This window comes from Heterodontus francisci, chromosome 40 (assembly GCF_036365525.1).
Source record: "Heterodontus francisci isolate sHetFra1 chromosome 40, sHetFra1.hap1, whole genome shotgun sequence".
NCBI classification, from domain to species: domain Eukaryota; kingdom Metazoa; phylum Chordata; class Chondrichthyes; order Heterodontiformes; family Heterodontidae; genus Heterodontus; species Heterodontus francisci.
The window spans coordinates 18,428,663-18,500,751 of record NC_090410.1 but is presented as its reverse complement, the minus strand read 5'-3'; the positions used below and the strand labels follow the sequence as shown (position 1 = coordinate 18,500,751).

General features: G+C 45.9%; 1 protein-coding gene across 1 annotated transcript; it reads left to right on the top strand.

The window, feature by feature from the left end:
• Positions 1–38,438: 38,438 nt before the first annotated feature.
• pld3 (phospholipase D family member 3) lies at positions 38,439–71,073 on the top strand. Its single transcript, XM_068019151.1, has 12 exons — positions 38,439–38,628; positions 42,366–42,435; positions 47,279–47,347; positions 48,555–48,727; positions 49,098–49,281; positions 52,066–52,183; positions 52,970–53,097; positions 54,309–54,509; positions 58,915–59,054; positions 62,055–62,220; positions 63,861–63,960; positions 69,733–71,073. Exons 2-12 carry the CDS (start codon positions 42,409–42,411, stop codon positions 69,933–69,935), a joined length of 1,509 nt encoding a protein of 502 aa, XP_067875252.1. The 5' UTR covers positions 38,439–38,628; positions 42,366–42,408; the 3' UTR covers positions 69,936–71,073.
• The last annotated feature ends 1,016 nt before the right edge of the window (positions 71,074–72,089 follow it).

Sequence of the window (72,089 nt, the reverse complement as noted above, 5' to 3'; positions counted from 1 at the left end):
CTGCCTCTTCCTCGCCGCCTGTATGATTCGTGTCACCTTGCGATTGGCAAAGAAGTTCTCGTTCACCAGCACCGGTGTCTGCTCCTGTAGGGCATCTCCTGGGTTTTCTCTTTTTGCACATTGTGGGTTACCAGTCCAAGCTGTAGACTTGCTTCAGCTGAGATAAGTGGCTTGTGTTTGCCGTCTATGATTTGGAACTGCAGATCTTCGTTCTTGTCATTGCAATGGGCTCTCAGAGTAACTTGTGCTCTTCGCACTAGTATGGTGCCATCATATAGCCTCAGCCTTCCTTTTGAGGGCTTCATTTTTGGATCGCCATGTTGAGCCACTTTGCACAGGTCTGTGAAGGTCATGATGTTGCATGACGCACCAGTGTCTATCTGGCACTTTACGTCGATTAGATATCCTCTTTCTGCAGTCATCATTCCAACAGTCACAAACCTATCATCCTGACTGAACCAACCTGTTGTATGTTGTATAGTGATTTGTCAGAATCTTCGGCCGATATCTCTCCAGTGGCCACCTGTACCTGCTTGTTGTGCTTCCTTCTAGCTAAACACTTGCGTGCAAAATGATTCAGCTTCTTGCAGTGAGAATACTGGTTTCCCCACGCTGGATATGCCTTTTTTTCCTGTGTGTGATGTCCTGTGCAGTATTTGCCCTTTGTGATCTTTCTGCCCTTTTCGGCCTGGAATGTCTCTGCATAATGCAAGGTCTGGTCTCTTCTGCCATGAATATGCTCCAGTTGCTGATTTACAACCTCAGCGCTTCTGCACATGTCAATTGTTTTCCTGAGAATCAGTTTCTCCTCTCAGTGCAGCTGCTCTGGTTTGTTAATTAAATCTGTCGCAATTTTGTAATTTTGCCATTGCGAGTGGAAGAACTGCCAGTTCTGCTATCACGTTTCATTTCGACCAGTGCAGGCAGAGGAAAATTTGCCGTCATTGTCTTACCCTGTGCTTTCAGCTGTTTCTTTGTTCCTTTACTGTGGCTTCCTGGTGCTTTTAACTGTTCTGACCATTCCTGTGGCCTTTGTTCCGTAGCTGTGCTTCTCACAGCTCTTCAACACTCAATCTCAGCTCCACTCTGGCACCGTGTTACGAGCTCACAGGACACCAGTCTGGTGTGAACAATTTCCTTAATGAAAACACTGCCTGCAGTCAGAGTGCCTCATGGTAGAGGTCACATGACTATGGAAGCCTGGAGGCACTAGGTGCAGTATTGCACATCTATCCCAAACACAGGTGCCCTCTGAAGACTTCTAAAATTTTAGAAAATAATTGAGGAAACCTTCCAGAGGTTGGCCAGTGGCTGTAGCTGTGACCCACTGATCCACACGGCTCCTGGAGGGAGGGATTTAAAGGAGATCTTGCTTGCCTCCACCCCCACCAGCCCACCACCAGGAGGCCGTCGCCAGGTAATGCCCGGCTTCGGCTTCAGAGTGGGGAGGGGCCCATGCGCCTTGGAAAAGTTGCAGATGCAAGGCAATAGGCCGCTCTATTGGATTAATAGTGAGACTTATGGCTGTCCTGCCACTTGCTGGTGGGTAGCCTATCTTCCCAAGATGCTGCCTCCAGGAAAATCATTCGGACTCTGCAGCATCGTTGTCAGATGTCCCTCGATTCGCAGATGACATCTACTCAAGTTCGTGGGTTTCTGCCATGGGTCTTCAGGTGACTGAACAGGCTGATTCCCAACCTGCAGACCTTTGGACACATTGGGGCAGGACATCCCACAAGGTAGTGGGATCTGGAGTGCAGGATTTGCTTCCTTTTCTTTCATTCTCTGCCTCATCAGGTGTTTGGACTCCAAGCATGATGCAGCTTGATGGACAAGTTGTCGCTATTTTGAACAATTGGTAGCAAGCTCCTCCCAGTCATCAATGTCAATGCTGCCGCACTTCAAAGAGAGCTTCAGAGTGTCTTTGAAGCATTTTCTTTGTTCTCTCCTGGAAGGCTGGCCATTTGAGAGTTGAGAAAACAGGACCTGGAGGGGAGATGGTTTTTGGCCATCTGGATACGGTGTCCATTCCATCAAAGTTGGTTTTGCAGAAGTTTTGCCTGAATGCTTGTGGAGTTGGCTTCAAGAAGGACACTAGCGTTTGTTCGTCAGTCCTCCCATTGAATCCGGAGGATGCGGCGGAAGCAATGCTGATGGAATTTTTCTATTGCTCTTCTGTGTCTCTGTTATACAGTCCAGGTCTCACTGCAGTACAGGAGGAGTGTGGTGACAACTGCTGTGTACACTAGGACTGTTGTTGACTTGCAGAGGTCTTTGTTGTCAGACACTCACTGCTATACTTTGTTGAAGGCTGAGTTGGCGCAGCTGATCCGGTGTTGGATCTCCTCAGCAGTGGTGGCCTTTTGAGAGAGGTGGCTGCCAAGGTATGGGAAGTGCTCACAAAAGTGTCTCCAACATAAATGGAAGGTGGAATATTTGGCCGGCCAGGTATGGGTTGATGTGAATCTTCTTCTGGCAACATTCAAGGACAGGCTGAGTCTCTTGTATGCAGAATTGAAGAGATCTAGAGGGGCTTGCTAAGCTGGTGCAGAGTGGACAATGACACTGAAGTCATCCGCAAACTGTAGATCAACCAGCACACTGTGCACCTGCACAAAATTGCCAGCATGCCCACCTCCTAATCTGCCTCTGCCTCCATGGCAAAATCCTGCCCACAGTCGCTACCTTTTACGTACTCTATCCTTGCGTAATGTTTTTGTCCAGTTAATATTTCACATCCTCCAACATATTTGCCAATTTAATGCTGTGTCTGTAGTTATGTCCCCAACCCTCACTAGATCAGCCTTCCATTATCCAATTGATTTACAAACTGTTCAGTGGCTTTATTAGGTGCACAGTAAAATCTTAATCAGTTGATAGATACAACCTATTTTAATTGCACAACAGACAATGCTCATTAATTTTTTTATTTGTTTCATGGGATGTGGGTGTCACTGGCAAGGCCAGCATTTGTTGCCCATCTCTAATTGCCTTTGAGAAGGTGGTGGTGAGCTGCCTTCTTGAACTGCTGCGGTCCATCTGGTGCGGACACGCCCACAGTACTATCAGGGAGGGAATTCCAGGATTTTGAACCAGCGACAGTGAAAGAATGGCAATATAGTTCCAAGTCAGGATGGTGTGTGGCTTGGAGGGGAGCATGCAGGTGGTGGTTTTCCCAAGCATTTGCTGCTCTTGTCCTTCTAGGTGGTAGAGGTCACGGGTTTGGAAGTGCTGTCAAAGGAGGCATGGTGAGTTGCTGCAGTACATCTTGTATATGGTGCACACTGCTGCCACTGTGCATTGGTGGTGAGGGGTGTGAATGTTGAAGGTGGTGGATGGGGTCATTGATCAAGCGGGCTTTGTCCTGGGTGGTGTCAAGCTGCTTGAGTGTCGTTGGAGCTGCACCCATCCAGGCAAGTGGAGAGTGTTCCATCACACTCCTGACAAAGCAAAGGAATAGGGAGAGCAAACAAAGCAAGGGAATACACAATAAACGGGAGCATATTGAGAGGGATAGAAGAAGTGAGAGACCTTGGAATGCATGTCCACAGGTCCCTGAAGGTGGCAGGACAGGTAAAGTGGTGAAGAAAGCATGTGGAATGTTTTCCTTTATTGGCTGAGGTATAGAATACAAAAGCAGGGATGTAATGCTGGAACTGCATAAAATGCTGGTTAGGCCATAGCATTGTCTAGAGTTTATGGTCGGCTTCTGACAGTCCAGAAGTATTGATCCAAGGGAGGCCTTCATTGCCAGTCACTCCAACCATGCAGCACTGGAGCGCTGGGGTATGAGCTAAAGTCCCTGGAATGAGACTTGAACCCACAGCCTTCCCACTCCGATAAGAGTGCTACTCACTGAGCCACAACCAACAGTGACTATAATCTATTAACAAAGAAAATGCCTCTTAAACTGCTGCAAGGTACGATGGCATCAATTATACGCAAGGAGACTGAAGACACAGTAGGGTGAAAGGAGGGCAGAATGCACAAGAGACAGGAGTCAGAGGGATAGAGATGGGGGTGGAAGGTTGAGATTTGTTGTCGGGCTGGAGGAGGTTACAGAGATAGGGAGCGGTATGGCCACTGAGGGATTTAAAGACATGCCAAAGTATTTTAAAATTGAGGCCTATCAAATGCAGACTTTTTTTGAGATTAGAACTAGGGTAATAACAAATAAAACAACATGTTTATTTTGTTTAATGTACAGAGCTCTTGTACAGTTTTGGAAAATTACTGTTTATTTTTTTTTAATGATCTAGGAATTTATTTGTTCAGTTCAATCAAGTAATTTTTCACTCCAGTGACTGAAAGGAAATGCTTTGCTTAAAGTAATTATCCTTAGAAAGTTGGCAGCTAACCACTTCCATCTCGTCACACACCACAGCCAGCAGATTGCTAGTTATTCTCACTCCTTGTTCTTGCCAATTTTCTTCTATCCACTCCTGAAGGTGCTGTCAGGATATGGTTCTACATGGACGACTGTCCTCCAGAGCCTCATCTAAATGGTTATTATTTGCTCAGCTAGGCACTGAATCTCGCTTGACTATTTCCCCACGGGTATATGACTGTCGCACCTGGTCTTCCCAATATCCACACTTTCCAGCAGGGGTCACGAACCCCTAATTGTTCAGCAGGGGTACAATGTAATGTTTCGTCCACCACACCGACTGAGATCTACCTCAGAGACTAGGGACACAACAGGATCATCGCTGGCCTGCGTGGCCCAACAAGACTCTCAATGGGTGGAGCATACTGACTGATTTGTCATTCTATTGTCTGAGATTTCAAATCATTTTTTAGTCTTGAGGGTTACTGGGTATACATTTTAATGTCATTGCTGCATTTTTCTGTTTGGTAGTTTCAAAATAAATGACATAAAATAAAGTTCTGCATAGGCAAGACGCAGAGATTTAGGGCATGAGGTTCCTTGGAAGTTCTGCCCATCTTTCTCCCTAATGCCAACCTGTGGAATCCCCAAGGAGATTGTGGAAAGGCACAGGACCTCCGTTGTTTTCGGGAGATTCCATGTTGTCTAGTTCACCCGTCAGATGGTCAATGACTGGCAGGGACAGAGCTAGAAGTGGGAATTCCTTAAGCTGAGAGTTCCTAGTTCCAGCCATGGAAAGAGACCTGACTCAGGATTGAAGCTCACTTTGTCTGTTCCCCAGTGGCAGGACTGTCGGGAAGCAATTCCAATCGCAGCCTACCACCTCCTAGCCCTTCGCCCCGGGTCAGGTAAAATCCTGGCCCACGTGTTTATTTCTTTTATTATGGTGAGGTTTATCAGTATTGGCGGGTGAAAGACCTTGATAACTTTTGACCCAGTGCAACCACAGTGAGCTCTTGGACGAGGTAGAGCAAAGTTCGAATGTATGCTGACACTTTCCTAGAGCAATCCTTAAGAATGTCCTTTATTCACTCAAACTAGAAAGACCACCTGATGCTGCAACATAGATAAAGTTATATGTTTATAGCGTCTTGTCACATCTCGGAGAACCAGCGCCGCTTAGAGACCTTCTGAAGGTCTGTAGGCAAACCTGACTGCCAATTTGCATGTAGCAAGGTCCCACAACCATCAGTGAGAAGAATGATCTGTTGATCTATGTTGTGCTGAAGGTGGCTGGACAGATACCTGCCAGGCAACCATGAAGTCTCCCTATCCTCTGTCTAATAGAGGACTGGGGTCTTTAGCATCCACCTGACCTACCACAACAGGCAGAGGGGGCTTTGGTGTCCAAACAATGGTATATCCAAAAATACAGCATTCCCTCAGTGGCACAAATGTGTCCGGCTAATTTATCTACCCAGGTCCTGAACAAGGATTTTAACCAGACAGCCATTCCAATTTGCCCCATTAGCAATCCTTATGACCCTTCTGTAAATTACTGTCTTGGTGTCAAATTATAGGCCGGTTTGTGGTAAGGATCATTAACGATTAGGAGCTGGATTGAGAAGGTGTCAGAAAAAAGATTAGTCAGGAAAAATCACTTCTTGCTACGTGATTTGTGCTCCAAGTTTCAAAGTTCGCAGATAACTCAAAACTTGGAAATATTGTAAACAGCGCGCAAGATAGTAATGGATTTTAGAAGGACATGTTAGACTGGTGAAAGGGGCAGACACGTGGAAGATGAAATTATAAAGTGGAAAAGTGTGAAGTGTCACATTTTGGAAGTAAGAATGAGGAGAGGCAATATAAATTACATGATGCAATTTTAAAGGGGGTGCAGCAACAAGGAGATGTAGTGTTTCACATACACAAATTTTAGAAGGTGGCACGACAAGCTGATATGGCTGTTGGAAAAGCATAATGGATCCTTGGGTTTGTAAACACAGGCATAGAATGCAAAAGCAAGGCAGTCACGCTGAACCTTTACAAATCACTGGTTAGGCCTCAGCTGGAATATTGTGTCCAATTTTGGGCATTGCATTTTAGGAAGGATGCCGAGGTCTTGGAGAGGGTGCAGAGGAGATTTATTAGAATGGTACCAGGGATGGGGGACTTCAGTTATATGGAGAGACTGGAGAAGCTGGGATTGTTCTTAGAGCAGAGAAGGTTAAAGGGAGATTTAATAGAGGTGTTCAAAATTATGAAAGGTTTTGATAGAGTAAATAAGAAGAAACTGTTTCCATTGACAGGGGATTCGGTAACCAGAGGACAGATGTATGGTAAAAGAACCATGAGGGGAATGAAAACTTTTTTTACACTGCGAGTTTTTATGATCTGGAATGCACTGCCAGAAAGGGGGTGGGCGGTGGAAGCAGATGGAATAGTGACTTTCAGAAGGGAATTTGATATATATTTGAAAAGGAATATTTTCCAGGGCTATAGGTAAAGGGCAAGGGAGTGGGACTAATTGGATAGCTCCAGCACAGGCAGGATGGGCAGAATGGCCTCCTTCCATTTATTCTAAATCCTTTCAAATTCTTTGTGTGTGTCCCTCATTTCTTTTATAAAGATACAAAATTTGCAATTGATTTTCTTCTCTTGCCTGGTCTGTCTTCGGCACCATCCCTCTGCTCTGTGGCATGATGCTCTGTAACACAAGATTCCAGTGCTACCTCATTTTACTGGAACCAGTCAATGGATGTTGCCCTTGGTTACTCACCCATCCTTAAAAACAGCAGGCTTAAAAATGACCAAACCTGCAGGTCAAGTAAAAGGATGAGCTTTTGTGCTAAATTGGTATTTCCTCCTCTTAGACTTGGACCTCATTTAAAACTACTATAATCTGATATGGTGCCTTTGGGATCCTTCTGTTCCTGTTGTGTGATAGGGTATTGCTGAGGTCTGCTACCATCTGTCTGATCCCTGCTTTAATCTAGACCATTAGCCTTTGGTTTTGTATTTTTTCCATCCTGTTGTTTCTATCATTAAGTGAATCCTGTCAAAAGTTGGCTTTGGTTGGCAACAGAAAATGTAATCACACTCGGGGCAAACCCATTGGAAAGAATCATTTTGAGTCCATTTCTGCTGTTAGTTAATGGGGTTTTGGAGTTTTAAAGCAACACTGACACTCCGGTATGGTATAGTAGCATAGTGGTTATATTACTGTTCTAAGGTTCTGGATTATTCGTCAAATGATCTGGAGTCAGAAGTTCAAATCCCACCATGACAACTGGGGAATGTTAATTAAATGAATTATACAATGGTTACAGTATATAAGGAGGCCACTTTGGTCTTTTGGTCTGGTTCGTGCAAGAGTAACTCTGTTTTGTCTCAATTCCCTGAAGCCTGGAAATTGTTTTCTCTCAAGATTTATCCAATTCCTTTTTGGAAGCCATGGTTGAATCTGCTGCCATCACACTCTCAGGCAGCACATTCCAGATCCGAATCACTCACTGCATAAAAAGGATCCCCCTCACGTCACCATTGGTTCTTTTGCCATTTGTCTTAAATTGATTTCCTCTGGTTCTCGACCCTTCCACCAATGAGAACAATTTCTCTCTCTCCGCTCTATCCAGACCCCTTGTGACCCTGAACACCTCCATCAAATCTCCTCTCAACCTTCTCCTCTCCAATTACAACAACTCCAACATCTCCAATCTAGCCATGCAACTGAAGGCCACATCCCCGGAATCAGTCTCGCAAATCCCCTCTGCAACCTCCCAAAGCCCCCACATTCCTCCCAAAGTGTGGCAGCCAGAATTGGACACAATTTTCCAGCTGAGGCTGAACTACTGTTCAATCAAGGTTCATCACAACTTCCCTTCTCTTGTTCCCCATGCCCCCACCTACAAAGCCCAGGATCCCGCATCCTCTCAACTACTTTCTCAACCTGCCCTGCCACCTTAAAAAAAGAAGTAATTTTTTTTTACTTCATTCATGGGATGTAGGCATCACTGGCTAGGCCAGCATTTATTGCCCATCCCTAATTTCCCTTGAGAAGCTGCCTTCTTGAACTGCTGCAGTCCATGTGGGGTAAGTACACCCACAGTGTTGTTAGGAAGGGAGTTCCAGGATTTTGACCCAGCGACAGTGAAGGAACAGCAATATAATTCCAAGTCAGGATGGTGTGTGGCTTGGAGGGGAACTTGCAGGTGGTAGTGTTCCCATGCATCTGCTGCCCTTGTCCTTCTAAGTGGTAGAGCTTGGGGTTTGGAAATCGATATTGAAGAAGCCTTGGTGAGTTGCAGCAGTGCATTTTGTAGATGGTACACACTGCTGCCACTGTGCATCAGTGGTGAGGGGAGTGAATGTTGAAGGTGGTGGATGGGGTACCAGTCAAGCAAGCTGCTTTGTCCTGGATGGTGTCCAGCTTCTTGAGTGTTGTTGGAGCTACACCCATCCAGGCAAGTAGACAGTATTCCATCACACTCCTGATTTGTGCCTTCTAGATGATGAACAAGCATTAGGGAATCAGAGGCTAAGTTACTCACCACAGAATTCCTAGCCTCTGACCTGCTCTTGTAGCCACGGTATTTATGTGGCTGGTCCCGTTCAGTGTCTGGTCAAGGATGTTGCTAGAAGACGATTCAGCGATGTAATGCCATTGAACATCAAAGTGGTTAGATTCTCTGTTGTTTGACATGGTCGTTGCCTGGCACTTGTGTGGAGCGAATGTTACTTGCCACTTATCAGCCCAAGACTGGATGTTATCCAGGTCTTGCTGCATTTCTACACGGACTGCTTCAGTATCTGAGGAGTCACGAATGGTGCTGAACATTGTACAATCATCAGCGAACATCCCCACTTCTGACCTTATGATTGAAGGAACTTCCTTGATGAAGCAGCTGACGATGGTTGGGCCTAGGACACTACCCTGATGAACTCCTGCAGTGATGTTCTGGGACTGAGATGATTGACCTCCAACAACCACAACCAGCTTCCTTTCTGCTAGGTATGACTCCAACCAGCGGGTTGTTTCCCCCCGATACCTGTTGATTCCCATTGACATCTGCTACGGCTGATTGTTGCCACACTTGGTTAAATGCTGCCTTGGTCTCAAGGGCAGTCACTCTCACCTCACCTCTGGAATTCAGCTCTTTTGTTCATGTTTGGACAAAGGCTGTAATGAGGTCAGGAGCTGAGTGGCCCTGGCGGAACCTAAACTGAGCGTCAGTGAACAGGTTATTGCTGAGCAAGTGCTGCTTGATAGCACTGTTGATGACACCTTCCATCACTTTGCTGATGATCGAGAGTAGATTAATAGAGCAGTAATTGGCTGGGTTGACTTTATCCTGCTTTTTGTGTACAGGACATACTTGATTAATTTTCCACATTGGCAGATTGATGCCAGTGTTGCAGCTGTACTGGAACAGCTTGGCTAGGGGCACAGCTAGTTCTGGAGCACAAGTCTTCAGTACTGTTGCAGGAATGTTGTCAGGGCCCATAGCCTTTGCAGTATCCAGTGCTTTCAGTCGTTTCTTGATATCACGCGGAGTGAATTGGATTGGCTGAAGACTGGTCTCTGTGACACTGGGGACCTCAGTTGGAGGCTGACCATGGTGATCATTAAACTGCCACATTGTTGTAAAAACCCATTAACCCAAAACCTACCAATGTCCTTTAGGGAAGGAAATCTGCCATCCTCACCCGGTCTGGCCTGTATGTGACTCCAGACCCATGGCAATGTGGTTGATTCTTAACTGTCCTCTGAGAAGGCCTAGAACGCAATTCAGTTGTATTCAAGAAGGCCACCACGACCTCCTCAAAGGAATTAGGGATGGGCAATAAATGCTGCCTTTACCAGTGATGCCCAAATCCTATGGATGAATTAAAAAAGACATTCATGTTGCTGCCCCAAAGGTGATGCCTTGGGGTTTTGTTCTACAGCCATGGAAAGGTATTGAACCAGCAAAGCACCTTTTATAAATGTAAATAATTCGGTCATGGGAGGTGTTAATATACCTCGTTTAGAACATTTTTATTGTAGAGTCTGTCTGTTGTGTGTGTCTTACCTGTGGCAGAGATCAGTGTCTTTATCGTTAACATTTGTTCCATGTGAGCTTCTGGATTGGTTTCGATCACCTGAAGGAAGGGGGGGGTGGGGGGGGGGTGCAAAGAGGATTTTTCAAATATTACATGCTGCTAGTGTGTAGGGAGTAACTAGTCACAATGCTCCCGCAATCATGAGTGTGGGGCAGGCTTGATGGACCAGCTAGTCGCTGTGTGTGTGGGTGGCTCCGTCTGATTCAATGCTGTGCATGAATAGTGCGAATTCCTGTTTATCCATAGAATTCCGATCTCCTGCTTGAGTTAAAGCTGAGCAACTAGGGCTATGATATAAAAACAGAAAGTGCTGGAAATACACAAGCCTGTCTGGCGGCATCTGTGGTGAGAGAAAAAGAGTTGATGTTTCAGGTCAATAACCTGTTGTCAGAACTGCAAGATGTTCGAGAGGTTCTAGTTTTTTTTAGCAAAGGCAGAGAAAGGGAGAAGGACTACATTGTCCTCAGCCTTCTACACTCTTCCAATGAAGCTCAACAGAAGCTTGAGGGAACAGCAGCTCATTTTTTGATTGGGCACTTCACAGCCTTCTAGACTCAACATCGAGTTGAACAATTTAAGATCATGGCCACTGCTCCCTCCCATTTTTTTTTTGGAGTACATAATCCCATTGGATATACTGACTATATTTGATTGGAACCATTCATGTGCATCGATCACCAGGTTCTTCATGACTGCCTGAAGTGCTTGTTGGAATTGACCCTGACCATCTGATATGAAATAACGAAACGCTCCCTATCTGCCACAGCCAAGCCCCTTCCTTATTCTCGCCCAGCGTTTACTTTCTATCAAGAATCAGTGAGCTCCCCCTTCCATTTTCACATCCAAACTACCGTGCTAGCTGAGTTTAGCTAACTGAGTACAGAGTTGAAGATTGAATCTGGGATCATCATAACCTCTGTTCCCATTTTCTCATTGTTGCTGTTGGTAATGATTGTTATTCCCATTTACACCTCCTCTAGACCCATCTTTTGTTCCTTTACTTGTCCAATTACCATCAATTTTGCCTTGCACCATCATCCATTTTGTCAATTAATTTTTCCTACCTTCAATCTATTACAGACCTTCCCTTTTCTTTTTTCCTCCCCTCTCCCTTTCCCTACCTTTGCACTTACTTAAAACCTGTTGCATCCCTTAAGTTTTTCCACTTCTGACAAAAGCGTTAACTTTGTTTCCCTCTCCACAGTTGCTGCCTGACCTGCATTTTCTGTTTTTATTTCAGATTTCCCACATCTGCAATATTTTGCTTTTCTGTGGGATCTTCTGTCCAGTTCAGTACCACAGAGAGTAATGCATTTACCCAGTAATCTTTAAGTTTCAGCCTGGGTCACTTGGTAGTGCTGCTGATTCTGCGTCAAAAGGTTGCCGATCAAACCCTACTTTAGGGCTTGAAGGTATAATTTTAGGTTTTACACTTCAGTGCAGTACTGAGAGAGTGCTGCGCTGTCAGTGGTTCAAGAGCAGGGTTTTCAAAGAACCATAGGGAATTCTCCCAATGTCCTAGGCTGACATTCCTCCCTCAACTAACAGCACCACAGCAGATTAACTGACCATTCGTCTCACTTGCTGTCTGTGTGATCTTACTGTGTGCAAATTGACCCCTACATTAGCCTGCATAACAGTAGTTCCTGTGCTTCAAAAAGTAATTCATTGCCTAGAAGCACTCTGGAATGTAATGAGGACATAAACAGTGTTATAAACATGTAAGTCTTTGATCAATCTGACCAGAGAAGCTAGTCTATGTTCTATGTACACATTTCCCATATCAAAATAACATTGGAGCCTGGATCACAGCGGCCCTGTAGGGAAGAGAGGGAGAGAAATTACAATAACTGGAAATCTCATGTTTGGGGTGCGTTGTATTTCTAAGGAGGCCCAGAACAAGAGGGCATAACCTTAAAATTAGAGCTAGTCCATTTAGGGGTGATATCGGGAAGCACTTTTTCACTCAAAGGGTAGTGCAAATCTGGAACTTTCTTTCCCCCAAAAAACTGAGGCTGGGCGGTCAATTGAAAATCAAAACTGGTAGATTTTTACTGGGTAAGGATATGGAACCAATACGGATAGATGGAGTTAAGATTCAGACCAGAAATGATGTAATTGAACAGGCTGAAAGCGCTGATGAATAGCGTCTTCCCATTCCCATGGCCCTTTAAGCTCTGACCGCACAGCTCCAATCTCGCATTTCTGATAGTTTTGGACATTTTCTGGATTCCTCAAAGGATTTCCTGAGGCTAATCCATGTTTCCTTTTTGAATAAAATTAGAATCTGGTCCCTTAGTTTGCCTTGAAAACAGGAAGGAAAAAGAAGTAGTCAATGCTACAATGTATCTTAATTACTTAATATTTAACTCTTAATGACGAGTGTCATTTTCATATCAAAACTAAAATGTTTCTAGTGCTTTATTTACAATGTGCATCAAGACTTCATATATCCTGAATAATGTCCCCTGACTCTCATAATCACATCAATGAGTTAACTTCAGTAACTTTTTTTTATTCGTTCGTGGGATGTGAGCATTGTTAGCAAGGCTAATATTTATTGCTTGTCCCGAACTGCCCTTGAGAAGGTGGTGGTGAGCTACCTTTTTGAACCACTGCAGTCCACGTGGTGTAGGTACACCCACAGTGCTATTTCACTTTTCTATAGCAGTTTGATACAACTGAGTGCCTCGCGAGGCCGTTTCAGAGGACAATTAAGAGTCAACCGCATTGCTGTGGGTCTGCAGTCACATGTAGGCCAGACCAGGTGAGGAAAGCAGATTTCATCCTCCGAAGGGCATTAGTGAACCAGATTGGTTTTTTTTTTCACCACAATCCAGTAGTTTCGTGGTCGTCATTACTGAGACTAGCTTTTTTTTTTATTCCAGATGTATTGATTCATTGAATTTAAATTCCCCCAGCTACCATGGTGGGATTTGAACTCCGGTCTCCAGAGCAATAGTCTGGGCCTCTGGATTACCAGTCCAGTAACATTACCACTGAGTTGTCACTGTGTGGCACGAAGGCCGAATGCAATGCTTTTTAACCTTGACCTGAGTTCCCTCCAGCCCATAGTGGTAGAAAGAAAGAAAAGGTGAGGAAGCACGGAAGGAAGGAATAAAGAAAGATTCGCATTGATATAGCACCTTTCACGACTTTGGAAAGAAACAGAATGTGGGCCAGCATGCCTTTCAGTACTCAAAGGGTTAACACTCTCCAGGCTTTGCTGAGATACCCGTCCCGATTTTAAAAAAGAATTGCCAAGAAAACGGTCATTAAAGTCAAGGGGTGTTTACTTAATTTCATATTTAAAATTAAAACGGGGAAACCAGGGAGGGAAAGGAACAATACAAAGCACTGCAAAGAGACACACATCTGCCAAGAATCTCAGAAGAATAGCTTCACTCTCCAGTTGTGTGACCTCTGGCATCCTCAGCACTGTTACGTGGACCTCTGACCCTGTGTGCAGCAGTTCAGATACAAAGAATAACCATCACTTGTTGAGTCAGAGCTGCTCGAGTGTTTGATTAGGAGAAGTCTGTGCCTTCTCCATGGGTGCCCGGGTATAATTTTGCATGGCGGCTTTCAATGAATAAGGTCCTTAAGCTAATTTTGTCTCATCCTTCGAGAATCCCAATCCCACACTCTCTCCATTACTGCCTCCAGATGTTGCTTAAAGGAGTCCCATTTCCTGGCCTCGGCCATCCCTCCTGGCAATGCTGGATCCTCCCCCTCCATTACAGCCCAATATCTACCCTAAACATCTTTCAGAAATCTAACCTCCCTCCTTTCTTATCCACCAGTGAATCTCCCATGCTGAATCCCACAGAGAGCCAGGACAGTCAGTGATGCTGGAAGTGTAGGTATGGGGAGCTGCATCAACTGGAGCCAATGATGCTCCACCTGGTGGTAGAAGTGTGCAGCTGCCGGCGTGTCCAAGTGACAGGAGGTTCCTAGTGAGACATCACCAAGGGATGTGACAGAATGATAATGCTCAAATAAGGAGTGCGCAACATACATAGCAATCTGAATATATTTTACAAAGCATTTGATTTTTATAGCGCCTTCCACAACCTCAGGACATCCAAAAGCAATTAAGTGATTTTGAATTTGTTTTTATTCATTTCATGGGTGTCGCTGGCAAGGCTAGTATTTGTTGCCCATCCCTAATTGCCCTTGAGAAGGTGGTGGTGAGCTGCCTTCTTGAACCGCTGCAGTCCATCTAGTGCGGGTAGTCCCACAGTGCTGTTAGGGAGGGAGTTCCAGGATCTTGATCCAGTGAAATGAAGAAACGGCGATGTATTTCCAAGTCAGGATGGTGTGACTTGGAGGGGAACTTGCAGATGGTAGTCATAGAGAGATACAGCACTGAAACAGGCCCTTCGGCCCACCGAGTCTCTGCCGCCCAACAGCCACCCATTTATACCAATCCTACATTAATCCCATATCCCCTACCACATCCCCACCTTCCCTCAATTCTCCTACCACCTACCTACACTAGGGGCAATTTACCATGGCCAATTTACCTGGTGTTCCCATGCATCTGCTGCCCTTGTCCTTCTAGGTGGATTAGGTTGCGGATTTGGTAGGTACTGTTGATGGAGGTGTGGTGAGTTGCTGCAGTGCATCTTGTATATGGTACACACTGCTGCCACTGTGTGTTGGTGGTGGAGGGAGTGAATGTTAAAGGTGGTAGATAGGGTGCTGATCAAGCGGACTGCTTTGTCCTGAATGGTGTCGAGTTTCCTGAGTGTTGTTGGAGCCGCAGTCATCCAGGCAAGTGGAGAGTATTCCATCACATAAGGCTTGTGCCTTACAAATGTTGCAATGTAGGATAATTCAATGGGCCATACTTTGCAGTTTTAATGATGGTGGAACTGTTTGTGGTCACCATTATTTTGGTGTAAAACTAACAGCAAATTCTGGTATCTACACATACATAGTTAAACAAGAAAGTCTGGAAGTTGCTGTCAATGACACCCTACTCCTCCACAGGATGTTTAGTTGCAGTCTTCGCTGATGCAATCAATACAGAATCAGTGATTTGACCAAGCCGAGCCTTGTCGAATGAGGTGTAGATGAATTTTTAATATTGTACTAAATCATAACTACTGTTGAATAACCTCTCTTGTCCTGAAAACTTTTTTTTTTTCATTTGGTCCATTCCATGATAAAAATTCCATGGATTTTTAAAATAACGTTTTAAAGTCTGTTTATAACATTTTTTTTACTTCCTGGTTTACTGTCTATGATACTTCTTTAATCTGATTGGCTGTTCCACTTTCTTAATGATTTCACTGTTCCTGAACACCAGAGATCCCCTTTAGCTGATGCCAGAATGAAATTGATGTCATAATAGGGGAAATAAATGCCACAGACCTTGGTAAATCTTTATGGGCAGCTTTCTTTGAGGTCAGAGGCGAGTGCTGTCGCTGCATCACTGACCACAAAATGCAAGCCAGTAATCTTAGTGATGTTGGTTGATGGATAAATGTTGGCTGGTGCATCTTGAAAACTACCCCTTCTCTCTTCAAAAAATAGTGCCATGGGATCTTTTATGTCCATCTGAGATGGCAGATGTGGCCTCAGTTTAACACCTAATCTGAAAGATGACGCCTCCAACAATGTAGTGCTCCCTCAGTACTGCACTGGGATTGTCGGCCGAAATTTCATGATCAAGTTGCTGGACTTGAACCCACAACCTGCCTTAGAACGACCCATTTAGTCAAGCTGACACTGAGTAAGAACACAAGATCTGTTAGGGGCAGAATCACAAGATATATGGGAAATAATGGGAATAGTCATAGAATTATAGAATCACAGAATGGTTACAGCACAGAAGGAGGCCACTTGGCCCTTCATGTCCGTGCCGGCTCTCTGCAACAGCAGCTCAGCTAGTCCCACTCCCCCTGCCCTTTCCCGACAGCGTTGCAAATTTTTTCTCTTCAGATAATTATCCAATTTCCTTTGGAAAGCCTCCACCACACTCTCAGGCAGTGTATTCCAGATCCTAGACCACTGCATAAAAAGGATTTTCCTCAGGTCACCTTTGGTTCTTCTGCAATTCACCTTAAATCTATGTCCTTTGGTTTTCAACACTTCGGCCAATGGCAACAATTTATCCTTATCTACTCTGTCCAGACCCCTCATGATCTTGAACACCTCAATCAAATCTCCTTTCGACCTTCTCTTCTCTAAGGAGAACAACCCCAGCTTCTCCAATCTATCCACGCAACTGAAGTCTTCATCCATGGAACCATTCTTGTAAATCTTTTCTGCACCCTCTCTAATGGATTCACATTCTTCCTAAAGTGCAGTGCCCAGAATTGGACAGAATACTCTGCTTGAGGCCGAACCAGTGTTTTATAAAGGTTCACCGTCACTTCCTTGCTTTTGTACTCTATGCCTCTATTTATAAAGCCCAGGATCCTGTATGCCTTTTTAACCACTTTCGCAACCTATCCTGCCGCCTCTAGTGAGTTGTGTACATATACCCCCAGATCCCTCTGCTTCTGAATTGTATCCTTTATTTTATATTGCCTCTCCGCGTTCTTCCTAGAGTTACGACCAGGTGAGCAATGTGTCTAGGGGTCTCTTGCTGTCTTCGCCTGGTGTTATTGTAACAGGGTTTAATTTTAAATACACTGTGTTTTGAGCTCCCCCTTTGTGAATCCTTGTTCACAACTTTCCAATTATAAGGCAAATAAATGAGCACAAACAGGCTTTCTTTGGTTTAAAGCAGAAAAAGGAAATTTATTAAACCTTAAACTAAACTCTAATACGGTTCACACCTGCGGATATGCGACACGCTCACACTAGCATGCACACGTGATATAAACATGCAAAATAGGGACAGAAAAGAGCAGAAGAAAAGATAGGCAGAACAGTTTGAGGCAATATCTTGTTACTGTTTCTCGAGCTTGCTGTAGTCCTTGATTGAAGATATGTTCTTGCGTTTCGTTGGGGCCCAGTATGAGTCGTCTTAAAACCTTGTTCACGTAGGAAGCCTTTTCTCTCTCTGAGTTTATGTGTCTTCAATGGTTTCAGTTCCCTGAGAGATGAGCAGGTGAGCAGACAGGCAGGAGAGGAGATGAGATTCCATGAGCACACGGCGTTCTGATCAAATCCCTTTGTCTGAAGTTCAAATTCAAAAACTCCAGCCAGCTAGGCATGTGACCAAAACTGGCCCGACCACTTCCATGTATTGGAGAAGCCACTGTAGGATCCCTATTGTTTCAACATTGTCTGTTACCATGGAAATGTCTTTCCGGTCAGGGCTTGTAATTTTAAGTTTTAATATTCATGTGGTGAAATAATGTGCGCCTCAGTCTTGGCAGGTGGTGTTTGCCTGACACTAGCAAAATGTATCGCTTCAGACTGCTCTGCATTAAATTTCATCTGCCACATGTCCACCCATTCCATCAGCCTGTCTATGTCCATTTAAAGTCTATTGCTATCCTCTTCACAGTTCTCAAGACTTCCAAGTTTGGTGTCATTGGCAAGTTTTGGAATTGTACCTTGCACACCCAAGTCTAGGTCATTAACACAGATCAAGAAAAGCAGTAGTCCTAGTACCAACCCCTGGGAAACGCCATGAAATACCTTCCTCCAGTCAGAAAAACAACAGTTCACCATCACTCTGTTTTTTGTTGCTTAGCCAACTTTGTATCCATGCTGCCATTGTCCCTTTTATTTCACGGGTATTAACTTTGCTGAAGCCTGTTCTGTGCATGTTATCAAATGCCTTTTGGACGTTCATGCACACCACATTAACCACATTACTCGCATCAACCTTCTCCGTTACCTTATCAAAAACCTCAATCAAGTTATTTAAACACGATTTGCCTTTAACAAATCTGTGCTGGCTTTCCTTCGCAATTCCACATTTGTGCAAGTGCCTGTTAATTTTGTCCTGGATTATTGTTTCTAAAAGCTTTCCCACCATTGGGGTCAAACTGACTGGCCTGTAGTTGCTGTGCTTATCCTTACACCCTTTTTGAACATGGGTGTAACATTTGCAATTCTCCAGTGCTCTGACACTACCCCTGTATCTAAGGAGGATTGGAACATTATGGCCAGTGCCTCCGTAATTTCCACCCTTACTTCCCTCAGTATCCTTGGATGCATCTCATCCGGTCGTGGTGACTGATCAACTTTAAGTACAGCCAGTGTTTCTAGCACCTCCTCTGTATCAATTTTTAGCTCGTCCAGGGTTTCAACTACTTCCTCTTTCACTATGACTTTGGCAGCATCTTCTTCCTTGGTGAAGACAGATGCAAAGTACTCACTCGTATCTCAGCCATGCCCCTGCTTCCATGCGTAAATCCCCTTTTTGCTCCCTATTCGGTCCCACCCCTCCTTTTACTACAGTTTTACCATTTATATGCCTATAGAAGACTTTTGGATTCCCTTTGATGTTAGCTACCAGTCTCTTCTCATACTCTCTTAGTTTTTTTCACTTGCCCTCTGAACTTTCTATATGCAGCCTGGTTCTCACATGTATTATAAACCTGACATCTGCCATCTGGACCTTTTTTCTGCTTCATCTTACTCTCTATCACTTTTGCCATCCAGGGAGCTCTGGCTTTGTTTGTCCTACCTTTCCCCTTCATGGGAATGTACTTTGACTGTACCCGAACTATCTCCTATTTAAAGGCAGCCCATTGTTCCGTTACAGTTTTGCCTGCCAATTGTTGATTCCAATTTACCTGGGCCAGATCCGTTCTCACCCCATTGAAGTTGGCCCTCCCCAAATTAATTATTTTTTACTCTAGATTGCTCCTTGTCCTTTCCCATAGCTAATCTAAACTTTATGATCTTGTAATCACTGTCCCTTAAATGTTCCCCTACTGACACTGGATCCACTCGACCCACCTCATTCTCCAGAACTAGATCCAGAAGTGCCTCCTTCCTCATTGGACTAGAAACTATCTTATCTAGAAAATTCTCCTGAACACACTTCAGAAACTCTTTCCCCTCTTCGTCTCCCATTATAACCACTCTATAGTTTTTGTACTTCTCCAAGTTCCTTGAAGGTTTGTTCCTCTATATCTTTCCCACTGGTTGGTGACCTGTAGAATACACCAGTAGTCTAATGATACCTCTATTATTTCTTAGCTCTCACTAAATAGATTCGGTCCTTGACCCCTGTAGGACATCCTGTCTCTCCAGCTCTGTAATATTCTTCTTAATCAATATTACCACCCCACCTCCTTTCTTTCCTTCCCTATCTTGCCGTATTGAAATGTTGTATGTTGCCATTTTCCCCACCATCACCCCAGAGATCCAATGAATAAACAACTGATAAACACAAGGGTGGACAGCCCTACTTGAGAATAACAAACATGTGGAGGTTATAGATCAAAATAAAAAAATGCCAGAAATGGACAACAGGCCAGTCAACATCTGGGAAAACATCTGTCAGAGTTTCAGGTGGAATTTTTCCTCTGTTTTGTCTGGTTGCAGAAGAAATTTTAACCAATTTTCTCTTTAAGATACTGATCAACCCATTGTGTATTTATGGAACTTCCTGTTGTAATTTGAGCTTCCCAGCATTTGCGAGTTTCTCCTTCAGCTCTCTAGGATATCGGGAACTGGAAAACTGATTGCTGGGTCAGTTTTCCATCAGCCCGGGCTGCGTCTCCCAGATGATGTTCATCGTGTTCGTGAAGAGATCCCAATCAGGAAACACAATACTACTGGGAGCCACTAGATGGCAGGACATTCTGCTGCTCTGGGGCAGCAAGAGTCCAGTCTCAGCACAACATTCACCTTTGGTGAAGGGTGTAAGACTGGGAGAGGTTGGATCAGCCACTCAAACTTCTTGTTGAATTGAAATCCTTGAATGAACAACTGATCTGCAACACTAGGGCTGGAGAGTCACGTTTCTAGCTATCCTGGAGTCTTAGGAGTTAGTTAGGATGCCAAAGAAATTTGCTAGAAAGGTACCAACAATGAGGGAAGAGACTGGAGAAGCTGGATTGCTCTCATTAGAGCAGTGATGGTTAAGGGGAGATTTAAGAGGTGTTGAGAATTATGAAGGGTTTTCATTGAGTAAGTACAGAGAAACTCTTTCCACTGGCAGGAGAGTCGTGAACTAGAGGACACTGATTTAAGTCCAACTGGAGTGTTGAATTCTGGGCACCACACTTTAGGAAGAATGTGAAGGCTCTAGAGAGGGTGTAAAAAAGACTTACAAGAATGGTTCCAGGGATGAGGGACTTCAGTTATGTGGATAGGTTGGAGAAGCTGGGGCTCTTCTCCTTGGAGAAGAGAAGGTTGAGGGGAGATTTGATAGAGGAGTTCATAATCATGAGGGATCTGGACAGAGTAGATCGGGAGAAACTGTTCCCATTGGCTGAAAGATCCAGAACCAGAGGACACTGATTTAAGGTGAATGGCAAAAGAACCAAAGGCAACATGAGGAAAAACTTTTTTACGCAGCGAATGTTTAGGATCTGGAATGCACTGCCTGAGTGTGTTGGAGGCAGATTCAGTCGAGGCTTTCAAAGGGAGTAGGATGAGCATCTGAAGAGAGAAAATTTGCAGGGTTGCAGCGAAAGGGCGGGGGAGTGGTGTGCTATTACAGAGAGCTGGCACAGGCTGTAACTATGAATGACGGAACTAGCTCGAGGGGCTGAATGGCCTCCTCCTGTCCCTATGATTCTAATGATTGCATAAAGCCAGCAGCTCACCTGTTTGGAGGGGTTGCATATTCTGACATCTTGTGGCCAATGGATGTAAATGCCTCCTTTGTGGCTCTGACTGCTCTTCCGTTGTGGATTCACGTGCCTAGATTTCCACCAGTCGTTCTGAAGACTTCTCGCTATTCCTGATAAAGTTGTAACTGCAAACTTTTAGAACTAATCCTGTTAATGTTAGATTGCACTTGGAGTACCGTGCACACTTCTGGTCTCTGTTATAAAGTGGCATTGGAGAGGATGCAACAAAAAACTTACAAAGATGATTGCAGAACTGAAAGGTTATACCTACTATCAGGAAAGATTGAAAAGACAGGGGCTCCTCTTCTAGAAAGATGAAGGCTGGGGGGGTGACCAGATAGGTTAGATCTAGAAAAGATATTTTCCAAATACAACAGTCACTAACAAACCCAATAAGGAATTCAGGAGAACAGTCTTTATCAAGAGAGTGGTTAGACTCTGAAATTCACTACCACAGAGAGTGATTGAGGCAAATAGTGTAGATGCATTTAAGGTAAAGCTGGAAATATACACGAGGGAGAAGGGAATAGAAGGGTTGATGATGAAGTTAGACAAAGAGTGGTGGGAGGAGGTTTGTGTGGACAATAAACATTGGCTTGGATCTGTTGAGCCGAATGGGCTGTTTCCGTGCTGCAAGTAGAAAAACTTTGGCTCAAAGTTGATGAGCTGACACTGCGATGCTTCCGGGAGGGAGAAAGTTACCTGCAGGGAGGATGAGCAAACTGAACACAGTACTGTGGTACAGGGGACCATTCAAGTTGGAGGAGTACAAAGGAATGTAGTAGTGGTAGTGGACAGTATAGTTAGGGGGATAGATACTGTTCTCTGTAGCCAAGAGTGTCCAGCTGTGTTGCTTGCCCAGTGCCAAGGTTAAGGACATCTCCTCAGGACTGGAGTGGAACATGGAATGGGAGGGGAAAGATCCTGGTGGCGTGATCAATGTAGGTACCAACTACATAGGTAGGACTAAGAAAGAATTTCTGCTGAGGAAGTATGAGCAACTCGGGTCTAAAATAAAAAAACAAAAGCACAAAAGTAATAATCTTTGGACGAACTCTGATCCACAACCAAATAGGCGTAGGATAAATAAGATCAGATAGTCGAATGCGTGGCTCAAAGATCAGTCTGGGAGAAATGGGTTTCGATTCATGGGGCACTGACACCAGTACTGGGGATATAGAGAGCTGTACCACTGGGACGGCCTTCACCTGAACCATGCTGGGACTAGTGTCCAAGCAAATCATTTAACTCGGCCTGTAGAGAGGGCTTTAAACTAAATGGATGTGAATGGGGAAGGGGAGGGTTCAAGTGTGGGGAAGGTTCAAAAATTAAACAGAAAGGACAAGGATAGCGATATGGGTAATGATAACCAGCGAGTGACAGGCAGGGACAGAGTGTACAAACATAAGAGTGCATCAGCAAATAAGGTCACAGAAGGGAAAAATGGTAAAAGGATAGAATTAAAGACTCTTTTTGTGAATGCACACAGCATTTGTAACAAGATGGATGAAGTGATAGCATAAATAGAAATAAATAGGTATGATCTGATAGCCATTACAGAGATGTGGTTGCAAGGTGACCAAGGCTGGAAATTGAATATTCAGGGGTACTTGACATTTCAATTACTTAAAAAAAGCCTCACTTACATGATGGGAGGGTAACTTAGCTCATTTTTTGGGGGGATTTTTTAGCATCCACAACATTTTGCTTTTGTAAGGATTAAGATAATTTAAGGATTTGGGTGCGATGCTGCATGAATATCCATAGCCCTGTTGGCAATAAGTACAGTGGCTTCATTGTCCCCACTTGCCTGGGCTGTAGTTGGTCTCTCTGCTTCCTTCTACATTGCACCCATGCTTCCTTCTCTGAGGTTGGTTGTTTCCCCCACCCCCCCCCCCCCCCCTCCCCACAAAGTTCGTTCTGCTGCTGCTTCTCCTTTTCCATGGCTGCTGTGGCAGTTTATGTCTTGCAGCATCCTGTTTGCACATATTCAGTGCTCACTTCAGCTCTTCCTCCTCACTGGCCTCAAGTTTGAGCAATTTCAACTGACATTGGCACTTCCCCTCATCTATCCCCAGATAAGCTCGGCCACTCCGTTAGCCAATCACTTAGTCTGCTTCCTATTCGCCTCTTTCATAGATTCTGTAGCTCATTTGTTGCTTTCATTTAAACTTTGGTGCTTGATATTCAGCCCACGCCAGTTATAGCCACACATGGTGCCTGTGGGTGTGTCAGTCAGGACGTTAAAGAGCCAATTTGCCCGTCTGATGCACTGGAAGCACAGGAACGTAAACTGAGCAGAGGGAGGAGGGCACAGGGAGTGGAATCCCAGAGCCAGTCCCTTTCAGGGCGGAAAATCCCCTCTTCTAGTATTAGTGAGCTCAAAGGCTTGCAGAAGAATCAGTAGGATCCCAGATTGGATGGAGAAATGTTTGAATCTAGGCCACTCATAATTCCTTGTGATTTATGTCAGGTTTACTCTTTCCCTTTCCTTTCGTGAGCCCATTTGGAATAGATCCAAGGAATAGCTCACCATTTAGGTGCCAGCTGTGGTGCAGGGGGTTGCACTCTTATTTCAGATTCAGAAGGTTGTGGGTTCAAGTCTCCCCCCAAGAAACTTGAGCACAAAATCCAGGTTGGCAATCCAGTGTAGTACAGAGGGAATGCTACACTGTCTCAGGTGCTACCTTTTGGATGAGACCTTAAGTCAAGCACCTATCTACCCTCTCATGTGGATATAAAAGATCCCTTGGCACTACTTCAAAGAAGAGCAAGGAGTTCTCCCTTGGCAAATATTCATCCCTCAACTAACATTTTTTTATTCATTCATGGGATGTGGGAGTCACTGACTAGGCCAGCATTTATTGCCCATCCCTAATTGCCCTTGAGAAGATGGTGGTGAGCTTCCTTCTTGAACCGCTGCAGTACTTGGGGTGTAGGTACACCAACAGTGCTGTTAGGAAGGGAGTTCCAGGATTTTGACCCAGCGACGGTGAAGGAACGGTGATATAGTCAGGATGGTGTGTGACCTGGAGGGGAACTTGCAGGTGGTGGTGTTCCCATACATCTACTGCCATTGTCCTTCTAGGTGGTAGTGGCCGTAGATTTGGAAGGTGCTGTCGAAGGAGTCTTGGTGAGTTGCTGCAGTGCGTCTTGTAGATGGTACATACTGCTGCCACTGTGCATTGGTGGTGAAGGGAGTGAATGTTGAAGGTGGTGCTTTGTTCTGGACAGTGTTGAGCATCTTGAGTGTTGTTGGAGCTGAACCCATCTAGGCAAGTGGATAGTATTCTAACACACTCCTGACTTGTGCCTTGTGGATGGATGGGCTTTGGGGAGACAGGAGGTGAGTTACTCACTGCAGAATTCCCAGCTTCTGACCTGCTCCTGTAGCCACAGCATTTATGACTGCTCCAGTTCAGTTTCTAGTCAGTGGTATCCCCCAGGATGTTGATACATCACTAGAAGAGATTATCTGCTGCTTGTGGGAGCTTTCCGAGTGCCAATTGGCTACTGTGTTTCCTATATGACAACAGTGACCACACTTCAAAGGTACTTCTGGGACAGGGCTTTGATCTCAATCCAGAATGTATGGACGAAGAACTGTCTCAATGGGTGACATAAAATCATAGAATCCTACAGTATTATGCCTGTGCGAGCTCTCTGGTTGAGATTAGTCCAGCTCCCCTACTCTTTCTCAGTGGCAGTTTGGTCTGTTTTGGACTGTTTGTTAATGCAATTTCCTTTTGAAAGTTTTTGCTAAATCTGTTTCAACTGTCCTTTTAGGCAGTGCGTTCCAGATTGCAACAATGCGCTGTGTAAAAAAAATTCTCTTCATCTCCTTAACATACCAGTAATTCAGATTAGCATGTACTAGGACAGCAGCCTCAGGTTCTTTGTATTCCTGAATAAATCTGAGGAACCGAGGTCGAGGACTTCTGGGACTTTGTCCGATTTCCGGCCGGTTTTTTGTTGTCTGTTGAGGGAGCTACAATAAAATATAAAACCCAAACCAGATTTAAACTATCCCAGCAGCTGTAATAATTGGCTACATAATGTGACATCATCGTTCCCAACTAGAATGGAGATGATTGGGTAATTCCCCTGTCAAACACACCTGGAGACCCCACTGATTGATTTTGCGTACATAATTTGTACATAACGATCCACCACGATTCCTGGGATGGCAGGACTGACGTGGAGAGATTGAGTTGGTTAGGATTACATTTGCTGGAGTTCAGAAGAGTGAGGGGGGGATCTCATAGAAACCTATAAAATTCTAACAGGACTTGACAGGGTAGATGCAGGAAGGATGTTCCCGATGGTGGGGGGAGTCCAGTACTAGGGGTCATAGTCTAAGGATACGGGGTAAACCTTTCAGGACTGAAATGAGGAGAAATTACTTCGCCCAGAGAGTGGTGAGCCTGTGGAATTCACTACCACAGAAAGCAGTTGAAGCCAAAACATTGTATGTTTTCAAGAAGGAGTTAGATAGAGCTCTTGGGTCTAAAGGGATCATAGGGTATGGGGCGAAAGCGGGAACAGGCTACTGAGTTGGATGATCAGCCATGATCATGATGAATGGCGGAGCAGGCTCAAAGGGCTGAAACTCCTGCTCCTATTTTCTATGTTTCTATCCACTGAATTTTGCTTTTTATCAATTGTTTCGATCATGAGTTCTGTATGCAAGAATAAAGGGGAAAAGTTTGAGGCAATAGATGTGTTTCTATTTTACTGTCCTTTGAGTTTGCTGTTAAGTCTTTGGTTGCTGGTCAGACTTGCAATTAGTTGGGGCCCAGTGCACGCTTCAACTTGTTTCGAGGTCGGAGTCTTTTCTCTCTTGAGGTTTACGTGTCTTCCGTGAGTCCGGTGGCTTGGGAGAAAGCGAGAGAGAGGGGCTTCCTTGATCCAGGTTCCAGTTCAAACAGCCTCTGCCTTTCTCTGTGACACAATTCAAAAAGCCCCAGGTTGCCCAGCAGGTTAGTCATGTGACTAGCTGGTTTGACCACTTCTGTTTGTGGATTCTGCCATCTTAGCAGTCATCCTGGAATGTGAGCTTCCTCAACTTCAATGTCTGGTGATCACAGCCCATTTTGGGTTAAGTGGACCAGGAAATAGTCCTTTGTCTCTCCAAGCACTGTCTGTTAGTATGCAAATGTTTTTCTAGATAAGTGTTTGGTGATCTTTTTAAACTCCAGCAACAGTTTAAAATCAATGTTAATATGTCTCATTCTTGGCAGGTGGGGGTCTGCATGTCACTCCACAGACTGTTTGCTGTAGTGCACCATTCAAGCACTCGCAGGATGCGCCGAAGAGGCTGCCCCGATACAAATATATGAGAAAGGAAATGGTGGAAGTCCGTCTTTGGCAGGATCACAAAATGGGAAATCGTGAGTCAGCAGGCAATTATACATTCTGTCTGAGTCACTATAAGCTCCAGTTTTCACCTGACTGCGATAATTAAAATTGTATCGCCTCCTTCCTTTGCCCACCCCCCCCTCCGCCCCCCCACCCCAGGCCATCCACTTTGGATACAAGAAAGACAAATTGGAATATTTTCTTAATGGTGAGAAACTGGGAACTGTGGAGGAGAAAGGGAATTGGGTGTCTATGAACACATATCAATCCAAGCTGGTCCACAGGTACAAAAAGGCTAATGGAATCTTGGCCTTTGTCCCAGGGAGTGGAATACATAGGGGATGGAGTTGTGATTCAGTTGCACAGAGCCTTGGTCAGACTCCATTTAACGTTTCAGGTCTATTTTTGGACTGGAGGGATATGTTGGCCTTGGAGTGGGTGCAGATTCAGCAGAATTATTTGACTCCTTCCACATCTGCAGGGAAGGCGAAAGTCAGGAGCATGGAGGAGATGAGAGTATGACGCCAAACAGAGTGGGGGCTAGGGCACAACCCTGTTTCACTCCGTTCTTCACTCCAAACCAAGATGTCTGATGGGCAGTCAGCTCCCTGGGAGCTCCTCACTGTTCACTTCTATCCGTGGCCATTTGCTGCCATCCATTGCTCTTTCTTCCCACTAAATCCACTCTTCTGCTGGTGAAGTTCCCCTGATTCTAACAGTAGGTGCATTTTTATCCTAACCTTCAAGTTAACTGTTAGTGTAAACGGCCTCAGTCTGATGCCCTTCCCCCAACCTTGCCTTGTGAGCTCTGGTAAAGATCTGGGTAAGACATGAATCTGTTTTTTTCTCCTTAATTTGGCTTCAAATTCACGTTTCTGACCTGGACTACATTGTAAAAAAAAAAGTAAGACTGCTTCCGTTTATAATCTGCCGCCATTTTTTTTTCCTGATCTGAGCCTGTGACTGGCCACTGATTACACTAGTTTTTCTGCTTCAGCCTATTCCTGGCCAGCAAAATCACTCGTCTACACTCAGTTCACTTCTAAGCAACCTACAGTCATCTCAGACTGATCACCTGAGGGCGGAGTAGCTGGAGAGCTCGGGGGATAGAGGTTGGGAAGCAGCGACCTGTAGCTGCTCCCTTCGCACACCTGGAGAACAAGATCACACCCGCTTTGGTGCTAATCTGGGCCTTGCCAGTTGGTGCCTTCAACATTAACAATGACATCAAAGAGCTAATGCTTAAGGGAGTAAACCTGACAAAATAATTTTATGCACTTCAATTAAATCTCCTCTCAGCCTCCTTTTATTCCAAAAAAAATCCCCAGCCTCTCCAATATTCCCTCATAGCTAAAATTCTCCATTCCTGCCAACATCCGTGGTAAATCTCCACTTTACCCTCTCCGGTGTGATCACGTCCTTCCTGTAATGCAGTGCCCAGAACTGTGTGTACTACAAAAGCTAACTAGTCTAACTAGTGTTTTATACTGTTTTAGCACAACCTCCCTGCTCTGATACTCTAGGCCTCGACCAATAAAGGAAAGTATCCCATCTGCCTTCTTGACCACCTTATCTAACTGTCCAGCTACCTTCAGGGATCCCTCTGCACCTCTTTCTTTGGCCTCCTTGTCTCGGGAGACAATGGGTAAGCGCCTGGAGGTGGACAGTGGTTTGTGAAGCAACGCCTGAAGTGGCTATAAAGGCCAATTCTAACCTTCAGGGATCCCTCTGCACCTCTACACTTCTTAATATCCTACCATTTGTTGTGTATTCCCTTGCCTTGCTTGTCCTCACCAAATGCATTACCTCACACTTCTCTGGATTGAATTCCATTTTGCTATTTCTCTGACCAGTCCATTGATATCATCCTGCAGTTTACTGCTTTCTTCCTCACTCTCAACCACACAACCAATTTTCATATAATTTGCAAACCTTAATCATGCCTATAAGACCCTCTCTCTGATCTAAAGGTTCTAACCTTTATTCTGGGTATCAATGGCACACAACATCTTGGATACTGTTCCACTAGATGTGATACACCTTTATTAAACCACTAAGCAATAGTACATACTCACGGTAATACCGGTTGCTTAGCAACCCTGCGAGCCGGAGTCCGTCTCGGTGGTTAATCTGCTGACGAATCTTCCGTGTGCAACTTCTGGATGGCTGACCATGCCACCCTGACCGCTGCAGCAAAGATTTTCCCGTGGGCTCTTTCTTTATACCTTTTTTTTGTGATGGCCCTGTTCCCTATAAGGTAAAACCTTTCTTTTTAACTCCTTCAATTGGTCTGCAATTATCTCACTGTTCTTTTGGACCTATCTTTTGGACATATCATATAGCTTGGGCTTCATGTAGGAGTTTCAAGGCCCACTGCTTCAGATAACAAAGAAGGTTTCTCTGCTTTGTTATCTCTAGTACTGTTATCAATCTTCAGACTAGTACAGACAGTTTTTTTTTAGCTCTAAACGAGCAAGTCCTAGATCTCTTCCCGGATGCTAGCACTTTTGCAGTTTAATTAGATTTGCAGACCTTGCTAATTCTGACAAGGCCCTGTCTTGACCAGAATTGAGCATCTTGCCTTGCATTTTCAAGCCCACAATACAGTTCATTAGATGTCTTCGGTCTGGGTATGCTGATATTCCATGTTGCTACCATGAGGCGCATTCCATACAGGACTCCACCACAACAGTCGACAGTCATTAATACAAAGAAATAAAAGAACAGTCACATGGTTAAAAAGTGATTGTACATTACAAGGTACATACATTGGCTTACAGGCCCCCTATATTTAAGTCTAAGTCATTGATATATACCAGATACAGCAAGGGCCCCAGCACTGAGCCCTGCCTTCCAGTCACAAAAACACCCGTTGCCACTGAGCCAATTTTGGATCCAACTTGCCACTTTTCCTTGGATCCCATGGGCTTTTAATTTTCTGACCTGCCTGCCATGTGGGACCTTGTCAAAAGTCTCATCCAGCCTTCTTGTTATCTCTTCAAAAAATTTAATCAAGTTAGTCGGACACAACTTTCCCTTAACTAATTCATGCTGACTGTCCTTGATTAATCCATGCCTATCTGAATGTTGATTTATACCGTGTCTCAAACTTTTTTCCAATAATTTGCCCAGCAACAGTTAGGCTGACTGATGTGTAATTACCCAGTCTATCCCTTTCTCCCTTTTTAAACAACGATACAACATGAGCTGTACTGTAGTATTCCAGCACCATGCCTGTTGCCAGAGGAGATGGGAAAATGATGGTCAGAGCCTCCATTATTTCTTCCCTTGCTTCTCTTAGCAGCCTGGGATACATTTCATCTGGTCCTGGTGATTTATCTACACAGATGCAAAGTATTCATTAAGAACCATGCCCATGTCTTCCATCTCCACACACAAGTTACCTTTTTGGGTCTCTAATTGTCACTCTTGCCCTTTACGTATTTATAAAACATCTTTGGGTTTTCCTTGATTTTACTTTCCAATATTTTGTCATGCCCTCTCTTTACTTTCCTAGTTCCCTTTTGAATTTCCCCCTGCACCTTCTATACTCCTCTGAGATTCCTGCAGTATTGAGCTTTTGGCATCTGACAAAAGCTTTCATTTATTTCCTTATCCTATTATCCTATTATCAAATATGCTGTTTGACCTCCAGAGGGGTTTAGATTTGTGAGCCTCACCCTTTTGATTTGTGGGAACATATTTGTTCTGAACTCTCTTTAGCTCCTCCCATTGCTCGGACACTGAATTGTCTTCAGCTTTGCTTTTACCTTTTAACTTACCTGTTGCCAATTACCTCAAATCTGTGTCCTTTGGTTATCAACTCTTCTGCCAGTGAAAACAGTTTCTCCTTATTTACTCAATCATGATTTGAATGCCTCTATCAAATCTCCCCTTAACTTTCTCTGCTCTAAGGAGAACAATCCCAACTTCTCCAGTCTCTCCATATAACTGAAGTCCCTCATTCCTTGGACCATTCTAATAAATCTCCTCTGCACCCTCTCCAAGGCCTTGACATCCTTCCCAAAGTGTGCTGCCCAGAACTGGACACAATACTCCAACTGGTGCCCATCCAGAGATTTATAAAGGTTTTCCACAACACCCTTGTTTTTGTACTCTATGTCTCAATTTATAAAGCCAAGGATCCCATAGCTTCTCAACTTGTCCGACCACCTTCAAAGGGTGTACATACACTCCAAGTCTCTCTGTTCCTTCACCCTCTTTAAAATTGTATCAGTTTATATTGCCTCTCCTCATTCGTCCAGCAAAATGAATTAATTCAAACTCCTCTGCATTAAATTTAATCTGCCAGCTGTCTGCCCATCTCACCAGCCTGTCTATGTCCTCCTGAACTCTGTTATTATCCTCTTTGCTATTTAATGCATTTCTGAGTTTTGCTTTCCCTGCAAACTGGGAAATGATGCCCTGTCTACCCAAGTCCAGGTCATTAATATGTATTTAATAGCAGTGGCCCCAACCTGGGAGACATCACAGTCTGAAAAATAACAGTTCCCCACAACTCTCTGCTTTCTGTCCAGTAGCCAATTTCATATTCATACTGTTCCTACTCCTTTAATCCCACGGGCATCAATTTTGCTAACAAGCCGATTCTGCGATAATTTATCCATATGCACATCAACTGCACCATCCTCATCTGTGGTAGATTATAATCCTAGCCCCTTTTTAGGACTATCCTGGATTAGGTGTACTTCTCGGACAATCGCTGTCAACTTAAAGTTGAGAAAGACAGATCCCAAAGACACTTGAATGTGTCTGAAGGACTGATCTAACTCTCCCTGAAGGAAAGGAACCAGCCGAGAATATGATCAGTCTCCAAAATAGCCTTTATAACAAGTTTTTAGACAGATTATAACAACCCGGATATTATAAGGATCTGTGAATCTTTCCTCAATAATGTACCTCCCCACCAAAGAGCATATGGAGACGGATTCATGAGTTAGCAATACAGAAGACTTTGAGACAATATAATTTCCAAATTATATAAAAGTTTATGAAAGAACTGTACGTGCAATTCACAATTGGTGAGACAGTCAATCCCAACATTAATAGTTCTCGGAAAAGAAAGAAAGTAAAACCTTGTCTCTACTAGAGAAGCCAATTTTAAAATCTGAATATTGTTGTTGTAAAATACTTAAGATATCCATCAACCGTTCAAGTAACATTTACCTTAAGTCAATAAGAGCAAAATACTGCGGATGCTGGAAATCTGAAATAAAAACAAGAAATGCTGGAACCACTCAGCAGGTCTGGCAGCATCTGTGGAAAGAGAAGCAGAGTTAACGTTTCGGGCCAGTGACCCTTCTTCGGAACTGACAAATATTAGAAAAGTCACAGGTTATAAGTAGGTGAGGTGGGGGTGGGGCAAGAGATAACAAAGGAGGTCGAGATTGGACCAGGCCACATAGCTGACCAAAAGGTCACGGAGCAAAGGCAAACAATATTTTAGGATGCGTAGGATGGGGAAGGAAACTGCAGGGGATGGGAACAATCGAAATGTGGAGCTTATTCAAGGAGCAGCTACTGCGTGTCCTTGATAAGTATGTACCTGTGAGGCAGGGAGGAAGTTGTCGAGCGAGGGAGCCGTGGTTTACTAAAGAAGTTGAAGCGCTTGTCAAGAGGAAGAAGAAGGCTTATGTTAGGATGAGACGTGAAGGCTCAGTTAGGACGCTTGAGAGCTACAAGCTAGCCAGGAAGGATCTAAAGGGAGAGCTAAGAAGAGCAAGGAGAGGACACGAGAAGTCATTGGTGGATAGGATCAGGGAAAACCCTAAGGCTTTCTATAGGTATATCAGGAATAAAAGAAGGACTAGAGTTAGATTAGGGCCAATCAAGGATAGTAGTGGGAAGTTGTGTGTGGAATCAGAGGAGATAGGGGAAGTGTTAAATGAATATTTTGCGTCTGTATTTACAGTAGAGAAAGAAAATGTTGTTGAGAATACTGAGATTCAGGCTACTAGGCTAGATGGGATTGAGGTTCACAAGGAGGAGGTGTTATCAATTTTGGAAAGTGTGAAAATAGATAAGTCCCCTGGGCCAGATGGGATTTACCCTAGGATTCTCTGGGAAGCTAGGGAGGAGATTGCAGAGCCTTTGTCCTTGATCTTTATGTCGTCATTGTCGACAGGAATAGTGCCGGAAGACTGGAGGATAGCAAATGTTGTCCCCTTGTTCAAGAAGGGGAGTAGAGACAGCCCTGGTAATTATAGACCTGTGAGCCTTACTTCGGTTGTGGGTAAAATGTTGGAAAAGGTTATAAGAGACAGGATTTATAATCATCTTGAAAAGAATAAGTTCATTAGCGATAGTCAGCACGGTTTTGTGATGGGTAGGTCGTGCCTCACAAACCTTATTGAGTTTTTTGAGAAGGTGACCAAACAGGTGGATGAGGGTAAAGCAGTGGATGTGGTGTATATGGATTTCAGTAAGGCGTTTGATAAGGTTCCCCACGGTAGGCTATTGCAGAAAATACTGAGGTATGGGGTTGAAGATGATTTAGAGCTTTGGATCAGAAATTGGCTAGCTGAAAGAAGACAGAGGGTGGTGGTTGATGGCAAATGTTCATCCTGGAGTTTAGTTACTAGTGGTGTACCGCAAGGATCTGTTTTAGGGCCACTGCTGTTTGTCATTTTTATAAATGACCTGGAAATGGGTGTAGAAGGGTGGGTTAGTAAATTTGCAGATGACACTAAGGTCGGTGGAGTTGTGGATAGTGCCGAAGGATGTTGTAGGGTACAGAGGGACATAGATAGGCTGCAGAGCTGGGCTGAGAGATGGCAAATGGAGTTTAATGCGGAAAAGTGCGAGGTGATTCACTTTGGAAGGAGTAACAGGAATGCAGAGTACTGGGCTAATGGGAAGATTCTTGGTAGTGTAGATGAACAGAGAGATCTTGGTGTCCAGGTGCATAAATCCCTGAAGGTTGCTACCCAGGTTAATAGGGCTGTTAAGAAGGCATATGGTGTGTTAGCTTTTATTAGTAGGGGGATCGGGTTTCGGAGCCACTAGGTCATGCTGCAGCTGTACAAAACTCTGGTGAGACCGCACCTGGAGTATTGCGTGCAGTTCTGGTCACCGCATTATAGGAAGGATGTGGAAGCTATGGAAAGGGTGCAGAGGAGATTTACTAGGATGTTGCCTGGTATGGAGGGAAGGTCTTACGAGGAAAGGCTGAGGGACTTGAGGTTGTTTTCGTTGGAGAGAAGGAGGAGGAGAGGTGACTTAATAGAGACATATAAGATAATCAGAGGGTTAGATAGGGTGGATAGTGAGCATCTTTTTCCTCGGATGGTGATGGCAAACACGAGGGGACATAGCTTCAAGTTGAGGGGTGATAGATATAGGACAGATGTCAGAGGTAGTTTCTTTACTCAGAGAGTAGTAAGGGCGTGGAACGCCCTGCCTGCAGCAGTAGTAGACTCGCCAACTTTAAGGGCATTTAAGTGGTCATTGGATAGACATATGGATGAAAATGGAATAGTGTAGGTCAGATGGTTTCACAGGTCGGCGCAACATCGAGGGCCGAAGGGCCTGTACTGCGCTGTAATGTTCTAATTCTAATGTTCTAATATGTTAATGGTGTGTTGAAAGACAAAGCATTAGTACAGATTAGTACAGTTAGTGTATTAACACCTAATCTGCACTAATGCTTTGTCTTTCAACACACCATTAACATATTGTTTGCCTTTGCTCCGTGACCTTTTGGTCAGCTATGTGGCCTGGTCCAATCTCGACCTCCTTTGTTATCTCTTGCCCCACCCCCACCTCACCTGCTTATAACCTGTGACTTTTCTAATATTTGTCAGTTCCGAAGAAGGGTCACTGACCCGAAACGTTAACTCTGCTTCTCTTTTCACAGATGCTGCCAGACGTGCTGAGTGGTTCCAGCATTTCTTGTTTTTATTTACCTTAAGTCCCTGAGTAGAAGGTTACAGAGTTCAGCGAGATACGGTCTGTCCAAGTTAAGGGGAGAACTTTTGTCGCCTCACTCCAATAGCCGTACCTTTACCGTGAGACACGTTGGAGTGAGTTCAACGAATCTAAAAAACCACTGTGTGGTTCCAATGCACCACACTTCGTGCCAGACTGACCATCTTAAATTGGTTGTCAGTGTAGTTCTTAGCAACTGAGGATTACTTAGCAAATGTTGTCCAATCGTGGAATCACATCTAATGTTGGACACTGAGTTTTGCAAGCATGGGTTGATTGGGTACAGCCTGTACCTTGCCCATTGCGAACAGCGGAAGGGACATGTTGTTTGATACGATCCGCCAGTCTTTGGACGTACGAGCTCTACACCGCATACTGGAAGCTACATACATTAATACACAGGGCCTTGTTCTTTGCAGACAGAAAGAACATGTACACACATTGTGCCTATTTCAGATAAGCAAAATAAGTGACGACCATTCACTGCTTCATTCCGCAGGGCAATGCCTTGACCAATCAGAGTCAAGCTGCTTGGTTTAAATTTCAAACAAAGCTGATCAGTTAACTGGCAGTCACCATAAACTGGTGTATTCTCCATGGCAACGCCTCTACCAAGCAGCACTCTCTTCTCATACAGCATAGATTTTTTGCTCCCTTACATTGGTATTCTTGCGAACTGTCTTGATGAATGCAAGACGAAAAGCTTGGACAAAATTTCTGTTTTCAACCATGTTCAAGTTCTGTCCTACGAAATGACTATTTGTTAACTTCTAGTTTAAGATCCACCTTCTTTGCTTTCTGAGAAGGGCTAGACGAGCAGCAAGTTCGAGTCTCTTGTGGTGGTCAATATCCATTAGTCATCTAACTGTTTCAAGATAATAATTCAGTTTTTTGGATTTGGTCAGTTCTGTCAAGAATTCAGTTGACTGGTTTAGGGCTATCTGCATAAGACCATCTTATCAACTATTACAATGTGGTAGCTTATGTAACCGTTTATAAAACTGTTACAAATATATTATTGTGCAATAAGGTTTATGACTTATCGGAGTGAATCCCTTTTCTAAGAAATTGCCTCTATGCTGTAGGACAGGGTTGTCCAACACATGGCCTGTGGGCCACGATAAGGCCTGCCAAATGTTTCCATCTGGCCCGTGCATGCAAACTGGACCCAGCCGTTCCTCGTTCTTGCCAGGGGTCAGCGATGTGTTCGTAATGGTAGAAAATTTTGAGGTCCATGACTGGTAATTTCAGGGATGAGAAATTTCCCATTGGCTTAAAAAAAAAATTGCACTGTCCATTTCACTGCTGAACTGGAATTTCTAAGCTCAGATCTTTATCTAATGCTCATATTTACAGCTGAAAGGTGCTGAAAGCGGGAACAGCGGTTTGCGAATTTTGGACCGCTTCAGGGTTTTCTTTTAAAGCCCACCGGTAAAGCACGTGTCAGTCGGAAGTTTGGGAATACTATTCCCACTCTCAGCAATGGTTAGAGAGAGAGAGAAGTGGAGATTGGGGGCAGCGAGAGAGAGAGGTGGGGGGCAGAGAGAGAGAGGGAGGTGGGGGCAGAGAAAGAGGTGGGGAGGCAGAGATAGACAGGGGGATAGAGATGGGGGAGAGAGAAAGAAAGAGGGGGGAACAGGGGACAGGGAGAGAGACAGAGAGAGGTGGGGGGGTGCAGAGAGAGATGGGGACAGAGACGGGGAGACAGAGATGGGGAGAGAGAGAGAGAGAGAGAGAGAGACGGGGGAGAGAGAGATGTGGACGGGGGGCGTGGTGGTGCGAGAGAGCGAGAGACAGAGACAGACAGAGAAAGGTGGGGGTGCGAGAGAGAGAGAGACAGAGAGAGGGAGGGAGGGGGAGAGAGAGAGAGGGGGAGAGAGATGTAGAGAGGGGAGGGAGAGAGCGAGAGTGAGAGAGAGAGAGGGAAGAGAAAGAGATCAATATCAATCCTGACAGATGGACTTCTATCTGGAATACTCGTATCGCTACATCAAGTGTGTGGACAGAGATTGAGTACTAGTGCAAGCAAAAACCATGTCAGCTATGTCACTAAATTAGTGTTCAACATAGTGATGAGAAAGTAAGTTAATAAATTAGTTTTCTCATTTAAAGCTTCTTCACAAAAATACATGTTCATTGTTTTGATAGTAAGATACATTTTTAATGCCTTTATCTTTCTGAAATTTTCTCACCGGGCCCCCTATGTAGGACAAAAATTGTAGTGTGGCCCCTCACGCAAAAAGGTTGGGCTATCCTGCTCCAGGATGAGGCAAGCCCTTCAATACAGGCATGTCAGAGGCGTGCCCATGAACGTTTTAAACCCTTTAGCAAGATGAACCCTGCTTTTAATTTTTTAATCCTTAAATTCAAAGGCAAATAACTTTTAACCTTATAACCCCTCATTATGACTGGATTCCTTCATGTATCATCCCTCTCCATTACTTCATTAAAGAATTATTGAGGAAGGACATATAAGGGAGATCCTTTACCTGTGTCACAAGCAGCCGTTACGTTCTTTGCATAAACAAATCGGGGATTTAACTCCCATCCCTCCTGCAGGATTGGATTGCCCTGAGCAGAAGTGCTCCTCTTCACCCCACATTAAAGGACCGTTCCAATCTCTACCATTCCCAACTCCTGATCTCCAGGACCCCGAGCTCTCCCCATGTGATAGCAACCCTCCCACCATCCATCTTGATCGCTGTTCTTCCCCTCCCGGCCTCTACTTACCTGAGGGCCAGTGGGATACTGCCAGCAGCCCAGTCTTAGCTCCCCCTTCTCGGGAGGGATCCTCCAGCAACACGTGGCCTGATTGCAATGAGGCCCGAGGCCTAGGCCTTGTGCAGAAAGAGAGGTGGAGAGTTAGTGAGTGGCTATTGAAAAGACCAGACTGATACGGGGGCTAGAAGGGTTAAATTACGAGTCTGGATTGCACGGTAGATTTGTATTTCCTTGACGCAGGGGCGGCACAGTGGCGCAGTGGTTAGCACCGCAGCCTCACAGCTCCAGCGACCCGGGTTCAATTCTGGGTACTGCCTGTGTGGAGTTTGCAAGTTCTCCCTGTGTCTGCGTGGGTTTCCTCCGGGTGCTCCGGTTTCCTCCCACATGCCAAAAGACTTGCAGGTTGATAGGTAAATTGGCCATTGTAAATTGCCCCTAGTATAGGTAGGTGGTAGGGGAAAATAGGAAAGGTGGGGATGTGGTAGGAATATGGAATTAGTGTAGGATTAGTATAAATGGGTAGTTGATGGTCGGCACAGACTCGGTGGGCCGAAGGGCCTGTTTCAGTGCTGTCTCTCAAACTAACTAACTCTAACTAAAAAGATTGACGATTGGGGGCCAAGCGCATTAATCAGGCCAGGAAACCCGGACTTCGACCCTGCTCCCCCACTCAGAAAAACATGATGTCCCAGTCAAGATCGGGGCCTGACTGTCAGTGTGAAACAACAGCAGTCGTCAGCAGTCTGCCTTCAGCAGTATGCCCCAAACATGAATCTCTCTTTTCCTTTCACATTAGTTGTTTCATCTGGGATTGCTCGGCTCTGATTCTGTTTAGCAGAGAATCTTTTCGATTAAGGTGCAGTTTATTCCCTGCTACTGGTAGCTGCTTGGCCAGATGTAATGCAGTATTATTCTGTCTTTCAGTTGGAGCTCTCAGGTGAACGTAACAGGCACTGTTTCGAAGAAGAGCGGGGGAGTTCTCTCCCAATGACCTGCGCAATATTTATCCCTCAACTATCATCACAAAAACAGGTTATTATCACATCGCTGTTTGCGGGATCTTGCTGTGTGCAAATTAGCTGTTACATTACAACACTTCAAAAGTATTGAATTGGCAACAACGCGCTTTGGCAGTTCAAGGGTTGTGAAAATCCCCATAACAATGCAAATGTTACTTTCCCTTTCTACTCTTTTTTGACACAAGGATTTTGCAGGGACAGGAGGCGGGGCTGATTGGTGCTTTACTGGCAGCCGAGAGTCACGTGATCCTGCTGTCAGGCTTTGTAATTCGAGATAGCTACACACACTCACAGGACAGAGCGTCAGAGCTGTGGCACAAAGCGAAGCGGAGAGAGGGAGAGGCTGCAAATCGCCCAGGTCTTCCTGTGCCTGAGAACACACACTCTCACAGGAAAAGTGCAAGCCGCAAGGGGGCTGCTTGACCGAACATCCGTGAGTAATGGATTTGATTACTGTGTCTCTCTGGGGCGGGTAATGCTGGTAACAGGGTTTCAGTGAACCTGCTGGGCATGAATTCATTCATTAACCCCTGGTTTGTGGGCCTTTCGCGGTTTATATAAACCCATTCTCACGCTGCATCCAGAGAAACTGCATAGAAGGATTGATGAGGAGTTGTGATCTGGAATTCACTGCCTGAAAAGGTGGTAGAAGCTGATTCAATAGTAGTTTTTAAAAAGGGAATTGGGTAAAAACTTGGAAAAGAAAAATGTGTCGGGCTATGGGAGAAGAGCAGGGAGCGTGGGACTAACTGGATAGCTCTTTCAAAGAGTTGGCACAGGAATGACGGACAGACTGGCCGTGTTATTACTCTATGATTCTGGGTGCTTTTCTGTGGAGTTCCTGCGGACGGCTTCTACAGTGTGAGACTCAAAGCTTCAGCATCGCCTGGGCAGAGTTCTCGATGAGTTTGTTTCCTTTCCCATCGGCCTTGGGAAGGCGGTGAAGATGGAGGATGGACCAACGGCGGGAGTGTGTTGGGGGAGGGGAGGTGTGTGGGGTAGTTCAAGGTGGGAGGTCATGTGATGGAAAACTCCAGGGCTGGAATCCCAGAGCCCCAGGAGTTGCTGCCCTCAGTTGGGTTACTTCATGGCAGTGCCATTCCCTTAGTAGAGCTAAAAAAAAACGAGGATGGAGTTTGGAGTCACAGGGGTGAAAGGTAATGTGCAGGCCACATCACTTGATCACAAGCTGAGTAGAGCCCAGGGCAGACCTATCACTAGGCATCCTGTTCCTAGAGGCCTGTAAAGCAAAATATCTCTCCTGTCTGTCAGATGAGACATTAAACCGAGGCCCTGTCTGCTGTCTCTGTAAAACATCCTCTGTTATTATTTGAAGAAGGGCAGGAAACGGCTCCTTAGTCTCCCGGCCAATATTTATCCCTCACCCAACATGATAAAAGCAGGTAATCTGGTCATTCGGCAAATTACTGTTTGTGAGGCCTTGCTGTTGATAGAACAACAGTTACTGTATTTCATTGGCCGTATGAATGTGAAAGGTGCTTTAGGAATGCAGGTTCCTTTTTTTCTTTCCTTGTCTATTGAACTGATCCTTCCAGTTTCTGCAGTCTGATGGTTATCACACCAAGGCTAGGAGGAGCAGTTAGTATGCTATGTGAGGTGTGGGCGGAGGAATGGATGAGGGTTGGTTGCTAAGGTTACGTCGTCCACCTGGGATGGCGGGGAGCATCTTTTGCACCTACTTAAACCAGCAGACGGGGCCTCGGTTTGACGCCTCATCCAAAAGACGGCACCTTCGACAACGCAGCACTCCCTCTGTACTACCATGGAATATCAGCCTACGTTAGGTTGTCAAGTCCCTGGCGTGGAACCCGCAATCTCTAGACTCAAAGGTGGGAGTGCTACCCACTAAACCATTGTAGTCAGGCCCCCGTTGTTCAGACCTTTTATTAGGGACCATGTTAAAATGGAGTTGCTCCCTCCATATCTGTCATAAACCTCTTTACAAAGGACGTGTCTTATTTAGCACAGTGAACTCTCTCTGGGGAAAGGTTCCTTCTACTCAGATACTTCAGCGGTTTTGTCAGCTGTGTGACGGAAACTCAAAGGACTTGTTGGTGGTTTTGGAGGCGCGGGGGGGGGGGGGGGCGGAGGAGAAATATCTGAATATCGCCAGTATGTTTTGCAAACATTTGAACAAATGATTCAAGTTCCTCTTTTTTTTATTTAGACCTAGTGCAATGTGTCCTTAACATGAACAGCTAGTACAATATTCCTGCTCTGTTGTGCCCAGCTGCATGAATTGGTCGCATATTTTCAGGAGCCTCCCTCAATAAGCTAAGGGGCTTTCTGGTCCGTTGGCCCTGGGAATGTTATCCGCGGATTCTAGACAATCCGAGTTAAACTGAGATCCTGGCCTCCATCTTCAGAGCCAGGAGTAGCAATGCCGCAGCCTTTTCAACTCTCCTCTCCAGTTACCTCCTCCCCTGACAAGCATTCACAACAAGAAACACAAGCTGTGTAGTCAGAGTGCTCTATCACATCTCTCTGAAACACCCCACAGTATTTCAGAGGCAATGAATTACTCTTTGAAGCATTGTGACGGCTATGTAGGCTATTGTGACCACTCCCGCAGCAGAATAACTAGTCTATTTGTCTTTGAAGCTGCTGCTTAAGGAGGGAATGTTGGCTGGGGCACTAGGATAACACCCTATTTGCTTATGAGTCAGACCAACTGTTGAGCAACTTATTCAGAGCCAGTCACTTACACAACACTGATTTATATAAGGAAGTCTATGGTGAATTTCTGGTCATTAAAGTGAAAATTGCGATTTCCCAATCATCCCCTCCCAACTGCAGCACAGGAGCTGAACTCTATCACTGCTGACTGCCGGTCCTGAGCAACACTTCCTGTTCCTGATGTTACTGATTAGATTAGAGATACAGCACTGAAACAGGCCCTTCGGCCCACCGAGTCTGTGCCGAACATCAACCACCCATTTATACTAATCCTACACTAATCCCATATTCCTACCAAACATCCCCACCTGTCCCTATATTTCCCTACCACCTACCTATACTAGTGACAATTTATAATGGCCAATTTACCTATCAACCTGCAAGTCTTTTGGCTTGTGGGAGGAAACCGGAGCACCCGGAGAAAACCCACGCAGACACAGGGAGAACTTGCAAACTCCACACAGGCAGTACCCGGAATCGAACCCGGGTCCCTGGAGCTGTGAGGCTGCGGTGCTAACCACTGCGCCACTGTGCCGCCCTACTGGGGACAGAGTCACAAACACAGTGGCTGCCTCTGACCAGAGGTCACTGAGTATAATACCCGTTAACCACGGTAACAGGAGGTGACGGAGAGACACTGGGCAGTGTGTGCCTTTTCTAAGATAACCAGTAAAGAAGCACTGAGCTGCTCCATTGTCATCAACCCAACTAAAAGAATCCTTCTTAGATGGGCACAACTAATAAAACCCAAAAGAAAAGAAACGTAATAAATTAAAGAATATTATTTCACTTATCGACTATTTATTCCAGTTCCAATCTCAGTAGGCCTCAAACCAGTGGGCACCGTGTGCTTCCTCTCCGGGGCTAACAGGGCCCGAACGAAGCCGCAACAGATGGGTGGGCAGCCAGCCATGGCAACCAGCCCCTACCTGCCTCACAGGCCGGGTCCAGCCAAGACCTGTGAATAGCTACCGTGGCCAGGCCAAGGAGCAGACCCGCGAGGAGATTCTCTGTCTTGCCTGCTCCCCAACCCAAAAGGGTGTGGAAGCAAATTCAAGAATAACTTTCAAAGGGAATGGGATAGATAGTTGAAAGGGTAAAGTTTACCAGGCTATGGGAAAGAGCAACGATAGCTCTTTCTAAGACCTGACACGATGGGCCAAATAGCCTCCTTCTGTGCCTTATCATTCTAGGTTTCACCCCTTGGCCCCTTGCTGTGTGCGTGCGTGCCCTGTCCACCTTGTTCCCCTCACCCCTTCCTGTCCCTCCGACTCCCCGTTGCAAACCCCAGTGAGAGCCAGGGTGTTGGGGGTAAGTGGTGGGTGGTGCAGGGGAAGCATGAAATATGAAGTTAAAAGACGCACTGGGATCAGGTCTTCACTTCAACGCAAGTGAATCAGACCAGCGGTGCCCTCACTGAGCTGATGAGAAGTCCGATGCTGCCCTAACATTTCGTATTGTTCCTTTCCGCAGATGTACTACGGCTGAGATCCCAGCAGGCTTGGGCGATAAAAACATGAAGCTCCAGCTGATACACCAGAAGGTAACAAGATGCAGACGCTGCACAGTGAGATAGGGGCCTGGATTTTCAATCGCCCATCGGGGGGTGGGGGGCGAGAACGGGATGGGCAGGCTTTGAAAGTAGCGCTCCTGGAGGGAATGTCAGTGCCCTGATGCCTCTGGGATGCACTGGTATTTTCAAAGACAGGGTAGAGGGAAGCGGGCAACCGCTCACCTTCAATCAACAGCCGGTTAAGCTCCTTGAGGCACTTGTTAATGGGCCTGGGAGGCGATTTTCAATTCGCAAACCACCAAACCCGAACAAGTTTGGTACACATTAGTGCACAACTGTCTGGTTGAATGCAGGGTGCAATTAAGTCATTTTTTTTTTTAATAACGACTATTTTTGCCACTGGAGGTTTCTGTGTGAGATCGGGCGCAGTGCCTTTGAGTTGGCTGCTAGGCCTCTTCTCTGCGCAGTTGAGGCTTCTGGCCCTCCGATGCCCTACCTGCTCGATTCTGCAAGGCAGCGCCAGGCCCCGTCACGCCTGCCGCCTGCCTTTGCCAATCGTGCTCAGCAGGCAGTTCCCGCCTCCTGGCAGAGCTGTGCCCAGCTCACCTCCGGCCCAATTAGACAATTAAAGATTGCGTGAGTGATGCAGACGCGGCGTGGGGTGGGGACGCCGGTAATTACCCGGGCATCAGGTTGCCAAGCCCGGACTGAAAATCACACCCAGGGAGTGGGACCCTGTTCAGGTGTACGTGTGTGAGTATGAGTGTGTTTATAGGGGTATATGAGTGTGAATGTTGTGTGTGGGGCTTAGAGGCATTCAGTGTTAGAGTTAATTCCCCTCCCCTGAGCCCAGTGTTAGTGTGAATCACCCTTGTTTCTCTTGCACAGGGACTGTCGGCTTTTTCTCCCCACACCGCCCGTAGGTGCTGTCTTTGCCGGGGTACAGATTCCCCATGCCTTCAGCCCACTTCTGCTACCTCATCGGAGCAGCTGGAGAGAGCCACTATGATATCCGACCTTGGGGGGCATCACAGCCCAGCCTGATTCCTGCCTCCATGTCTAGATGTGTTCCCCTCCCTGCCGGAGCCACTGGCTTGTGATCGGCAGCCGGACTCCCTCTCTCGTCCACCCCTCCCCCGCCTCCACAAGCCCAATGAAACTGAGGCTAACTGGAGCTCCTTTGCTACTGGAGAAGTGGTGAAGTGTTGTCCTGTGACTGGTTTCCTGTGCTAGGGAAGTGGTTGCTGACCTGCTCTAGCTTCATACAGTAGAGGTCAATTTCATTTCCTGTTTGCGGAGCTGGATTTAATTCCCATGTTTGTTCCGAGGATTCTCATGACCATCTCATGCTGAGCTCTGCCACAGGACTTAAACAGACTCCGGCTGTTATACCCGCTCCTGCTTCCTGATATCCCCAGCCCGATGCATTTTTTAGAGGTTCCCCATAGTCATCACTTAAACCCATTCAACGCCCTTTTCCAAAGTGCCCAACTGAGTGGGTGGTGACTCGTGCCCCAATCAGTTCAAGGCTCACTTCAGCACAAAACTAACCCTGCAGTGCAGTGAAAAGAAAGAATTGCATTTATATAGTGACTACAGGATGTCCAAAGCGCTTTACAGCCAATGAAGTACTTTGTGAAGTGTAGTTACTGTTGTAAAGTGGGAAACCAGGCAGCCGATTTGGTGCACGGCAAGATCCCACAAACAGCAATGTGATAATGACCAGATAATCAGTTTCTACGATGTTGTATTGAGGGATACACTGGGGGAGAACTCCCCTGCACTTCTTCAAACTAGTGTCATGGGATCTTTTTCGTCTCAGGTGGATGTCGATTACCCCATGGCCACTATTTTGACAAAATGCAGGGGAGTTCTCCCCTAGGGCCATATTTATCTCCCAGCTAATGCCTAGAAACCGATTATCTGTTTATTTTTCACACGACTATTTGTGGGATCTTGCTGTGCACAAATTGACTGCCACTTTTTCTACATTACGGCGGTCACCACACTTGAAACAGTACTTTGTTGGCTCTGAGGCTCGTTGGGATGTACTGAGGAGGTGAAAGGCGCTATATAAATCCAAGCCCTTCTGTCCCACCTCTTAAATGATGCAGTTTGTAAAGATGGTGTAGAACGAAACCAGCCAGAGTAAAACAGGCCGACCACCATTTATACAGCTCCTGTCACAATGCGCAGGCACTCAAAGTGCTTATATATAATGAATTTGATTTCAATGAACTTGTTCAGGACACTGGGAGACCTACCCTACTCTTTGAATAGTGCCATGAGATCTTCAATGCCCATCTAAGGGGGAAAATGGGGCCTTGGTTTAATGTCTCATACGAAAGACAGTATCTCCAACAGTGCAGCACTCTGTCAGTGGAGTGTCTGTTTAGACGTGTTCAGATACTGATCCTCGGGGCGTTTGAAACAGCAGTCTTCTGTTAAAGATGAGAGTGCTAGCAGCTGAACTCAGGTAAGGGGAAGGTCACTGCTCAGGTGGGGCAGTAATCATAGCCGAACTGTACCTCTGGGCTCGACAAAGATGTCTGCTCTTGATCACTGACCCCTGCTAGAAAGTGTCTGTGTTTGTATGTGTGTGCTTGTTCATTTGTATGTATGTGTTTGTCTGCGTGTGCGCATTTATGCGTCTGTTTGTGTGTCCCTCTGTGTTTTTATGTTTGTGTGAACGGAAGGAGCAGAAATTTCCTCCAATTAATTATTGGGAAACCATTGTCTTCAATCCCCATCACAAACTCCATTCCCTCGCCACCAACTCCATCCCTCTCCCTAGCAACTGTCTGCTGGCTGAGCCAGGCTGTTTGTAACCTTGACGTCATATTTGACCTTGAGACAAGATTCTGACCACATAGCCACAAGACTGCCTATTTCCACTTTCATAAAACATCAACTGACTCCACCCCTACCTCAGCTCATCTGTTGCTGAAAACCCCCAACTGTGCCTTTTGTTACTTTTCCAACGCACTCCTGGCTGGCCTCCCATGTTCTACCCTGTGTAAAGTTTAGGTCGCCCAAAACTCTGCTGCCTCTATCCTAACCCGCACCAAATCCTGTTTATTCATCACCCCTGTGCTCACCGACATACATTGGCTCCCAGTCAAGCAACACTGTGAATTTAAAATTCCTATCCTTGTTTTCAAATCATTCCGTGGCCTCAACCCTTCCTGTATCTGTAATCTCCAATCCCCAACCCGCCAAGATAGCAGTGATCACCTAATTCTGGCTAGTTTTAGGTAAGGCAAATCATGTTTGACAAATCTATCAGAGTTTTTTGAGGATGTAACTAGCTGGGTAGATAAGGGGGAACCAGTAGATGTAGTATATTTGTATTTTCAAAAGGCATTCAATAAGGTGCCACATAAAAGTTTGTAACACAAGATAAGAGCTCATTGGGTTGGAGGTAATATATTAGCCTGGATAGGGGATCAGTTAAAGGACAGAAACCAGAGAGAAGAAATAAATGGGTCATTTTTCAAGTTTGCAGGCTGTTACGAGTGGAGTGCCGCAAGGATCAGTGATGGGGCCTCAGCTATTTACAATCTATATTAATGGCTTGGATGAAGGGGCCAAGAGAAATGTATCCAAGTTTGTTGATGATACAAAGCTACGTGGGAAAGTAAACTGTGAGGACACAAGGAGTCTAAAAAGGGATATAGACAGGTTAAGTGAGTGGGCAACAAGGTGCAGACGGAGTAATGTAATGTAGTGCAGTGGTGCCTTCATCTTTAAGAAACCTTACCTTTGCATGATCAGACATATATAAGGAGGAGACACTATTTTGCGAGGCACACTCAGCATGTGGCTTTACAGAGAGCAGGCACACGCTAGTGAGGAAAAGACTTGTACCTGAAATCATGCAATGTAGATAAGTTTGTGATGAATCAGAATATAATGTCGGTGGTTATCTTTCATGAAGATGTAACACAGCATAACACTGCAAGTATAATGTGGGGAAATGTGAGGTTATTCACTTTGATAGGAAAAATAGAAAAACTGAATATTTTTTAAATGGTGAGAATTTTTAAATGTTGGTGTTTAGAGGGATTTGGATATCCTTGTACAAGAATCACAGAAAGTTCACATGCAGGTACAACATGGCAGCTGGTGGAATTTAAATTCAATTAATTAATAGAAATCTGGAATTGGAAGCTGGTCTCAGTAATGGTGTCATGAAACTATCATTGATTGTTGCAAAAACCCATCTGGTTCACTAATGCCCTTTCAGGAAGGAAATCTGCCATATTTACCTGGTCTGGCCTACATGTGACTCCACACCCACAGCAATGTGGTTGACTCTTAACTGCCCTCTGAAATGGCCTAGCAAGCCACTCAGTTCAAGGGCAATTAGGAATGAGCAATAAATGCTGGCTTTGCCAGCAACACCCATGTCCCATGAATATAAAAAACACTCTCATTCTTCTAAACTCGAGAGAATACAGACCCATCATACTCAATCTCTCCTCATAGGACAGCCCTGTTGGCCTTTATTGCAAGGTGGCTGGAGTACAAGAGTAAGGAAGTCTTGCTACAATTGTATAGGATTTTGGCGAGCCCACACCTGGAGTGTGTGTACAGTTTTTGTTTCCATATCTAAGGAAGGATATACTTGCTTTAAAAGGGGTGCAATGAAGGTTTGCTGGATTGATTCCTGGGATAAGAGGGCTGTCTCTGTTGAGTGACGGCAGGAACAGGTTCAACTGTAATGCCTTCCACAGTCAAACAGTATGCTAATGCTCAGTATCTGGGCTCGTTCACAAGAGAATGGTCAGTTAAACAAAGGTCCCAGGGGCTGTTGGGACTCAGGGCCCCGTCACTGAGTCATTTAACAAATGTGTATTCTTTCTCCCTCAAGGTGAACACGTCGCAAGTATTCCCTGATGGGAAGGTGGTCTGTACTCCGCGGAGCTCAGGATTGCAGAAGGTATGGATCCCACTCTCGCTGTGACTCTAATCGGGAACCTGTAGTGGCTGACATCCCAGTACTCTGGCTATTTCCATGCCAACAAACAATACTGGGACCTAAAAGGGTTAAATTATGAGGGCAGGTTTCATAGACTAGGCTCGTATTTCCTCGATGATTAAGGGATGATTTTGCTGAAGCGTTTAAGATGATTAAAGGATTTGATGGGGTCGATAGAAAGAAACTATTTCCTCTGGTGGGCGGACTCCAGAACAAGGGGGAATAACCTTAAAATTAGAGCCAGGCAGTTCAGGGTGGAGGCCTGTTCAGGTCGGGAAAAGGAACCCGACCCGAACCCAACTGAACCACAGCGGACCCAAGCCCCTCCCGGCCTGAGTCCCTCTGATATAGCCCCGGGCCTGACCCGACCCGAACCCTCCCCTACTCGACTCGACTCGACCCAGGACAGACCCGACCATCCGTTTACTTACCTTCCTGACACTGAACCTGCAAGAAGCTGCAGCGCATGTGTGATGACGTCATAGTGACGTCACCTGCTCACTGCGCAGACTCAGTTTCGGCCCGGACTCCCAGCTCAGGTAAGTTTTTCAAAAAAAGTTTCGATACTTACCAGCAGAGCGCCTACCATGTGTGTCCGGCCCGACCTGACCCGACCCGACTTGACCTGGACTCGACCTGAGACCGAAAGCCAGACCCTGAAGTTGGGCCCAACCCGAACCTGACCCACGTCGTCAGGTTCGGGTCACGTAGCAGGCCTCTAGTGCAGAGGTGATGTTAGGAAGCACATCTTCACATTAGAGGTTGTAGAAATCAGGAACTCCCTCCTGTATTAACCCATTGAGGCAGGGGATCAATTTGAAAGTTGCAAGACTGAGATTGATAGATTTTTGTTAGGTAAGGATATTAAGGGATATGTAACCAAGGTGGGTAAATTGAGTTAAGACACAGACCAGCCATGATCTAGTTAACTACTGGAGAAGGCTCAATGGGCTCCTCCTGTTGCTAAGTTTCCAGCCTTTCTGACCTTGATGACCTGTATCTTGTAATTATTTCTTAATGTTTTAATCAAGACGCCAGGTAGTGGTGGGGTGGTGATGCTTTACTCTGGGCAAAGAATCTCAGAGCCTCTGACTGTGGTGAGGTAACACTGATAATGCAGATTGGGTGGAGATTCTAATACCTGCTCCTTCTCTGCCTCGTCCTGTAGATCTACCGAGATGCGGCTCTGGTGCTGGCAGTGATCGTCATTCTCATCCTCCTGATGATGGTGCAGATACTACTCTTCCCGCACAACCCCCAAATGGACAAGACAGCTCGGGATTCCAGTGGGAAAGGGGGAGCTGCTGACTCCCAGGAGATGTGCTATCCCGACTCATGCAGGTACTTGGGGGAATAGTCAGGTTCAGCAGTGCCCCCTGCAGATTCCTCGGGGGATTGAGCGGCTCTGCAGCGCCTCCTGGAGGTACCCGGGGGATCAACAGGGGCTGCAGCACCCCCCGGAGGTACCTGGGGGGATTAGCAGGCTCTGTAGTGCCCCTGGAAGGTCCCGGAGGACAAACACTGGATTGCAACATCCCCTGAAGGCACTTGTGGGATTGACCGCAGCAACGCCAGTTGCTGTTAAGTGGGGGCAGTGGTGGCGACAATTAAACTTTCTGATAGGATAGGGTTGTCTGTCTTATCAGGGTTATGTTTGAATTTCAAGGCCTGGTGAGCTGAGACGTTCTTATGCTTCCTCTTCTGCTCCTAGGCTCGTCCTCGTTGAAAGTTTTCCAGAAGGGATGCATTTTGGGTCCAATTCCACCGTGAATCCATCCATTTTTGATGGCTGGATGAAGTTGTTGAGCGAGGCAGAGAAAAGCATTGAGATCAGCTCCTTCTACTGGACGATGCGCAACGTAGACACACACACATCGGAGCCCACAGCTAACCAGGTACGTACAGCCCAAGCAAATGTTCAATATCAGTCACTCATTAATATTTGTATTATACTATAATATAATACAATACTATATCATCAAATGTGTCAATGCCATCACCGCACCCCCACCTACTCCCCCAGCAGTGACCCCTGCAGAGGTTACAAAGGGCACCTCATTCACCTGAGGCAGGCAGCAATGAACATTGTCCAATCCCCTCCCCTCCTACAATCCCCATTTCTTTTTGGTTAAAAATTGGCCAGACTTTCCTAATTTGGAACCATGGCTACCCACCACCATTGAGAATGGGTTCATCTTTCTTCCCATTTGCAGCCCCGTATTTTCACCTCAGTCAGCGTATTGGTAACCAGTCTTACACCAGGTCCCGACTGACTAGGGAACTGTTGACTCCTGGGGGACCCCAATTCTAACTGGGGAGTGGGGGGGGGCGCAGTCTTTAGTGTCAACATAGAACTGCTGCCGTGAAATAGTGGCCTGAGGTATCTTAATGGCTTGGGCCTCATTTAAATGTTGCCAGGTGATATATGACCATATGGAAAGACCGGGGTGTCCCCACTCCGGCTCTGCCTACAGAGAATCTTCTCCCCGAGAGGAGTGGGACAGGACGATATAGATGGGCTGGTAAGACAGAACAATATAGATGGGCTGGTAAGATGGGCAGAGCATTGGCAAATGGAATTTAATCCTGAGAAGTGTGAGATGATGCACTTTGGGAGGACTAACAAGGCAAGGGAATATACAATGGATGGTAGGACCCTAGGAAGTACAGAGGGTCAGAGGGACCTTGGTGTACTTGTCCATAGATCACTGAAGGCAGGACAGGTAGTTAAGGTGGTTAGGAAGGCATATGAGATACTTGCCTTTATTAGCTAAGGCATAGAATATAAGAGCAGGGAGGTTATGATGGAACTGTATAAAATGCTAGTTAGGCCACAGCTGGAGTACTGTTTACAGTTCTGTTCACCGCACTATAGGAAGGATGTGATTGCACTGGAGAGGGTGCAGATGAGATTCACCAGGATGTTGCCTGGGCTGAAGCATTTCAGCTATGAAGAGGGACTGGATAGGCTAGGGTTGTTTTCCTTACAGCAGAGAAGGCTGAGGGGAGACATGATTGAAGTATACAAAATTTTGAGGGGCATTGATAGGTTAGATAGGAAGAAACCTTTTCCCTTACCAGAGGGGTCAATAACCAGGGAGCATAGATTTAAGGTAAGGAGCAGGTTTAGAGGTGATTTGAGGAAAAAAAAATTCATCCAGAGGGTGGTTGGAATCTGGAACACACTGCCTGAAGGGATGGTAGAGGCAGGAACCCTCACAACATTTAAGAAGTATTTAGGTGAGCACTTGAAACACCATAGCATACAAAGCTAAGGGCCAAGTGCTGGAAAATGGGATTAGAATAGTTAGGTGCTTGATGGCCAGCACAGATAGGATCGGCCGAAGGGCCTGTTTCTCTGCTGTATAACTCTATAACTCTATGACTCTAGCTGAACAGCTCTTTCAGAGAGCTGACAAAGGCAATGAAGGGCCAAGTGTCTCCTTTTCTGATTCTGTTAGTTCAGTACAGAAGAAGACCATTCCGTCCATCTAGTCTGTGCCGTTTCTTTCGAAGGGTAATCCAGTTAGTCCCACTCCCCCTTCTCTTGCCCCATAGACCTGCAAAATTGTCTCCTTCATGTATTTATCCAATACCCTTTTGAAGGCTACTATTGAATCTCCACCCCGTCAGGCAGTGCATTCCAAATCCTAAGCACTTGTGTAAAACAATTTTTCCTCATGTCACCTCTGTTTTTTTGCCAATCACCTTAAATCAGTGCCCTCTGGGCATTGACCCTTCAGCCATTGGAAATGATTTCTCTCTATTTGCTCTATTTAAACCCTTCATGATTATGAACATCTGTATCAAATCTTCTCTTAGTCTTCTCTGCTCTAAGAATGACCCCAGCTTCTCCAGACGATCTACATAACTGTAATCCCTCATCCCTGGAACCATTCTAGTAAATTTCCTCTCTACCCTCTCCAAAGTCTTCCTGTCTTTTGTAAAGTATGGTGCCCAGAATTGGACACAATACTCCAGCTGGGGCTGAACTAGTGTTTTATCTAGGTTTGGTGTAACTACCTGGTTTTAGTAATGTATATGCCTCTATTTATGAAGCATAGGATCCCCAATGCTTTATTAACTGCCTTGTTAACCTGTGCTGTCACCTTCAAAGATTTGTGCACAAACATCCCCAGGTGCCTCTGTTCTAGCACCTCCTTTAAAATTGTCCCACTCGCCAAGGCTCCTTAGACAGCACCTTCCAAACCCGCGACGTCTACCACCTAGGACAAGCAAACGCATGGGACCACCGCCTGCAAGTTGCCCTCCAAGCTACACACCATCCTGACTTGGAACTATATCGCCGTTCCTTCACTGTCGCTGGGTCAAAATCCTGGAACTCCCTCCCTAACGGCGCTGTTGGTGTGCCTACCCCACATGGGCTGCAGTGGTTCAAGGAGGCAGCTCACCACCACCATTCTCAAGGGCAATTAGGGATGGGCAATAAATGCTGACCTTTCCCACGATGCTCGCATCCAAAGAACAAAGTAAAAAGTTTTAACTTGTATTGTCTCTCCTCATTCTTCGTCTCAAAATGTATCACTCTTTTCTGTGGTGAATTGCATCTGTCTGTGTCCGCACTTTCCACCAGCCTGTCTGTGACTTCTTGAACCCTATTTCTATCTTTCTCGCTGTTTACTACATTTCCAGTTTTGATGCATAACTTGTCTCCTTAGGGTGAAGAGGTTTTTCAGGAACTGCAGCGTGTTTCCGGAAAGCTGTCCGTCCGAGTCGCTGTCAGTAAACCCTCAAAGACACAGACGTTGGATGACCTGACAGACCTGGAACACAGTGGTAAGTTTGTCAGCGCTTTGAGTCCTGCCAGTTTTCTGGGAAGTTTGGTAAACACAAACACTGGCTGGTTGCATGTACATGTTGGGTCTGCGTAGTTTTACACTTAATTTGCCAATAAGTGCATGAGGGGAAAAATCTGCAGGGCTTTGGTCACAGAGCCAGGGAATGGGACTAATTGGCTAGCTCTCTCAAAGAGTCTGCACAGGTGTGATGGGCCGAATGGCCTCCTTTTATACTGCATTGTTTAATGACTCTGTGATTTTTGTCAGCTGTGGTTCAGTGGGTAGCCCTCTCACCTCTGAATCAGAAGGTTGTGGGTTTAAGTTGCACTCCAGAAACTTGAGTACAAAATCCAGGCTGGTGTTCCTCCAGTGCAGTACTGAGGGAGTGCTGCACTGTCAGAGGTGCTATCTTTCTGATGAAATGTTAAAACAAGGCCCAGTCTGCTCTCTCAGGTAAAAGATCCCAAGGCACTATTCAAACAAGAGCAGATGTGCTCTCCCTGGCTCTCTGGCCAATGTTTATCCCTTAACCGACATCAGTAAAATAGGTTATCTGGTGGCTATCGCATTGCTGCTTTGTGGGATCTTGCTGTGCTCACTGGGCTGCTGTGTTTCCTACATTAGAACAGTAACTGCACTTCATTGGCTGTGAAGTGTTTTGGGGTATCATTGAAAGGGTCTAGATAGATGCAAGATCTTTTGTTTTGTAGACTTTGCCCTGTGCTGACTCCCAAGTCAATGCAACACATTTGGTTATTGGGCCCTGTGTTTTATGTGTCAATAGGAGCGGAAGTGGTGGTTGTGGAGATGCCCAGACTGACTAGTGGGGTTCTACACACGAAATTCTGGATTGTGGACAGGAAACACGTGTACATTGGAAGTGCCAACATGGACTGGAGATCGCTGACTCAGGTACTGAGAGGAACCTGTGGGCAGACAAGGCCTAAGCCTAACTTGGCCTAGTGCCAGCACTCTTGCCTCTGACTAAAAAGCCTAGAAATTCCCTCAGAAAGTTAGGCCTGCAAGACCTGGGCCCAGAGATCAGAAAGGCACACCCAAGTTCGGGCCTCGACCTCAGCTGCACCAGACCAGTGACTGCAAATACCTGCTTGGTAAAGCGGGAGGGATGTGATCGTGAGAGAGGAGCATTCATTGGTGGGAGGGGTGGTGGGTGTGCAATCGGGGACGGGGTGATCGGGGTGGAGAATGTAGGCGATTAAGGGTAGGGGGCGATTGAGGGGTGCGATAAGGAGCAGGGGAGGGGAAAGCAATTCGGAGGGATAGTGGGAGCAAGAACACCACAGTGGAGAAACACTCCTGCCCTTCCAGGCTCCAGATTCAGATAATTTTTTTTTTTAAATGTACATTTTTGGTGGCAGCTGCCAACAGTCCCTTGAAGGACCCCTTGAGTGGGCTGGGTGCTGAAAATGTCTTCCTGAATGCAACTAGGCCTGGTGCAGGCTGTGTTCAGGGAAGATCAGTTTGTATATAGGGTGTCAAACAGGCATAAGGCCTCCTATTTGAATATGAAAAAGACAAACGTTTGTTTCAGGCACATGCCCTGGAAGCCTGTTTTTCTGCCATTGCCAATATGACGCTGGTACACTCCCAATGAGTAATTGGCGTCTTGCCCTGCCCGCCCTGTCGGAGGCTTATGCGGCCATTTTGTGCCTGAAAGATGGTGTGGTACTCTCGGCTTTCTAGACCAAACGGTTTCGGGCACAAACCCACTCCAGAAACTTGAGCGTTAAGATCTAGGCTGATGCTTCAGTGCAGTACTGAGGGAGAGCTACACTGTTGGAGGTGCCATCTGCCTAAACAGGTAGATGTAAACTATCTCCTGTCGCAATTTGAAGAGCCGGGGGTTTATAGCTAAGATTTCTCCCTCAAACAACATCTCCAAAAATACAGGCCATTTATCTCATTGCTTCATGTGGGAACTTGCTGTGTTACCTACATATCAACAGCGTTTATAGTTCAAAAGCATTTCAATTTGCCTGTGGACACCGAAAGCTGTAATGGGAAATGCAAGTTCTTTTCAATAGGAGTTTGGGTGCAGGGGCATTTATCTCACACAGTTTCCTAGGATTTTTTACCTTAAGCATGTTCCTACCTTTTAATAGGTTAAAGAGCTGGGAGCCATCATCTACAACTGCAGCTGCCTGGCCGAGGATTTGAGGAAGACTTTTGAGGAATACTGGAGCATCGGTGGGGCCAATAGCAGCATCCCATCCCCATGGCCGAGTAATTACTCGACCTCCTACAATGAGAAAACCCCAATGGAACTGAACCTCAACAACACTCCAGCCAAAGTCTATTTCTCAGTAAGCTTCACAAATGTTGCCCGTCTCTTCCAGAAATTCAATGGGGTCCGCGCAGGCATTGAGATGGTGGTTCCTTCGCCATCGGATGTAGGCCCAGTCTGGCAGCAGTGTCCTCAGCCAGCTCGGTCAGTGGTGGGGTAGTACCTCGTCAGTCCTGGTGCTGAACATTGAAGTGTCCCACCCAGAGCACGTTACACCATTACTACTTCTCCACACCCTGTAAGAATACTGATCTATTAGTTGTGAGAGGCAATAATGGGAAATGTGGAACTCTTTCCCCCCCCAAAATGCTGTTGAGGCTGGGGGTCAACTGAAAATTTCATAACTGAGGTGGATAGGTTTTGTTAGGCGAGAGGTATTAAGGGTTACATAACCAAGATGGGTAGATGGATTTAAGATACAGTTCAGCCATGATCTAATTGAATGGGAAAACAGGCTCGAGGGGCTGAATGGCCTCCCCCTGGTCCTGTGATAGATGGTGATCAGCAGAATTGGTTATCTGAAGCCATGAGAGGTCATGGGCTCAGGAGTCAGTGTTGAGGACTCGCAATCGTACATCACTGTACCTCTGGTGGGTCTGTCCTGCCGTTGGGAAAGAATATACACATGGATGGTGATGGAGGAGCATAGAGTCATTATGGCACAGAAGGAGGCCATTCGGCCCATTAGGTCCATGCTGGCTCTCTCCAAGGAGCCATCCAATCAGTCCCATTCCCTGAACTATCCTTGTAGTCCTGAAACTTTATTTCCTTCAAGTGCCCATCCACATCCCTTTTGAAATCATTGATCATCTCTGCTTCCCTTGTGGGCAGTGAGTTCCAGGTCATTACCACTTGCCACATAAAGAAAGTTCTTCCTCACATCCCCCCTGCATATCTTGCCCAAAATCTTAAATCTGTGTCTTCTAGTCCTTGTATGATCAGCTAATGGGAACAGTTTTTCTTTGTCTACCTTATCTAAACCTGCCATAATTTAGTACAACTCTATCAACCTCTTTTGCTCCAAGGAGAACAACCCCAGCTTCTCCAACCTAACCTTGTAGCTAAAATCCCTCATCCCAGGAGCCATTCTGGTAAATCTCCTCTGCACCTTGTCAAGGACCCTCACATCCTTCCTAAAGTGTGGTGACCAGAACTGGATACAGTACTCTAGTTGTGGCCTAACCAGAGATTTATAAATGTTTAGCATAACCTCCCTGCTTTTGTACTCAATACCTCTATTAATGAAGCCTAAGATCACATATGCTTTGTTAACTACTCTCTCAATATGTCCTGTCACTCCCAGGTCCATCTGTCCCTGCACATGCTTTAGAATTTGCCATTAAGTATCTATTACCCCTCCCTGTCTCTTCTGCCAAAATACTAAAAACTCATGAAAATATATATCAAAATGTTTAATATGGAGTAAGATGGAGCTGAGACTTGGTCATGAGGGGCAAAATTATACACGGGATCCAGTTTGAGGCCACAATGCCTTAACTAGAAATTACATAATCTCTATCCCAGCAGCTGATTTGCCTTTTGACTGTTGCTAAATGCTGAATTGGTGGTTACATGCATTGCCCACTCTCCCCGCACCTTGTCCCAGCTCAGACCCACTGTTCTATTTAACACACACTGTAGTCCCTCGATCCGTCTCCTGATCACACTCTGTTCCATTGTGCCATTTAGTACTTTTCCTTATTTGGTCTCTTGTGTAGTGGTTCTAATATTGAGTGGACTGTCAGTGATCGCAGTATGGGCACGAGTGGGGGAAACACAGTCCGGGTACAAGTGCAGAAACTCTCGTTACTCCAGAACTGGCTTTTTAACTAAAATCCCAATTGGTGATGTTGAATGCTGGGGGGGTGGGAGGGAGAGGGGAGAGGGGGGGGGGGGGGCGGGTTAAGCCCCCTAGTTCTGTACTGCAGCACCAGAGGCATTAGGGCCAATATAATAGAGAAACTATCAAATCCCTTTTTCATTTTCAATACCTAAATCGAATTACCTATAATCTTATAGACTCAAGAGAATACAAGTCAAGGTTATGCAAACAATCCTCATCATTTAATCCTTTCGGTCCTGGTATCATTCTGGTCAATCTATGTGGCGTCCCCTCCAAGACCAATATATCCTTCCTGAGGTGCAGTGCCCAGAACTGGACGCAGATGGGGTCTGACTAAGGCTCTGTATTACTGAAGCACAATTTCCTCCTCTTTGTATTGCTAACGCTGCAAAGGGCTATCGACAGATTAAGTGAGTGGGCAAGAAAGTGGCAGATGTTGCCTAACGTGGAGAAATGTGAGGCTATCCACTTTGGTCGGAAAAATAGAGAAGCAGAATATTCTTAGATGGTAAGAGACTGGGAAATGTTGGTACTCGGAGGGAGCTGGGTGTTATCGTACACGAATCAGAGAAAGTTAGCATGCAGGTACAGCAAGCAATTAGGAAAGCAAATTGCATGTTAGCCTTTATTACAAATGGATTGGAGTATAAGGGTAAAGAAATCTTGCTGCATTTATATAGCTCCATGGTGAGACCACACTGTGTACAGTTTTATTGTCATTACCTAGGAAAGGATGTACTTGCCTCAGAAGGTTCATGACTAATTCCTGGGGTGAGGGGATTGTCCTATGAGGGCGATTGAAGAGATTAGACCTATATTCCCTGGAGTTTTGAAGCATGAGAGGTGGATTGAATTGAAACATATAACATTGTTAAGTGGTTGGACAGGGTAGATGCTGGGAGGACATTTCCCCTGCCTGGGGAGTCTAGAGCACTGAGTCTCAGTCTCAGGGTATAAGGGGTCAGCCATTTAGGACTGGGATGAGGAGAAATTTCTTCACTGAAAAAGTGTTGTGAATCTTTGAAATTCTCTACATCTGAGAGCTGTGGAATCTCAGTTATTGTGTATATTGTAGAGGGACATCAATAGATATTTGGATACAATGGGAATTAAGGGATATGGGGATGGTGCAGGAAGGTGGAGATGAGGTGTAAGATCAGCCATCATCTTGTTGAACGGCTCGAAGGGACAAATAGCTTATCACTGCTCAAATTTCTTATGTTCTTAAGTATTTCAGGCCCCTTGAGATAAAGGCTAACATTCCCTTTTGGCTTGCTTTTTGTGCCTATATATCAGCTTCATGTTTTGTATGCCTGCACACCCAAATCCCCTCGCTCCTCCATAGCTCCTAGTTTCTGGCCATTAAGAAAATATTCCAAGTTGTCTTTTGTGGATTTAAAATAGACTACCATATACATCTCACATTGAACTCCATTTGCCACAGTTCTGCCCACTGACATATTCTGTCCCTGTCCCTTTGTAACTTCCTGCTCCGGTCTACAGAACTCGCTGCCCCTTCTAACAGTGTTAGTCATCGAGTCATAAAGTCGTTCAGTACAGAAACAGGCCCTTCGGCCCACCGCGTCCATGCCGACCATAATGCCTATCTATACTAATCCCACCTGCCTGCATTAATTCCATATCTCTCTATGCCTTGCTCATTCAAGTACCTGTCCAGATGCCTCTTAAATGTCACTACTGTTCCTGCCTCCACCACCTCCTCTGGCAGCTCATTCCAGATACCCACTATTCTTTGTGTGAAACATTTACCCCTTTGATCCCCTTTAAACCTCCTCCCTCTCACCTTAAATCTATGCCCTCTAGTTTTAGTCACCCCTACCATGGGAAACCGACTCTGGCTATCTTCCCTATCTATGCCTCTCATAATTTTATATACCTCTATCATGTCCCCTCTCAGCTTCCTTCGCTCCAGGGAAATCAGACCTAGCCTATCCAAACTCTCTTTATAACTCAAGCCCTCCAAATTAGGCAACATCCTTGTGAATCTTTTCTGCGCCCTCTCTAGCTTAATCACATCTTTCCTGTATTGCGGCGACCAGAACTGCACACACTACTCCAAATGATGCCTAACCAACGTTATGCACAACTGTAACATGACGTCCCAACTCTTGTACTCAATGCCTCGGCCGATGAAGGCAAGCATGCCATACGCCTTCTTCACCACCCTGTCTACCTGTGTTGCCACTTTCAGGGAACTATGTACTTGCACCCCAAGGTGTCTCTGCTCAAGAACACTCCCCAGGGCCCTGCCATTCACTGTACATGTCCTGCCCTGGTTTAACTTCCCAAAATGCATCACTTCACACTTGTCTGCATTAGATTCCATTCGCCAATCCCTTGCCCACTTTCCCAGTTGATCTATATCCTGTTGTAATCTTAGACAACCTTTTACGCTGTCCACTATACCACCAATTTTGGTGTCCTCTGCAAACTTACTAATCATGCCCCTTACATTCACAACCAAGTCATTAATATATATGACAAACAACAGAGTCTGTTTGGCTGTTTTGTAGAGTTGTATTGAATTGCCTTTGATCTCTTCATCCCTTTTCCCTTTCAGAGCTCTCCGCCCTCACTGTGTCCAGAGGGACGGACTGATGACCTCACCTCCATTCTCAGCATCATCGATGATGCGAAAATGTTTGTGTACGTGGCAGTCATGAATTACATTCCGATAACCGTGTTCTCTTATCCCAAAAGGTAAAAAGCAACTTACATAGATCATCTTATTTGTGGGTGTATGTGTGTCTGTGGTATACCTTCTCTCGCTCTCTCTCTCTCTTCCTCTCTCACTTTCTCTCTCTCTCACTTTCTGTCTCACTCACTGTCTCTGTCATAGTGGTTATATGGCTCTCTTTGTCTTTCTCTCTACCTTTTTCTCTCTCTCCCTGTCTGGCAGTCTCTCTCTCTCTCTCTTGCTCTCTCTCTCTTTCTTGCTCTCTCTCACACTCACTGTCTCTGTCTTTTTCTTTGTTTTTCCCTTTCTCTCACAGCCTCTTTCTGTTTTGATCATTTAGTGTGAAGGAGAAGTTCCTGATATGTGTCCTTCTCTAGTTCTGACCTGTGCCCCCTTGTCCTGCTCCTGCAATTTAAATTAAAGTGTTATTCTGGATTTTCCCACTCTCTTTGCTATCTTCTGGCCTTCTATAAGGTCACCTGCTGAGTGCCTCATTTCCAGGCTGAAACACCAGTCACTCCAGCCTCTTCTCGTGTCTCACGCCCCTGACAACAAGGGGTAAGTCTGCTGGCTCTTCTCCAGGGCCTGAATGTCTTCCATCTCTTGCTGAACTGGACATGATGCTTACAGTGTGGTCTGACCAGACCTGGACGCAGTGCTCACAGTGCAGTCTGACCAGAACTGGACACGGTGTTCACAGTGCAGTCTGACCAGAACTGGACACGGTGCTCACAGTGCAGTCTGACCAGAACTGGACACGGTGCTCACAGTGCGGTCTGACCAGAACTGGACACGGTGCTCACAGTGCGGTCTGACCAGAACTGGACACGGTGCTCACAGTGCGGTCTGACCAGAACTGGACACGGTGCTCACAGTGCGGTCTGACCAGAACTGGACCCATTGCACCATGAGCATTCCTCCACTCCCCGGCCCTGCCTGTCTGTCTGGAGCCCTGGCCTCAACTCTCCAGCCCTGTCTGTAGTGGGGACTACACTTCTAACTCTGAGGCGTGAAGCACACACTGAAAGAGCATTAATTAGCCACAAACCACACATGCAAATGGAGATGCAGCAAGACCTGGACAATATATAGGCTTGGGCTGATAAGTGGCAAGTAACATTTGAGCCGCCAGGCAATGACCATCTCCAACAAGAGAGAATCTAACCATCTCCCCTTGGCAGTCAATGGCATTACCATCGCTGAATCCCCCACTATCAACATCCTAGGGGCTACCATTGACCAGAAACTGACCTGGAGTAGCCATATAAATACCGTGGCTACAAGAGCAGGTCAGAGGCTGGGAATCCTGCGGCGAGTAACTCACCTCCTGACTCCCCAAAGCCTGTCCACCATCTACAAGGCACAAGGAGTGTGATGGAATACTCTCCACTTGCCTGGATGGGTGCAGCTCCAACAACACTCAAGAAGCTCGACACCATCCAGAACAAAGCAGCCCCATCCACAAACATTCACTCCCTCCACCACCGATGCACAGTGGCAGCAGTGTGTACCATCTACAAGATGCACTGCAGCAATGCACCAAGGCTCCTTAGACAGCACCTTCCAAACCCGTGACCTCTACCACCTCGAAGGACAAGAGCAGCAGATGCATGGGAACACCACCACCTGCAAGTTCCCCTCCAAGCCACACACCATTCTTAATTGGAACTGTATCGCCTTTCCTTCACTGTCGCTGGGTCAAAATCCTGGAACTTCCTTCCTCACAGCACTGTGGGTGTACCTACCTCACATGGACTGCAGCGGTTCAAGAAGGCAGCTCACCACCACCTTCTCAAGGGCAATTAGGGATGGGCAATAAATGCTGGCCTGGCCAGCGACGCCCACATCCCATGAATGAATGAAAAAAAAATTCCAGATCTGGCCGAATGCATTTTGATGAATAAAAAGTGAGTGCGAGATGCAGTCATTGGGCACATGTTGTCAATGATGGCCCGAATGGCCTCCTTCTGTGCTATAAATGACCCTATGACATTATTCATATAGTGATTGCAGGTGACATTGAACCTTTTTTGTGTCTTTGGTAAAATGGTTAGACGAAATGCAGAGTGTGCAAGTGTTATTTAACACACTGATGGCGATCAATGTTTCTTGAGTAAATATACACGCGTGAACTACGTTTACCTGTATTGTGTGTAAGGCCTTTCCTACCGAACGTCGTGCATGTGGCTAAAATAGTGTTGCCATAGCAACAGCTATGCCGAGTGAGCCATTTCTACGGGACAACACTGGGCTGTCAAAGGTTTGCTCCTGTCATCGAATTATGTCGATGAAAGAAACTGTCTCAGGATCTACGCACTTTAGCTGCTGGTATGACAACGCTGTTGGTGTCTGCAATCCCACACACACTAACACACGGTTTCCTCTGACTTACTTTACTGTTGGGCTGTGTGAATTCATTGTTCTTCATTGGTTTCGCATCAAGACTACTAGGTCTATTTCAGCTTTGTCCATGGAGAACCTGACCTGTTTCTGCGTCCTGCCTGCATTGGATTCCGTCAGTCACCGTTCTGCCCACTTCCACCTTTTTAATCCATCTCATTCTGCCATTTCTGAGCTGCCTCTTTGGCAGGAACCCTGCGCCTGGGAGAGAGAGAGAGGGAGGGAGAGAGAGTGTGTGGGGTGTGTCTGTGACCAGCTCCACACACACTCCACAAGCTCAGCTGCAGCCTGCGTCCAACATATCTCTCATGATCACGTAGCTGTTTGTGGGATCTTGCTGTGCACAAATTGGCTGCTGTGTTCCTACGTGACAAAAGTGACCACAGTTCAAAAGAGTGCTTCATGGGCTGTGAGCAGTTGGTTGTGACATCCTGAGGTTGCGAAAGGCGCTACATAAATGCAAGGTCCTTCTTGCTTTCTAACAGGCCGGTCAATCTACCCCAATAAACCTCAGGGAGACAATTGGGGGGGGGGGGGGGTGAGAGTTAGCGGACACATATATCCAGAGGTGGTCCATTGGCGAGGTTGACGCTACCTAATAATAACTTCGCCTACACCTCTAGATACTGGCCTGACATCGACACACACTTGAGGAAGGCAGCGTTCGAGCGGAGGGTAACAGTGCGGCTCCTCATCAGCTGTTGGCAGCATACCGACCCTTCCATGTTCCCTTTCCTTCAGTCGCTGGCAGCTCTGAAAAGCCAATGGAAGCCCCTGGACGTGGAAGTGGTGAGTGAGCTTCCATTGATGAGGTGGTGGAAGCATTGGAGATCATCCTTTCCATACATGCTTTGGGATTGCGGGTTTACTTTCCATCTTGGTAGCAAATGTCACTGGAACATGAGAACAGGAGGAGACCTCGCAGCCCCTCGAGCCTGCTCTGAATCTTAATCCCTTTCACTCGTCTTGGTTCCATAAGCCATGATATCCTTGTTTAACAACATCTAGCAATCTCAGTCTTAAAATCTTCAATTGACCCCCAACCTCAACAGCTTTTTGGGGGAGGGAGTTCCAGATTTCCACTCCCCTTTGTGTGAAGAAGTGCTTCCTGACCTCACCCCTGAACCGCCTGACTCTAATTTTAAGGTTATGCCCCCTTGTTTTGGACTCCCCCACCAGAGGAAATAGTTCCTCTCTACCTACCCTATCCTTTAATTATCTTAAGCACCTTGATTAGATCACCCTTTAACCTTCTATACTCAAGGGAATACAAGGGAATAGGCTATGCAACCTGCTGTTATAATTTACATTGAGTTACATCAAGCCTACAGCACAGAAACAGACCATTCAACCAAATTTGTGCTCCATCCCAGCCTGCTCCCTCCCATCTTCATGTAGCCCCATCAGCAAACCCTTCTATTCCTTTCTCCCTCATGTGTTTATCTAGCTTCCCCTTAAATGCATCAACATTATTCGCCTCAACCACTCCTTGTGGTAGCGAGTTCCACATTCTCACCACTCTTGCTAAAGAAGTTTCTCCTGAATTCCTTATTAGTGACTATCATATATTTATGGCCTCTAGTTCTGGTCTCCCACACAAGTGAAAACATTTTCTCTACCCTATCGAAACCCTTTCATCATTTTAAAGACCTCTATCAGGTCACCCCTCTGCCTTCACTTTTCTGGAGGAAAAAGCCCCAGCCTGTTCAATCTTTCCTGATGGGTATAACCTCTCAGTTCAGGTATCATCCTCGTGAATCCTTTTTAGCGTCATCTCCAATGCCTGTATATCCCTTTATAACATGGAGACCAGAGCTGCTCACAGTACTCTAAGTTCTATACAGGTTTTTCATGTATTTCTTGCTTTTCAATTCTTTCCCTCTAGAAATGAATCCTGTTGCTTGTTTTTTTTCTCGTTTTTTTAATGCCCTATAACCTTTTTACTCAGGTTCTGATGAATCTGCACTGTACCCCGCAATGGCCAATATATCCTTCCTAAGGTGCTCAGAATGGATTATAGTAGTTCAGATGGGGTCTAACCAGATCTCTGTACAGCTGTGATATAATTTCCGCCCCCTTTTGTATTTCAGCTCCTTGAGATAAAGTCCATTAGCCTTTTAAATTATTTTTTGCACAGTCTATTAATTTTTTAGTGATTTCTGTTCGTGGATCTCGAAATCGCTTTGCTCCTCCGCAGTTCCCAGCTTCTCGCCGTATAGGGGTGCAAGTGCCAGTTGTTAGCACGCCCACCCTCTGCTGTGGGCTAGGTCAGCTCATTCAGCACAGTCTTTGATCTCCTTGCCCTCTGTGGCGCAGCAAAAGACTTGGCAGGGCATTTAACCATTGAGCGGCAATCGGGAGGCATTCTCGTTGCTGGCGGTGCGTTGGCATGGAAACGCGCAGTAACCTTCCCTGCTTTATTCTTGCAGAGAATCTTTGTTGTCCCAGCATCGCCGGAACAAAGTAGGATCCCATACGCTCGAGTCAACCACAACAAGTACATGGTGACAGACAGAGTGGCCTATATCGGTGAGCAGTCGTGCAAGTGTCTGATCATGCATAACATTGAGTGAATTGTTTGCAATCTATCGAACTTTTAAAAAAATTATGAATTCTACTTGTATGTTGAGAAGGGTGATACTACATTCTGGACACCCACTATCCCATCGCAAATGTAACCGCATTATTTAAGAAAGCCAAGAGAGAGAAACCAGGAAATTATTGACCTGTTAGTCTAACATCTGTTGCAGGAAGATGATTGGAATCCATAATTAAGGACAGAGTGACTTTTTTTTATTTGTTTGGGGGATGTGGGCATTGCTGGCAAGGCCAGCATTTATTGTCCATCCCCAATTGCCCTTGAGAAGGTGGTGGTGAGCTGCCTTCTTGAATTGCTGCAATCCATGTGAGGTAGGTACACCCACAGTGCTGTTAGGAAGGGAGTTCCAGGATTTTGACCTAACCACAGTGAAGGAACGGCGATATCGTTCCATCAGGGTGGTGTGTGGCTTGGAGGGAAACTTGCAGTTGGTGTTGTTCCCATGCATCTGCTGCCCTTGTCCTTCTAAGTGGTAGAGGTCGTGGGTTTGGAAGGTGTCTTAGGAGCTGTGGTGTAGATGGTACACACTGCTGCCACTGTGCGTCAGTAGTGAAGGGAGTGGATGTTGAAGGTTGGGATGGGGGTGCCAATCAAGTGGGCTGCTTTGTCCTGGATGGTGTCAAGCTTCTTGAGTGTTGTTGGAGCTGCACCCATCCAGGCAAGTGGAGAGTTTCCATCACACACTTGACTTGTTCCTTAGATGGTGGACAGGCTTTGGGGAGACGGGGTGAGTTACTCGCGGCAGAATTCCCAGCCTCTGACCTGCTTTTGTAGTTACAGCATTTATGTGGCTGGTCCAGTTCAGTCTCTGGTCAATGGTAACCCCAGGATATTGATAGTGGGGGATTCAGCGATGATAAAATCATTGAACATCAAGGGAAGATGGTTAGATTCTCTTGTTGGAGATGGTCATTGCCTGGCACTTGTGTGGCACGAATGTTACTTGCCACTTACCAGCACAAGCCTGGTCTTGCTGCATCTGGGCACGGACTGCTTCAGTATCTGAGGAGTCGCGAATGATGCCGCACATTGTGCATTCATTCGTGAAAATCCCTACTTCTGACCTTCTGATGGAGGAAAGGTCATTGATGAAGCAGCTGAAGATGGTTGGGCCTAGGACACTACCCTGAGGAACTCCTGCAGTGATGTCCTGGGACTGAGATGATTGACCTCTTTGGCCTTTTTGAACCGCTGCAGTCCATGTTGGGTAGGTACACCCACAGTGCTGTTAGGAAGGGAGTTCCAGGATTTTGACCCAGCGACAGTGAAGGAACGGTGATATAGTTCCAAGTCAGGATGGTGTGTTGCTTGGAGGGGAGCTTGCAGGTGGTGATGTTCCCATGCATCTGCTGCTCTTGTCATTCGAGGTGATAGAGGTTGCAGGTTTGGAAGGTGCTGTCTAAGGAGCCTTGGTGCATTGCTGCAGTGCATCTTGTAGATGCTACACACTGCTGCCACTGTGCGTCGGTGGTGGAGGAGGTGAATGTTTGTGGATGGGGTGCTAATCAAGTGGGCTGGTTTGTCCTGGATGGTGTCGAGCTTCTTGAGTGTTGTTGGAGCTGCACCCACCCAGGCAAATGGAGAGTATTCCATCACACTCCTGATTTGTGCCTTGTAGATGGTGGACAAGCTTTGGGGAGTCAGGAGGTGAATTACTCGCCGCAGGATTCTTAGCCTCTGACCTGCTCCTGTAGCCACGGTATTTATATGGCTACTCCAGTTCAGTTTCTGGTCAATGGTAGCCCCTAGGATGTTGATAGTGGGGGATGACATTGAGTTTCATGCGGAGATGGTTAGATTCTCTCTTGTTGGAGATGGTCATTGCCTGGCATTTGTGTGGCGCAAATATTACTTGCCATTTATCAGCCCAAGCCTGGATATTGCCCCAAGTCTTGCTGCATTTCTACTTGGACTGCTTCAGTATTTGAGGAGTCGCGAATGGTGCTGAACAATCATCAGCGAACCTCCCCATTTCTGACCTTATGATTGAAGGAAGGTCATTGATGAAGCAGCTGAAGATGGTTGGGCCTAGGACACTACTCTGAAGAACTCCTGCATTGATGTCCTGGAGCTGAAATGATTGACCTCCAACAACCACAGCCATCTTGCTTTGCGCTAGGTATGATACCAACCCCCAGAGAGTTTTACCCCTGATTTCCGTTGACGCCAGTTTCGCTAGGGCTCCTTGATGCCATACTCGGTCAAATGCTGCTTTGATGTCAAAAGCAGTCACTCTCACCTCACCTCTTGAGTGGTCTGACCAATGCCCTGCGTATCTCGAGTATAACCTCTGTACTTTTGTATTGAATTCTCCTCGCAATAAATGATAACATTCTATTAGCTTTCCTAATTACTTGCTGTACCTGCGCGTGCTAACCTTTTGCGATTCATGCACGAGGATACCCAGATCCCTCTGCATCTCAGAGCTCTACAATCTCTCATCATTTAGATTATATGCTATTTATACCATGAGCTTTTCTTTTCTACAATAACCTTTGATATGGCACCTTATCAAATGCCTTCTGTAAATCTAAGTACAGTCAATCCACCGGTTCCCCTTTATCCACAGCACATGTTACTTTTTCAAAGAACTCCAATAAATTGGTTAAACATGATTGCCCTTTAACAGAACCATGTTGGCTCTGCCTGATTACCGTGAATTTTCTAAGTGCCCTGCTATAACGTTTTTAATACTAGCTTCTAACATTTTCCCATGATAGATGTTAAGCTAATTGGCCTGTGGTTTCCTTCTTTCTGTCTCCCTCCTTTTTTGAATAAGGGAGTTACACTGGCTATTTTCCAATCTAATGGAACCTTCCCCAAATCTAGGGAATTTTGCAAAATCAAAACCAATGCATCAACTGTCTCACTAGCCACTTCTTTTAAGACCCTATGATAAAGTCCATCAGGATCTGAGGACTTGTCAGCCCGCAGCTCCAACAACTTGGTCAGTATCACTTCCCTGGTGATTGTAATTTTCTTGAGTTCCTCCCTTTCATTTCCTGATTTACAGCTATCTCTGGGATGGTACTGCAACAATCTTCCTTTGTGCTAGGTATGACTCCAACCAGCGGAGAGTTTTCCCCCTGATTTCCACTGACTCCAGTTTTGCTAGGGCTCCTTGATGCCACACTCGGTCAAATGCTGCCTTGATGTCAAGGGCAGTCACTCTCACCTCACCTCTGGAGTTCAGCTCTTTTGTCCATGTTTGAACCAAGGCTGTAATGAGGTCAGTTGCTGAGTGGCCTTGGCGGAACCCAAACTGAACGTCAGTGAGCAGGTTATCGCTGAAACAGTGCTGCTTGATAGCACTGTCAACGACCCCTTCCGTCACTTTGCTGATGATTGAGAGTAGACTGATAGGGTGATAATTGGCCGGGTTGGATCTGTTCTGCTTTGTGTACAGAAATCCCTGGGCAATTTTCCACATTGCAGGGTGGATGCCAGTGTTGTAGCTGTACTGGAACAGCTTGGCTAGGGGTGCGGCAAACTCAAATGGGTGCCTTGGTTACACCAGTGTGACGCTCTCCAACTTGTGCCCTCTCTCTGAGTCCGATTTTCAATTACAGTCAAATTGGAGCCAGTTTTTGTAAGAGCCCATATTCCCCGTAACTGAATTAAAATGGATCAGAGTGCTGCCATTGTGCTGGAGGGTGCAGGAGAGGTCTGGTGACCCAGAGCAATCCTTCCTCTTCCTTAGACCTGGACCCATGCTTCTTCCCGAAAACATGAAAGTGCTGAGTGAGTGATGGTGCTCTGCATGGTGCTGTGTGCTGGGATTACTAGTGCCCGGCACACTGGGATCACTGCTTCCCTGAACGTGGGGCGAGCAGGAATCTCAACGCACGTTAAAAGAGCACGGGTCACTGCTTCCCTCCCCTCTCCCACCACCTTGGATTCCCCCTGACCTGGCTTTCCACGTTCCTCCCCAGTCCAGCACCAACCTCCTCTATCAGCCATCATCACCAGGAACACCGGTACGCACCCAACCACCCCACCCCCCCCACATCACCCGCACCCAGTCCTGAGAGAACATGCAAGATGTAGCGAAGGTCTGAAGCTGTTGAAGTTGATGTTATAGCCAAGGATCTGCAAACTGCTGAGTGGGGAGATGAGGTGCTGATCCTCCAGGGCTTGTGTTGAGCTTCAGTGGAACAATATAGGAGGTCAAGGACAGAGAGGTCAGAGTGGGATGAGAATGGATGGGTTCGGCATAGCGGTTTCCCCAATCCTCATTTGGTCTCCGCAGTGTAGAGGAGATCACACTGTGAGCAGCACGTACAGTACACTCGGGAGAAGGAAGCACAAATAAATCAAGCTCTCTGCTGGAAGGAGTGTTCTGAACCCTGGACTGTGGCGTGTGAGGTGGTGAATGGGCAAGTGTTGCTTTTCCTGTGCTTATATAGAACTGTGTTAGGGAGAGGGGAGCATGTGTTAGCGTCAATAGAAAAAGGGATCAGTCCTTTTAGTATTCTGGGAGGGGAGGGGGATGTTGTAGGTGGTGGAGATTGTGGAAGGAGATGTGCCGAATGTAGAGGCTGGAAGCTGAGGACAAGGGAGACCCTATTGTGGTTTGGGGGAAGGGCAGAAGCATAGAAAATGGGATGGACTGGGAAGGGTTTCGTAAACCATTGGGGTGAAGGATCCTTTGCTGAGGAGAACATTTCGGAAGCTTTGGTGTAGAAGGTGGATGCGTGGGAGAAGATGCAGTGGAGATGGGGAAACTGTGTGAAAGGAATGGAGTCCATACAGGAAGCAGTCTGAAAAGAAGTTTAAACGAGGTAGCTGTGGGAGTCAGTGGTTAGTGAAATCTGGGAAGGGAAGAGTCCGAGATGGATCAACTAAAGGTAAGGGAAATGTGAAGCAAAATAAATGAATTTCTCTAGACCAGGGCAGGAGTAGAAAGCTGCATTGATGTAAATTGAGTTCAGGCAGAATGTTCAATATATCCTTTAAAAAAAAAAGGACGGGCATAACTTGGACCCACGTGAGTTCACGTAGCAACATCTTTTATTTGGAGGAAATGAGCGAACCTTAAGAAAAGACTGTTCAATATGAGAACAAGTTCAGTCAGGTGGAGGAGGTGGGTGGTGCATGGAGTCTGAGTGTGTCACTATTTAAGGAAGAAGCGGAGGGCCGGCAGATAGTGAGGATGGAGGTGCAGGGGGACTCTACATCCATTAGTGAAAAGGAGACTGTTAGGGCTGTGAAACTGGTTAAAGTGGTGGAGGGCATCAGAAGCGTCATGGATATAGGGAGGTAGGGACTAAGTAATGGAGTCAGGATTAAACAAAGTAAATTCAGCGGGACAGGAGTTGGCCAAAATGATTGTTCTACTGGGGCAATCTTGTTTGTGGACTTTGCAGAAGTGTTAGAAGTGAGGTTGAGGAGTTACGTGGTTGGAGGCTAGGAGAAGACCTTCTGAGGAGAGGAGGTCAGTGACAGTCTGTGAAATTATGGCATGGTGTTCAGTAATGAGGCTGTAGGTCAGGGGGTTATAGTTGGAGTTGGCTAGAGTTGGTATGTAGCCTTCGCAAGTTAAATGTCCTTCAGCCATCCAACAACGGCACCCCTTGGTCAGCAGGTTTGAGAATGATGCCGGGGCCTCGAGATTCCTTTCTGCTTGGCTCTTCTATACTCTTCTCAGTTTTATTGTTCCATCCCAGGTCTCTGCTGAACTGGAGATTTTTTCTGCATTTCAGGAACTTCCAACTGGTCTGGTGACTACTTCAAGAATACAGCAGGTGTGGGCCTGGTGGTAAACCAGACTGATTCAGGCCTACGATCCTCGGGGTCCACAGTGCCACAGCAACTGCGCGATGTGTTCGAGCGAGACTGGGACTCGCCATACAGCAAGGTCATAAACAACGTGGAGGAATTGAGCAGCACCTGTAAATATATCTAACTGCTCTGGAAGATATTGTTCACTCAGGCTTGGAACCTTAACCAGCTCAAGGGCTTCTGTTACCAAAACCCCAGCACAACCCGGAAATGGATTGGGAATCCTGAATGGTCTTGAGTCTCATTCTCTGATTTCCTTCTAGGTGCCATATTCTTCAGGAAATGATGTCACAGTATGCGATCACTGACCTCACGGTCAAGAGCATGAGGTTGAATTTCTATCAAGAGTTCTTCTGATCATCTGACATATCTTTGGCAGCAGATCCATGGAAACTTCCGCCTTAGCACAACTTCTGCAGGATTTCCGCAGGAGATGGTTTGAGGGACCCTTATGGAAATTCAACCTTGACAGGACTCTGCTCCGAAAATGCTGTACCTAATAATGAGTGGTATTGCTATTTTACTCCTGGTTTAGCGCTGTGTCCTTGGTCACCAGACAGTATATGGGTCTGGGTGGGGCAGTAAAAACTCGCCTCTCACCTCCGGGACATGATCCCAGACCGATCCCTGTCGGCTGCTGTAAGGGTAATGAAATTGGGGCAGTCTCAATTCAGGTCCCCATAGGTTTGGGCCACAGCACCAAACTAGCCCTTATGTAGCAGTTGGTGGTCCCACACAGAGAGCACACTGGTCAGCAAGTGCAATGATGTCACACTGGTGCAATATGGGCCTCACTCCTGTTGTCAGTCTGAGCCGCATTGTAGGTGCAAAATGAGGGCGATTTACTCTATATCTACCCAGTGCTGTAGCTGCCCTGGGAGTGTTTGATGGGAGAGTGTTGAGGGAGCATTATTCTGTATCTAACCCGTATTGTACCTGCCCTGGGAATGTTTATTGATGGTACTGAGTTCCAATTCCAACACTAACATCCCTCCAGCAAAATTCACACCAGAGGAAATAATTGTGCACTAAAATAAAAGCAAAATACTGCGGATGCTGGAAATCTGAAATAATTGTGCAGTTGCACAGATGTAATTTTATCCTTTCCAAATCCCTCTTCTCCGTTAAGTGCAACACCTGCGCGGGGGAGAGTGACAGAGGTGGCAAAGCCTGACTTAATGCATTCGCAATACACATTGCGCTACCTCATACTGTACACTTCCTTTTGACAGTTTTTAAATAAAGTCTATTTTAAGTCCTCAGACCTTTGCCACTTTGTCAAACTGAACTCTTTATTTTCTCCGGGACCTGTCTGGGTTAGCGGGGCTTTTCCCCAAAGTTTCACTGCACCAAAAACTGGAGTTATTTCAAGCGATTCAAATTTATTCAACAGGACAAGATGGCAATGCCCACTCTTTTAAACTGAGCAACCCAGGAACAGGGCCGAGGCCCAGAGAACAGGAGACCTTCACCTGTATAAAGTGTTGTGGGAGAGATGTTGAGGAATCCAGACCAAACGGTTAGGTGACGCTAAACTTGGGATTTAGAAGCCAGATTGTAGGAGGCTGGGTTCTTTCAATATGTGATGGTGCGATAAATCATTATTTTGTTACAAGGAGGAGGCAGAAGAAAAGGATAAGGGAGACAATCTAAACCTATCTGATGAGCAACTTACTCCAACTTCCTCCCCCCTCCCATTCCATCCACACCTCTAATGCTACGTTCAAGGAGTTTATGATATGTTTGCCTCTAAATCTGATGCTATCCTCTCCAACCGCTTTGTCCTCCTCGCCCACAGTTCTGGAACATTGTTAACCCTTTCATCACCCATTTCACTCTGTAGCTTATCTCTCATTCCCTCCTCACCTCACCAGGCTCAACTTTTCCATTAGACCCAACTCATGCTTCATTTGCCCGACCTGACCAAACTCCTGCTGCACTATATTGCCACAGCCCAGTGCTCACTGATTAATAGAGCCTCTTTTACAGGTACTGTTGCATTTCAAAAGCTCGATGGTCATACTCCTTCTCAATAAATAAGCATACATTCTACCCTGCAGTGCTCTCTTGCTGCCCAATGTTTTTTCTCTCTCTGCGTTAGCCCTACTTACTGTGTAGCAGTCTCGCCTCTGAGGGAGATGGTCATATGTCTGAGCCTGATTCCAGAACTGGAGCACAAAAATCTAGACTGACACTCAAGTGCAGTAGTGAAGGAGTGCTGTGATGTCAGGGGCTCCAACAATTGGTTGAGATATTAAAAACTGAGGTCTGATCTGCC

Bases quoted from the DNA above. Each gene is read 5' to 3' on its own strand.
- pld3 (XM_068019151.1), top strand. From the start codon at position 42,409: ATGAAGCTCCAGCTGATACACCAGAAG. The intron at 49,282-52,065 runs GTACGTACAGCC...TTGTCTCCTTAG, and splicing joins CGGAGCCCACAGCTAACCAG to GGTGAAGAGGTTTTTCAGGA. The intron at 59,055-62,054 runs GTAAAAAGCAAC...CTACACCTCTAG, and splicing joins GTGTTCTCTTATCCCAAAAG to ATACTGGCCTGACATCGACA.